Source organism: Mauremys reevesii, unplaced genomic scaffold (assembly GCF_016161935.1).
Source record: "Mauremys reevesii isolate NIE-2019 unplaced genomic scaffold, ASM1616193v1 Contig17, whole genome shotgun sequence".
In the NCBI taxonomy this organism is placed as follows: domain Eukaryota; kingdom Metazoa; phylum Chordata; order Testudines; family Geoemydidae; genus Mauremys; species Mauremys reevesii.
In genome coordinates, this window is record NW_024100793.1 from 521,761 (window position 1) to 590,454 (window position 68,694).

Here is a 68,694-nt window from a genome sequence, read left to right on the forward strand (position 1 = left end):
TTCTCAAAATGCTTTACAGACATGAATGAATTCCACTCACAGCACCTCTATGAGGTTGGCATTAATTACTCCTTCATTTCACAAGTGGGGAAGCTGAGAGAAAGATCAGGTGATTCCCCAAGGTCATGTCAGAATTTTTGTGGCAAGCTGGGAACAGAACCCACATTTCCTAGCTCCCTCCCATGGCCATGTTGTAATCACAAGACCATCCCTCATTTTAGCCTTCTCATTGCAGAGGAGAAAACTGGAGCAGACTGAACCTGTTCATTGCATAGTGTGCCTGGGGAGAATAAATGAAAGAGTTTCTGTTATAAACCTGATCCACCGTAGTCGAGGCAAGCAGCTTCTTCTCCTTCCTGCTGCTTTTTCTCAGCCAGCTCCCTAAGGCATCTGCAGAGAGGCTTCAAAGTACCAGTGTACTGAGCTGGCACCACATATTCCAGAAGCCTTGGCCATAACACCTGCAGAGAAGAGCGAGACTGTTCAGTACGCAGCTATTTCCATTCCCCCACCTCCAGTATCCTGCTGTCGGAATCCCTCCCTCTCATGTAGCTTCTCCTTTTATTCATCACTGACCCGTCCCTTACCTATCACCTCATCTCTCTCTCCCCATCATCTCACTCCACCTGTCCGGGGCCCCCTCACTCTGTCTTTTAAATACACTGCCTTGTTTGGTGAGCAATTTGGCTCTCACCCAGAGATGAATCCTCTTTCCCTGCATTAGAGCATTATGGAGCTATTTAGATGGCACCATCAACTCACCCAGAACTTTACAGACCTATAGAAGGCACAGTCCCAGCCCCAGCATCTGTTCAAATCCAGGATCACCAAATCTAAATGTCAGAAGTATTCATGGGGGACCTAAGGGGCAGTTGCACTCAGACAGTGGAAAGAATGAAGAGAAGATCTCTGCACCATGATTCCTTCCAGTTCAGTTGCTTTCAATCTTTTCTCTAATGTGAACCACTTACTCCGTGATGAAGGGGTCACATCCCTGACATGAATTTGACATGCTGTTCCTCCATTATGCTGACTGTGCAAAAAGCTTCCTTGTGGGGAGGTACAAGGAAGGTAAGGAAGAACGTCCCTATTTCAAGAAGCAGTAGCAACAGGTCACTTACTTGGGTCATTCCAGTGACTGAGGTGTCCAGACATTGCAGGATGTCAGTGCACAGGGTTTGGATAGTGTTTTCTTCCGGAATAGCCTGGGTGAGAAGTGTGGTACCCTGGTGTGAGACAGCTCTATAGAACTTATTAGCTAGTAGCAAGACACTGGCTAGAGAATCAGTGTCCTTCTCTTACAAAGCCATCTTGAACATTGACCTATGCCTGCTTTTATATTGCACTGGAAGGGAAGAGAATAATGGAAACACCTAACTGGTGGGTCAGATCCCAGGCTTAGGAAAACCCTAAAGTGAAGGGAATGATTCACTGAACACAAAAGAGTTTCAACAGGGTTAATTTTCTTTAAATTTGAAAAAACTGTTTCATCTTTTTATCTCTGAGGAAAAACATTCAGACTCCGCCCTGTGGAAATCAATATGCAGAACCAGGGGGATCCACTCTGTTTTTTCTGATGCCCCAACCAGCTTGGTCATTTCGTATGTAGTGAGTGTGATTCTATCAACTGGCCTAATTCTGCTCTTACTTACACCGGACTAAATATTGATTGACTCTACTGATTTCAATGTAAAGGAGAGCAAAACTGGCTCGAGAAGAAAAAGCAGCCTTCCTTAAGGGGTGGGTGGGTGTGTGTGTGAGAGAGAGAGAGGGGCCCTTGGAGAGTATTGCCACAAGCTCCAACTTTGTAGAAAAGAGGCCAGGCAGAGCTAAGATCTTCAACAACTTACTGTAAAGTTGGACTGTTTATGTTAATACAGATCATGGATCCACTCATGGAGCACAAAGTGTCTGGAGCCCCTGGCTGTGTCCATGGACAGAAATACGGATTGAAGATATTTTTAATCTAGTACATGTAGATTAGAGCATGTAGTGAGGGAAATATGCAGCAAGCTTTCCCAGGCTCCTGACAGTCTGTGATGCAGCCTGCATAACCTCAGTGTTTTGCTGATAGTTTATGTTTGCTTCAACAGCCACAGAATTGGCCATTATGTTCTCTGGAGAGTCTATTGAAAACAAAGAGATGTGCTTCCTTGTACAAGAACATTTCACTGAAAATGGTGTTTTCAGAATTTTCAATGACTCATCAGAGGGTTGAGGAACCTAGATAACTCTGTTAGATGTAAATACCCAGTGTGAGAGTCTGATCTGTTACACTAGTATAAATCCAGAGTAACGCCACTAAAGTCAGTGGAGTTACCTTGACTTTACACTAATATAACTGATCAGATTCTGGCTCTAATCATTCAGTCCAGTTGTCCTTGAGTCAAAACTCCCACTGAAGGCAAGGGGAGCAGTCAGCATGCAAGAATGGTAGGACCGAGTCCTAAGTGTTAAGAACTCTCCTTACCAGTTTGCTGGTGGACACACTGAACTCCCTGAAAACATGTGCTACCATATCCCATGCTGCACAGTTCTCCACACTTTCTGAGCTGAGCAGCGTCCTGATGAAATGAAGAACTGCCTTCCTCACCTGCAAGGGTAGAGATGACACACATGAGTTATTGTTATCCCTTCTGCCTGAAATAGGAGATACGATATGAGAGTCCTTATGCTTTTGATTTGATCTCCTTGGCTTATAAACATGGATCCATTTAACACAGTCAGGAGAATGACATGCCTTCTCTAGTCTGCAGTCTCTCCTCTGGATCTGAATGAAAGCTCCACCCAGATGTCCATTCATCCCATATCATTGAAAAAAAATTGAAATATTTCACTGCTCCACACACAATCTTACCGTAGCATTCTGATCACTGAAAGTAGATTTCACTGCCTTCACAATCAGAAACTTTTTCAGTCTTGTCTCGGCACTGAAAGATAAGGAGAGATGTACAGTACTTCTTTGTTCCACACACTCACTTTCCACATTGGAATGAATCCTGGATTTCAAAAGGCCCTATTTAAGAATAGTCCCAAGCTTCTCTCATACACAGAATCAATGGGGAAAACATAGGACCAGACTCTGGCCTCAGTTACAGTAGTGTAAATCTAAAGTAATTCCATTTCTATAAATAGTGCCATCATACTGCCATGATGGAAATAGTATAAAAGAATTAGATTGAGGTCAATCTGTGTTTAACACAGTATAACAGAACTCAGAATCTAGTCTATAGTGTCTAATACTGACGATTATCGAGTCAGGGGTATTATTTTATTTTTGATTATTGTTAATGTGCATTAGCCCCAAGGCAACTTCTGTATCTGAAGTTGAAAAATATCTTGGGCTACATTCAGCACTTAGTTGAACCTGTTGATTTCTGTGTGGCCATAGGGGGGTAACTTAGGGCAGCATTTGATCCCTTAGTGGATATCCAGACCACTGGTGACTGTGTGTTATAGAGATTCTGTGCCCCATTTGCAGAGGCGATGAGTCTGTTACAGCTCTGCTGTGCCTACAAAGCCTTGGTTCTTTAACTCAATCTATAGTAGCTCATGCTTTTAGCTCTGGATCAGGGCTGGCTTTAGGCCGATTCTCCGTGCCTGAGAGGGCCTCGCACATAACAGGACCCCGCGCCCAGTGGCCTTTTTAATTTTTACTCACTCGGCGGTGCTCTGGGTCTTCGGCGGCACTTTGACGGCAGGTCCTTCACTCGCTTTGGGTGTTCGGCGGCACTTTGGCAGTGAATCCTTCACTCGCTCCGGGTCTTCGGCAGCACGTGAAGGACCCGCTGCTGAAGTTCCACCGAAGACTCGGAGCGAGTGAGGGACCCGCCGCTGAAGTGCAGCCGAAGTCTCAGGGCACCGCCCGGTGAGTACAAGCCCCACAAATCAGGCCCTGCACTTCCTGAAGCCGGCCCTGCCCTGGACGTCCCCAACTCAACCCTCAGCATGTCGGCCAAGAGGGCAGCTGGCACAGTTGCTCCTGTGTTACTTACAGTCAGCACCAACAATAGCTCTGAGCAGATTCAGAGATGCCACACGAACAGCCTCATTCTCAATCTCCAGCTGCGAGTGCAGAAAGGCTATCAGATCATCAGGAGAAGAACGGGCTGCAAGGCAAGAAATCACGTCCTCACTGACAACAGAACTCTTATTCTTACCAGACCTTACAAAGGTAAGGAAGTTACAAGGAAACTACTGTGTAACTCAGTCTCTCTTCCCCTTACCTAGCTGAACTATACAATAGACCAGCTCTGTGTGATTTTCCATGCTGAGCGGCTTAGCTTGAGAACAGAGCTGTGGGAAGAAGGGAAATGGTCAAAGAAAAACTAATCAGAAGCAATTGAAAAGAAAATGTTCAATTAATTTCTAAGCTTCCACTTCCTACTTGTCCAACTAGAGGTCTGAACCCCAGGTGGATGGTACTGAATGCACAGCAAGAATCAAACACAATGTCCAATACATTAGATGAGAGAAGCTGAAGTGTTTTGAGCAGCAGAGCTCATCGAATCAAGACACAGCCACAGTGTTTACTGTGCAACTCTGACTCCCCCGATAATCGGCTTATGGTGAAATTGCTTTACAAACTGATCTGGATATTAGCTAAGAAAATGAGACCACTACCTGCTTACTCTTGACCCTGCAGAAATCAGTAAGGCATGAGGCGGTCCCCAGGCTCTGCACTATCATTCCATAGATTTGGATTGTTAATCTGCACAGCAGATCTGCTGTGCCTAAGCTCAAGGGATCCAAGCAAACCACCCCTCACCTGGTTGTGCAGAGCACTGCAGATGGCTTGAAACTTCCTCTTAGGGAGAGGGATCTTATATTCACCCGAGACCTCCAAGAGCTGGCTCAGACTCTGCAAGAGAGGATGAAAGTCAGATGGTGGCACACACAGGAGCAATATGTAGTGACTGAAGCAGATTCAGGGGATTTGTAGATTCCAAGGCAGGAATTATTGCCATCATCTAGTCTGACCTCCGGTATAACACAGGCCACAGACCTTGCCCAGAATAATTCCCAGAGCCGAGGTTTTAGAAAAACATCCCAATCTCGATATAAAAACTGTCAGTGAGGGAGAATCTGCCTCAGCCCTTGGTAAATGGTTCTAATGGTTAATTATCTCACCATTAAAAATGGACACCGCATTTCCAGTCTGAATGTGTCTTGCTTCAGTTTCTAGCCATTGGATCAAGTTACACCTTTCTCTGCTAGACTGAAGAGTACGTTATAAAACATGAGGACCTCATGTAGGATATTATAGACTGTCATGAAGTCACCCTGTCACAGGATAGGTCCACCCCGTCAGGGTGGTACCAGGTTGTGGAGGAAATGAAGTAGATCTCGGGCGGCCCAGCTGCCTAGTCACTGCAGCAGTCCTGACTCCTACGGCAGCATAGCCTAATGGTTGGGATCAGCGCAGCAGCCCTTCAGTGAGGGTCAACGGCCAAACAGCCTGAGTCTGTAGGGCTCCCCTTCTAGGTATGGCAGTGCAGCCAAGTGGCCAGAGTCATTAGAACCTCCTTTTGCCACAGGGAAGTGTTGCCTAGTGGCCAGCCCTTCTGCATTGGGTCCTACATATTCCACAGGTCCCAGCCCAGGGCCGTGTCTTGCTGCAGTGGTATCTGCCACCAAATCAGCGGGAATCCTTCCAAAACATGCCAAGTCAAAGCCCAGGGCCTCAACTGGATCAGTGCTTATTCTACCTAGGCTACTTCACACTCAGGGATTCTGTGGTCTCTCCATCTCTGGCATTGGGCGGCTGGGGGTCAGTTGCAGCCGCAGTCTGGCTGGCCTCTGAATTCTGGAGCACTGGCAGTCTCTCTGCAGAGACTGCAATGCACCCAGGGCCGGCGCTTCCATTTAGGCGAGCTAGGCAGTCGCCTAGGGCGCCAGGATTTGAGGGGGGCGGCATTTTGCCGGGAGGGCGGCAGGCGGCTCTGGTGGACCTCCCGCAGGTGTGCCTGGGGAGGGTCCGCTGGTCCCGTGGCTCCGGTGGAGCATCCACAGGCACACCTGTGGCAGGTCCACCGGAGCCACGGGACCGGCGGCAAAATGGGTAGAGCTGGCTCTGTGCCTAGGGCGCCAAAAACCCTGGCGCCGCTCCTGAATGCACCTCTGCTCTCTTCGGCAACCAGACTGAGCTGAGTGGCTCTCTTTTATATCCTGGTTCCAGCTGAAGCATGCCCAGCAGAGATGAGGGGCCATGGCCTCCTTAACCCATAAAGTATAATTAACCCATGTTGAACCAATGTGGGGTAGGTAAACCCAGTCATGCACCCTTTTACTTTCTGTTTGTTAAACTAAATAGATTGAATTCCTTGATTCTACCACTGTAAGGCATGTTTTCTAATCCTTTAATCACGGGGGCTCTTCTCTCAATCTCCTCTCCAATTTATCAACACCCTTTTTGAGTTGTGGGCACGAGAACTGGACACCGTATTCCAATGGAAGTCACACAAGTGCCAGATTTAGAGGTAAAATAACCACTGTACTCCTCCTTGAGATTCCCCTTTTTATGCTTTTCAGCTTTTTTGGCCACAGCATGAGTTCGTGTTCAGCTGATTATTCATCATGATCCCCACAATCTTTTTCAGAGTCACTGCTTCCCAGACAGCATCCCCCATCAGATATGTATGGCCTAAATTCTTTGGGCCTAGATGCTCACATTTACATTCAGCCATATTTAAATGCATCTTTGTTTGCGCCCAGTTTACCAAGTGATCTAGATCTCTCTGAATCTGTCCTCTCCATTTTTTACCACTTCCCAATTTTTATCTCATCTGCCAACTTTAGCAGGGAAGATTTTATGTCCTCTGCCAGGTTATTGATAAAAAAGGTGAAAATCGAATTCCTTCCTGCATCTAAACACTTTTCTCCTTTGCTGCTTCAAGCTTCCACAATGTCTCTGATGCCATCTACAGATTTTACTATATTGAAGCAGTTCTGTAGTGCCCTGATGCTATCAAACAAGTCCATGATGCGTTGGTTCCTCCAAATCATGGGTATTTCAACCCCAAAAGTGACCACATACTCTGTACCAGAAAGCTTCAACCAACAGAGATGGTGAGTAAATATCACTACCAAGAAGTTACAGCTGTCTCGTGAGTTCATTTACAACTCTGTAGCCCCACTGAAGACAGAATATGGCCCCTTACTTCTTGCTCATGTGGTACTCAGGGCAGATGAAATAGAGAGACAAGGGGAGTGAGACAATATCTTTAATTAGATTATCTCACCCACCTTGGCGCTCTAATATCTTGGAACCAACATGGCTACAACAGCACTGCATAGAACGGGAGATGAAATAGACAGGCAATGCTTTTAGATCCATCTAGTTCCATAATCCAAAGCAATGACTCTCAAGCCTCCTTAGTATTAATTTTCAACCATTGACAATTGGCTTGGTACTGACCAGAGACAACATATGGCAGCCCCTGCTCTGAGGAGCTTGTGAACTAAAAGAGAGACGCAGAGTTGACAGGATGTACTGGGAAATCAGAAGGAGGGAGGATCTTGTTGGGGAGGGGGGCAGGTGTTTTATTTTATCTCCTTATCATCCTCCCCAGGAAACAGAGGATGCTTTTCATAAGAGGCATTTACCTACAAATCTTGTTGCCTGGGTCACCATGTGTATAAACCCAGAACTCGTGTGGATATTTATTTTCTAACAAGTCACTGTCTAAACCAGGAAACCCCACTGGCAGCAAATTCCTCGTGCAGTTCATACATGCAGACACATAGACAGTTACCTTAAGGAGTGGTACCTCACCTTGGTGACGTGAAAAACATCAGTGCTCTCCTTATATTGCTCAAGAAGCCATGACATCTGTTCAAATATCTGACCTTGATACTCCTCTTTGTGTAGCAGGAGACTCATCATGGGACCAAGGGCTTTGATGACAGCCTGCTTGAGCTGCATAGATGAGACACAGAATTTATGTTCCTACGAATTCATTCAATATCATTCAATGGGCACACCTTTTCTACTTCCAATGACTGCACCTTCCCTTGTTCCACTGTAAGATTGTGTCTATCTCAATATTTCCTGGTAAAGAACCAGGACTCGCTGGTTGGTTTCAGGATTATATCCTAATGCACCTCACAGCTATACCAGGTAAAATATTCCCAGATCAGTATGCATTCTAGGCCAACTCATCCCTGCTGGAACTCCACTGGGGCTGAATGGAGGAATTAATTTAGGCCACTATCCCGTGTTTATCTGAACGTTAGGTGCATAAAACTAGAATCCATGTACACTGGGTACAGACAGAATTTCCATGATGTGGTGACATTATAAATGTTAGGGTTTTAGATATTTTACATGACACTCTGTTCCATCCAAAAGGACCTACCATTAAATGCCATCATCACAATGAGTGTCAGACTCATAGAATTTAACGTTACAATTTCTGCTAAAGTTTTAGAGAACCAGCAATTCTCACCTCCAGCTCCTCACAGGTCAGCCAGTTGCTGGTCACATGAGAGTAGACGGGAAGAAAATGATTGCAGAGCCGCAATTCGCCCACTTTGGGGAATGGGTACTTTTCCCAGCTAGCCAAAAAGAGACGTACTGCCCTTGACCATTGTTCCAGAACTGCATGGACGGAGAGAAGACAGGCAATGTGAAAAGGACACATTAGTAATGAGGAGAAGTTGCTTTATCGGTGAAGACACCCAGGCCTAAAGTTTACTACAATTCCGTGGCAGCTACTGCTTAGTTCAGGACTAGACGCTGAAATCCAGCATCAGTTTTGAGCTATTTCTCTTCCCCCCATTCCATGTCTTGTTTCTCAAAAGGCTTTTTAATTTGCAGATCTCTCAATCTTTTTTCAATTACCAGCATCTGAAGACAATTTTTTCTCCCTTCCTTGTTACCTCTTAATTAGAGCTGCTTGAAAAAGCAGTTTAAATTAAATTACAAATCTTTACTGATAGTGTTTTTTTCTTTCTAAATTGCAAAGTTTAAAAATCATTTATATTTTTCAAAAATCAAAAAAAATTCAGCCACCTCTTTAGATACTCAGAAACACTGGATGCACACTTCCTGATCAAACTTGTCATTGACATTTTTCACGTTTGTTTTTCCTCAAATTTGAGGAAAAAATTATGGAAAATATAATTAAAAATCAAAATATTTCAGCAAGCTCTCCTCTGAACGACTCGTGCCCTCTGCAGTTATTGTTTATTTAACTCTAACACTGTATGATTTAACCTGAGTTACAGTTTGTCTGAAAGATGTTCGGTGCCCCTAACTGCCATTGGCTTTACTGGGATTTGAAGGTAGTGGGGAGCACTTTGCCCTAAAAGTAGGTGAATCTAGTGTCCTTGCTAAGAAGAATTAGGGCCCAATCCTGTTGTCTATGAAGTCGATGGCAAAATTCCCATTTACCTCAAAGGCACAGGATTAACCCCTTACTGAGCATCACCTGAAAAGCAAAGGAAGAGAGAAGTAGAGAGGAAGAGATTACAGAGAAAGAGTGTGAAAGGAAATGATGATAAAGAAACTAAGAGGAGAGAATGGGTGAAGGAGTGGGAAATGGGATATTTAAATGTACAGTATTGAAATCTGCTCCCTTCACCTCCTCCCCCAGGAGACTACGGGCAGATGGACAGCTTCAGCATTTGTGTCTGTTTATTTTAAATTATATCCATGAGTCATAAAGGGCTTGAACTTACAAATGCTCAGCTCCTCCTGCAAAGTGAGGAGCACTCTCAACTTCACTGAGTGCCGCAGGAGCCAAGAAACGCAGCACCTGGTGCAATCCAGGGCAGGGAGCACAGTTCAGGGCGTGTTTGCAAATTTGGTCAGTCACTCCAATCTGTACCAAGACTCCCTAAATATCCATTTGGGGCACTGCCGTAAGATCTGGCACTTACCACCGCAAAATGCTTGTCTCATCCTACTGTCATTGACTAACTCCAGCATGGAGAACATGGTGCTCAGGGTCATTTCCACAAAAGGGATACAGTCAAGTGCTGCAGAGAAAGGCCAGAAGAGAAGGAAGACAGATAATTGGCTGCTCCCCGCCTTCTTAGAACACACTTGGAAACATTGTGGGGCAGGATGCTATGGGCTCCTAGGCCAGTTTGTGCTGTGTAAGCAGAGCAGACTGGCTTTAAAGGAGCCATTGAAAGCCAGTGGGGGATTCTCCCTGAAGAGAGGAATCCCGCACCAGTGCACAGCTCTGCCCGATGCCTAACTCACTCCCAGGGTAAGGGGAGAGAGCATTGGGGCGGGATGGGAAGTGGGGTGGAGAAGAGCTCCACTGGACCTGGGTAAGGGGAGAGAGCATTGGGGCGGGATGGGAAGTGGGGTGGAGCAGAGCTCCACTGGACCTGATCTTCCACTCATTCCCATCCTTAAGGAACTTCAGTCAGGGGCAGAAGTTAGAGCTTGCACCGCTGTCTGCATAGCTCATGATCTGGAAGCCAGAACTAGCAATAGCAGTTAATCCTGTGTCTCTCCACACACGCACGCACGCACACACTCAAGCAGAGCTCAGTTTAGCTGCAACATTTTTAGGTAGAGAGAGTAATCCCCTGTCCTTAAATGAAAGATGATAACTTTGAAACAAAAGATGGAAGTTACCATACCATAGGCTGATGACAGGTTGCCCAGTGTAACTAAAATAAACTCTTCAGGCAGCTTCGGTGGTTTCAGGTGACAGTGCAGCTCATACATGACATCATCAAAATAGCAGCTTGCCAGAGTCACTAACGTGTTGCTAGCTGCCACTTTTACCTCATTTGTTGCTTCCTAAGAAAAAAAAGACCACAAAAAGAGAAAGACTGAAGTAACTGAAGCCGGTTGCACTAGCCAGAGTTGTTTATATGAGTCAAGTTCTTATTTCTGTGCATAAGTTCTGAATGAACTCGCCCAACTTTCTGCAGATACAGTCATTAGTCATAAATATTCATTGAGTCGTTTGGCTAAACAATTTTCAGCCTTTGAGTTGCTTGCAAGCTGCTTAGTTAGACTATTCACTAGTAGCTCCTTGTGGTGGATGACTGATCACCAGAGTCACGTGATATTTTGCCCTGCCCTTCCCTGAGGAGGTAGTTAGACACAGACTGGGCAGCTTCAAAGATATTCAGAGAGCCTTCCTGGAATAAACTGTCCCCCAAAAGGAGGCTGACTTCCTTTGGAACAAGAGAGGGATTTTTCCATGGGTTTTCCTGCTGCCAAACTAGATTCTAAATCCAATGCTGCTGCTTTTGGAGATAGCTCAGATTCTGTCTGTCTTAGGGCTTTATACTGCCACTTATCGCTATAGTATCAGAGCGCCTCCCACATAACATCAGTATCAAAAATGAAATCCCTAGTAGACTTTGGGAAAGACGTGCTCATTAAGAAACCACAGGCCTGTCTCTGTGTCTGAGATCATGTGTCTCGGGTTCTGATCCTGCAAAGCACTTAAGCACATGTGTAACTTTCACATGTGAGTTTTCCCATCTTATGCATGTGCACAAGTGCTGTCTAGGACCTGGGCTTTGGTCTGGAGGAAGGTGTGGGCCTCTAACAGAAGAATACATTTTCATTTCAGTATATAGTTTACCCCCCCCCCCCAAAAAAAGAAGAGTTTTTATTAGTTAAAGCTTTGGATCCTTTGATTAGTAGCTCAGGAGAACTAACTTACCCGAGTCTCTCTCATCTGCTCTGAGGCTAGGCTTATAATTTTGTTCACTAGCCACATCTCTAGGCCCCGGTGTCCTGCTGTAACACCCCCTCCAGGATATAGTAGATGGCTACTCTGTTTTGCTGGGGACAAACCAGAAAAGAGAACAAACAATTTTCTTGATGACCACACAGTAATTTGACGAATAAGCCCCTGCCCTAAAGAGCTTCCAATCCAAACATGAAATGATTAGCCCAAGTCTTATCAGAACAGAGCAGGTCCATGGCCAGGAAGAGAATCCATGTCTCCTGAGTCATTATCCAGAGTCCTATCCACTAGGCCACACTGACTCCTCAGCCAGCATGCTCACACAACTAATCCCTTGGCTTAACTGGTGTCAAACATGCCATGCCCTCCACAATCACCGCATTAGCAGCACTTCAGAAGCGGCCAAACAATTGACATATTTTAATCTTCCTGCAGAGAAAAAAGCCAGAAGAAGCCTCCTTCACTGCCCCCTTCTCGAGTTTCATTTATTGAAATGAAACAATAAAAAGGAGCCCCTTGCCCTTGCTCTAGCCACTCCAGACAGAATTGGTAAATGTGTAATTACAAAATACCCAACTCCCGCAGTAAGTCCTCAACAGCTGCTAGGGGAAATTAGCTCAGCAGTTAGATCTACACTGATAGTCGCACAGTTGAAGGTGTCTTTTATGAGGCCCATCAGTGTAGAAATTCACAGATGATACTAAATATGGGGGAGTTTAGTAACAGCTGGGACAGAAAAAAATAAAGAGGACACAGAAAAATTAAAAACTTGAGCAGAGAACAAGATTCCTTTCAGAAACCTGCAAACTAGCACATCTGGAAAGGAGGTAGAAGTAACTGACATAATGGGAGGGAGAAAAGTGGGAAGCAACAAGTGCCCTGGGGGTGACAGTGAAAAACCAAGTCAATGTGTATATGCAAGGGGTGATGGCTACCACAAAGAGCCATGTGGGTTGGGTCTTTTCCACACAGGGATCATGGCACAAAGCAGGAAGACGACAGTTCCTCTGTTCATCTAAGGTGTGACTGCATCTGGATTATTGCATTTTCTAGCACCACATTCCCAGAGAGATCAAAAAACTGGAAGTAATTCATGGGAGAGCAAAAAAGAATGCAGGGGGTGGCAGAATTGACTTCTGAATAGAGCCCTGCAACCTGACCCAAATCCTATGGGACCTGACTACAGGCATCAGGCTCAGGTTGGATGAGAAAACAACTGACTCTCTTGGGCTCAGGTCAGGTCGGCTCTCCTCCTTTAGCCCATGGGATCGGCACAACAGGGGGCAATGTCAGAGGATGAAGCCATCGCTGCACATTGTTGCTGCTGAGCCAGCTCCACGAGCAGGATGCAGTGACAATATCCGGTTTGGGGGGAAGGGCTGGGACCAAGATGGAAAATGATTCAACCCTCTCAAGGTGAGGTGAGTGGGCTTGGAGCCAGTTCAGGTTGGGCTTCAAAACTGGGCCCGAGCAGACCTCTACTTCTGAAGACAGACTGAAAGAACTGTCTACGGCAGATGCGGCCAAAGGATGACTATGAGGGAGACATGATAATACCAGACAACTATGTGAAGCATGTGAACATCAAGGAGGGAGAGGAATTTTTTAGTATAATACATTTAGGTAAAAGTAGGAGTAATGGGATTAAACTAAAAAAAGACATACAGTTTAGACTTTAATAACAGGAAAAATGCCTCACCTGTGAGACAGGTCTATAAGGTTATGACATAGTCTTCCTAGGAAAATAGTGCAAGTTCAGTCATTAGGGGCTTTTAAAATTAGTTTCGGCAAACCAGTGGAAAATGGCCGCTGGGAGTGCTCCTGCGTTAGCAGGGACATGGACTGGATGATCCAATAGATCTTTTCCATCTCCGTCTCCTGGGAGTCTCTAAATCTAGGTAACCTGCATGCCAAGGTCATAAAGCCCTTTGGAATGTTCAGAGCCAATCAGATCTCTCGACTGGCTAAACATTCCAGGGGTGCTGCTTGAAAAGGAGGCTTCTGCAAACTGCAACCAGAACACACAGCTCCACTGGGGAGAAGCTCCTTCCATTCATTTTTAAATGTCAGGAGGATTTGTTTAATTGAAAACTGTCACTGATAATTTATGAATACATAAGCACTACGTAATACAAGCAGCTCTGGATTAGGCAACAATTTTATTCTTTAAAACCAAAAGATTCATAATTAATCAAGTAATTCAAATAATTAAAGTACTAGGAGGCCAAGACAAGCAGTTGGGTTCTGCTCATAAGGACTAGTGGGGGAGAACAGACTGGGGCAGGGGCTGAATGGGAGTGGAGACCCAGGGTTACAGGGGGGAGGGAGGTTCAGAGCCACATAGTGATGTGGGAGGAGGTGCAGAGCTACACAGGGACAGGGGGTGGTTGGGTAGGGCACAGAGCCACATTGGGATGGGGGGAGTGGGGGTCTGAGTCAGGGTGGAGGAACACATGTGGACAAGGGGTGCAAGGTCCCATGAGGGTGCAGGAACACATGGAGACAGGGGCAGATGCCTTACTGAATGGGAGAGGTTAGGAGTCAGCCAGGGTCTGCATGGGGGGAGCTCCCTAACAATTCCTCCCCACCCCTCCCAAAAAAACTGTTCCATACCTTTCCCATCCATACCCAGCAACCCTCCAAGTTCACACCCAGGCTCCTTCCCAGCAATTTACCTCCCTCTCCCTCAGCTCCTCCATTACCCCTGACTCCACCAAGCCTTTGCACTGCAGCTGAGGGGTGCAAGAAATATGGCTCTGTAGTGAGTTGAAATGAATTGTTACTCAGAGTTCTGTATTAATATGCATAGTAAGGAATCTATTTGTCAAAAAACATTTCCTCAATCCTTTTTGTTGTCTGTATTGATACAGACATACTTGCTGCCAGGGATTTTGAAATAAATAATTTGAACTGGTGCAATTATATTGTATATTTGCAGAAATGTTAAAATACTGTGCGCATCATTTTTATTTTTTTGTTGCAGAATCCCCCCCCCCCCGAAAATATATAGATAAGGTCCCTTCAGTGCTATAATCTCAATGACCTTTCTTATGATGACATGAGTGTTGGCTAGGAATAAGAGCAGAGAGTCAGTTCACTTGGGTATTATTCACATTCTTTTACTAACTTGCTAAGTGGTGTTGAGCAAGTAACTTAATTCCCTGTGACACAAATCATCTGTAAATGGGGATCATGCTTACCATTCTCACAAGGGTGCTGAGAGTCTTAATTCATTAGTATTAGGTAAGTGCTTTGAGATTTTTGGATGAAGATGCTAAAGAAGGGTAAAGTATTATTAGAAGAGATTACTGAAGGTCCTATAGTGTACTTTTACTATATACAACCCATGTACTCCACTGTGTGTAAACGGACAATGCTCTTTTTATAGAGCATTATATCAGCCTGATCTGTAATAATAGCATTCCCCAGGAAGTCAGGCAGAATTTAGTGTGGACACATGGAAAGCAGATTTAATTTCATGAAATTGCTCTACCTCATCCTGTTGCAGTTTCTCCAGTAGAACTCTCACAACACTAACCAGCTTGGTCTTTGCTATAGAGGCAATCCTGAGGGCAATTCTGTTCTTATCTTGGTCAGCTATATGCGCCAGGAGTGAAATAACCTCATTATAAACACCTGAAATTCAATAAAAGGATTCGGCTGGTTACCATTAATAGTAGAATTAGTGCTGGCCTCTTTAATTCACTATCCAGTAAAGATTCTGCAGGTGCCCAAACACTGTGAGGAGAAGACGACCTGGGAATCATGTAAATCTTCTTCCTTCCTCCTGATGATCAGGTTTGTGTGCTGAAGGACCCAGTGTGTTTGAGGGGAATCATAATGAAGAAAATTTGCTCCTTTCAAGTAGATCCCCATGTAAAATAATCTTCCTTTCCCTCTTTACTATCAATTGATGAGGTTTGATAGCATACAGAATAATTATTTATGGCCCAAATTTTCAAAACCGGGTGCCTAAACTTAAGCTCCTAAATCCATATTAAGGCACCTACACCCTGATTCAGCATCTAATCACATGCTTAACTCTAAGCCAACAAAGAGACCTAAAGTTAAGCACATGCTTTAAGAGTTTTGCTTAGTCTGACATCCCCCATAACATTCAATAGAATCTGAGATTCTCAGGAAAGTTTCCAGGTCCAAAGGCTGTAGGCCAAGTCCTCAACTGGTGTAAATCAACACAGCTACAAGGAAGACAACAGAGCAACACTGATTTACAGCAGCTGAGGTTCTGGTCATACAAATGGAGAACATTACAACTTATCTATCTGTATGCCTAGGCTTTCTGAATGTGTGTGTGAATATAGACTGGATCTAGAAAATACAATGCTGACCCTTACCTCTCTCTGTTACCTCCAGTTCACTCACAAGATTATTCATGTTTTAGTCTTTTTTCACCACTTCCTACAGTCCTTTCTCTAAAGAGCTCCTGTACTGTCAGGCAGCTGGCCTCTCAGTCTGTCATGGCCAGGATTAGATTCAGATTATGCAAGCACTATTATGACATCAGTGTGACTGCAGCATACCTCACAATCTGCTGCTGACCAGGTATGTACTGTAATTACATGGACAAGAGTCTCAAAGGTATTTAGGCTCCTAACTCACACTGAAATCAGTAGCTTTTAGGAACCTAAATACATTTCAATATCTGGGCCCATACATGTAAGCAGTTCAACAGGTGGCTATATTTGCTCCAGTGTAGAATTTCTCATTCTCTCAACATCATTTTGAATTTTGGTTCGGTCCCTCTCTCAGTTTACCACACTTTCCAGTATTGGTTTTACCTGAAAATCTGCTCCTGGTTGAATTTATATAAAATAAAAGCACCAAACAAAGAAAGAGAAGAAACTGCCTTGGAGAATGCACAGTGACCCTTGAGTGTGGTTGGTTGGTTTCCTTTGCTTTTTAATTTGGTTGCACTGCCCAGAGCAGGAGCTGTGCATGGTAGACTGGCTGAGAGATGCTGTGAGGGGGGTGTCCGCTTGGTCGGGCATTAATCCTGCCCAGCACTGTCTGATCCAGTGCGGGCTCCAACCCATCCTGGGTCCATCCTCCCCTGCGTTCCCAGCCTCCTCGCCAGCATCAGCCGCTCTGCCCAGCTCAGTGCTACCTGGACCCCTCCCTTCAGCACACAGAGCTGCCTGGGATGGGGTGGAGCTGAACTGACCCACCACCCCCACCCTGCTGCCAAGCTGCCCCTACGTCTGCCCCCACCACTTCAGCCCCCTCTCTCCCCACTGCCCCCCTGTGCCAGGCTTCCCCTTAACACTGCCCCCCACCCCTACCCCCCCCTGCCAGCCCCATCTCTCCCCACGGCCCCATCTGTGCCAGGCTTCCCCCTCACCTCACTCCCCCCACTTCTGCCCTCATGCCAGCCCTGTCTCTCCCCACTGCCCCCAACCACTGCTGCCTCTGTGCCAGGCTGCCCCCAACCACTGCTGCCTCTGTGCCAGGCTTCCCCTTAACCCTGCCCCCCACCGATGCCCCCCATGCCAGCTCCCTCACTCCCCACTGCCCCCTCTGTGCCAGGCTTCCCCCTTCCCCTACTGCCCCCACCTTTACCCCTCATGCCAGCCCCTTCTTTCCCCACTGCCCCACCACTACTGCCCCCTTAGTACCAATCCCCTTTCCCCACTGTCCCCCTGTTCACTGTTGGCCCACTTCTTTGCCATACACCCTCCCCTCCCCATTGCCCCCAGGCTAGGTGCCCTCCCCTCTGCCAGTCACCCCCCCACATCCCCTCATGCCAGCCCCCTCCAGTGCCAGGCGCCCCCACCCCCACACCTGTAGAGCAGGTATGTCTGGAAATCCTCTGCTTTCTTCAGCAGGTACTTGAGCTTCTCCATGACAGGGGTGAGCAGCTCTTCCAGCGTGAGGTTCTCGTGGGTCGGGGATGGGGCCTGCGGTGCCGGGCAGCTCAGCCAGTGAGCTTCAGCCGCGGGCGAAGAGAAGAGGCCGCGCCCAGGGCTGCAGGGAGCCAGGCTCGCCGCGCTGCCTGGGCTGAAGCACTGGGCCTTGGCAGAGCCCTCTGGGCAGAAGGTGCCACTGTACCCCTGCTTGCCTGCCATCCCGGGGTCCCGGCTCGGCGTCTGCAAGAGAGGGAGCCGCTGAGGCTTGGGCAGGGGGCCGTGGAGCAGCCATTACCTGAAGGGACCAGCCAGGAGAGCGGGTTACTTTCCCCCCCCCCCCAAGCCTGATGCCGCCAGTCCCCCGTGCATCTCCCAAGGGCAGTGGAGAGCGTGCCAACTCGGGGGGTGAAGGCCTTGTCTACACGGGGAAGATAATCTGAATTAGCTAACAGGGCGAATTCAAACCAGATTAGCCCCCCGTCCAGACACTCCCATTCCAGATAGAGGTGCCCTCAAGCCGGATTCGCCCTGGCTGTGGAGAATCCCCGGGAGGGATCAGGCCCTGCCCTAGGTGGGGAAGAGGGGACAGGCCCTCACCTGCCCCCTGCTTTGGCGGTCTCAGGATCACCCAGATGTGCTGCCAACCCTCCTGCCCCCCGGCCCATCCCCACGCCCCATCGCAGCTGCAAGGGGCCTTGGTACAAGCCCCCAGCTGGGGGCAGGTGTGCCCAGGAGCCCCAAGGCCAGGGCCCTGTAGCGGGGGACCCCTGTTAGGGCCCATCTAGGCCACCTTCTGCAGGGGGCCAGGGTGGGGCTGTGCCCGATTGTGGGAGCAGCCCCAGCTCCGGGTTAGGTGCCCCAGTGACAAGGAACTGGGCAGGGGGAGGGGGCATCTGGCCCCCCAGGTAAGTGGCTGCTTGAGAAAGTGTTATGCTCACTGCCTCAGTTTCCCCATCGCTGTAACGGGCGTGGGGGGTTCATGGGGGTCAGACCGCAGGGAGGGTGGGCGGGGCTATGACCTTGGGGGCGGGGCGCAGGGCAGCTTTGGAGCGGGACAAAGCGATAGGGGCGGGGCCATGTGACGGTTGGTTCCCCTCCCCTTCACCTGCTGCTCCGCCTCCTGCGCGGGCCTCTTCCAACTGCCGCTCCCATCAGGGGCGGGGCCAAAGGAGGGGGCGTGGCCCGCGCATCCCAAAGGAGAGGGCGGGGCCTTGGCAGGCAGAGAAGAGCAAATCAAGGGGTGGGTGTCTGCAGCAGGGACCTCCTTGCTAAGGGGGCCAGCCCCACACCCCTACGGGGGCCCCAGTTCCCCCCATGCTAGGGGCCCAGCCCTTACAGCCACCCCGCACCACCGTGCCCCCCACTCCTCCCCCTCTGCAGAAGCTGCACTGAGGGGCCTGGATTGTCATCCCCTGTCCAGGGACCATGTGTGGGGGCAGGGAGCAGCTCCCCCGGGGGAGGGGGGGCCACAAAGTGGGACATCCCCAAGGCTGCCCACCCTGACCCTCCTTGTGAGTGCTCAGGGTGTCCCTGACCCTGACACCCCCTGCAGGGGCCGTAGGCAGGAGACAGAACTGCCACTTCACGGGAAAAAAAAACAGATTTGTTTTCCTTCCACATGGGACCAAAAATGTGGGAAGGAGCCAGAAGAATCACACTCTTCCCTAAAGCACAATTAGAATCTGTTCTAGCTGTTGCTCTGGGTTGAGGAGCACCTGCCATTATGGTAAAAATCACAACTGGCCATGCTGAATTTTTTGTGTGTGGGGCAGGGGGGTTACTAAAAATATTTCCACCAGACTAATTTACAAACAAGGAATCTGAGTGGTTCCTTCTGGCCCTTCAACATTTCAGCTGCCTCAACCCAGTCCTGCCAAAGCATCAGTTTCATCCAAGGAACATTTTTCTGGCCAGAGGAGCCAGCTCTGCCCCATAAAGCCCCAGATGCTGGAGTCCTAGGATTTGTTTCTGCAACAAAGCCTTTTACCCCCATACATGAAGGGGCGTTTCATAGAATTGACACCAGAAGGGATTATTTAATCATCTATGCTAGCCCCCTGTATAGTACAGCCCATTAAATCCCACCCCCCTGATATCCCACACTGAGGCCAGAGATTTAGGTGACTCTAAACTGATACAGACCCAGGGCTGAGAGGGGCACCCCAGCCCTACAGCAGGCCAGTGGGACCAGGGCACACATAAACCCACCCCAGCAGTAGCAGGGTTTCAGCCCCATTCTTCAGCAAGGGGTTCATGCTGCAGAACAAGGCAGGAGAAATCAAAGCAACCTGATTCTTTCCCTTGCCCCAGGATCCAGCTTCTGTAGGCCCCTACCTGCTCCCTGCAGGTCTGCTGTCTCTCTCTGACCACCTGACTTAGTAGCCTCTTATCTCAGGCTCTGTGCTGCCCCCACTCTCAAACCCATCACCTGGGGGGGGGGCAGCTAATTAACTACAGGTGGGGGTGGGCTAAACTCACCTTCTTTAAAGGGCCAGACCAGCATGAGCCAGACACAGCTGGTCTCCTGCTCTAGCTCCATCCGTTTAGATGTGGGTGGGAGTTTTGCTGTTGATTTCCTTGGGAGCTGGATCAGACCTGTTGCGAAAGCAGGGCAAAGACCCCATGTGGATGCAGTTATTCCATTAATAGAACAGCTCTAGTAGCGCCACCTGGAGCTACGTTTTTGCCCAAGGTTTCCGTTTTCAGCTGCTTAGAAATTTGCCAAAGTTTCATTGTTTGGGACAAAACATCCCCCGCCAGGTATCTGCTTCAGGTGAACTTGGGGAGTTTAAAACCACACAACTGGGGGGAAAGGCCATTTAGCCCATGTGGAAATTTTTTCCCAACCATTTGGTTCAGCGGCTCTAGCGCCCCGTGTGGTGACACAGGGACCTTTGATGGATGGGGGTGCAGAGGTCCTGGGGTCAGGGAGATGCTGCTCCTTGGGCCAGGGACTGTCTTCCTGGCCTGTATTTGTACAGCACCTGGCATGATGTGCTCCTGGCCCATGATTACGACACCTAGGCACTACTGTAATACACCTAATAACGTACAGCACCGAGCACCAGGTCTTGGTCTGACTAGGGTGCCTAGGCATTACCATAATACACCTACTAACTAACTAATACAATGTGATCCCAACAGGCTCTGAAGTCAGAGACCAGAATAAACTGAGCCGTGGGTTAGAACAAGCCAGAATTGTTTTCCTGGGGACAAATTTAAAATATGTTTTTAAAGTTTGGGGCAAAATTTTGTTGTAGGGTTTTTCCAAGTTTTCATCAAAAAGCCAATATGTGTTAAACAAAGTCATTTGAATGGAAAATATATTTGGCACCCTACACCCCGTTTATTGTTTAAAATAATCTCATGACATTTTAGGCCAATCTTGCAATTTGAGGGGGAGGGGGAGGGGGGTGACTCGGGATTTTAAAATGCCTGGGGTTAGCAATGCTGGATGTCCCCTTACTCATTGGTGTGTGGCTCAGGGATAAGCCAGTAGGAGGTGCTATAGGCTGCCGGCTCGTCTCTTCTCTGGCTTCTCCATTGATTTCTGCAGAATTCCAGATTCCAGCCGTTATGGATTCATCACAATGATGACTGAGCCATGCTCCATCTTGGTTGGTGTTAACTCTGGTCCCTAACGATGACCAAAATGGCCAGTGTGTTAACCACTGATAATTTTAGCTCAAACATCTGGCTCATACCAGGCTTGGGGACTGAGGGGACTAGGGGACGCTGTGGTCAGTAGGGAGCATTTCCCCTCAGTCAGTGATGACCCCAATGCTCCTGTGGGGCGACAGGGGGCGCTGTGCTGCTGGTAGGTCTACTGCTCAGAACAGACCCCAAACCTAGCCAGGCATGCTGAATAAAGAGCCCCCAGAGCCCAGGCTCCATTCCAGCTCCCTCCATGAGAATCCCCCCTGCCTCCCTCTATCCCCATATAGGAGCATCAGGACTTGGGCATTTCCCTCACTTCCTGTCCCAAACTGCCAGGCACAGGGCCCTGGATGAGCTAAATAAACTCCAGGCCTACTGCAGCACTGCCCTGTTCCCCAGAAGGGGGTGCTGCAGCTACCATCCCTGCCATGGGATTCTTCTCTCCACTGAACTCACCAGGCCTGTATTAACCCCTGCTGCACTGAGGCCAGGTGCCTCCGTTGGTTCCTGGGCCATCTGCAGCAGGTTGAGGGCCCAGCCATGGTGCCCCCACATGCTGCCCAGTCCCTCCGGCTTGTCCCATCTGGCAGCTTCTCAGCACCATTGTGGGGAGCTTCCTACCCAGCCTTCAATGTGCTTCTTAACCATGGGGAGGGGAGCATCAGTCTCACAAAGTTACCAGTGGGGAAACTGAGGCACAGGAAGCTTGCCCAAGGTCAGTGGCAGCGGCAGGAACTGAGCCCAGGAGTTCTGGCTCACAGCCCCCTCCCCTCTGCTCAAACCACTAGACCCCACTCTCCTCCCAGAGCTGGGCATGGAACCCAGGAGTCCTGAGTCCCAGCTGCTGCTCCCGAAGGGTTTCCCACAGCGCTGCTTTCGTTGAGGGCTCTTCTAGCCTCCTGCAATGAGATGCCTCTGACAGCTGGGCTGCAACATTTGCTTAACTGGTCTATAATTTACAACTCACATCTCATACCACAAAGGCAGCTGATTGGCTCCCTCTTGCCCCACAGAACACAGCCCAGGGGTTTCCCTGCGGGGACAGAGGTAGTTAAAAGGCAGGCGGGCGGCGGCGTGACTGTAACCTTGAGCCTTTTCTTGGAGCCAGAGCGACCACACCCCAAAGGCTGACAGGCAGGGGTGGGAATGTTAAAGGGGAAACTGAGGCACACAGTGACTCGGCCAGGCACACACAGCAAGTAAGTGGCAGAGGGGGGAACAGAACCCAGAAATCCTGGTTCCCAGCCCCTCCTGCTCTAACCACTAGAGCCCACTCTCCTAGGTCCAGGACAGAACCCTGACTTCTGGCCATATGCCCCTTTAACCACTAGACCCTTCTTTCTTCCCCAATCAGTAACAGAACCCAGGATTCCTGATTCCCAGCCCCACCTCCATCACTAGACCCCCCCACCCATTCATAAGCAATGGGCTCGACTCCTGCCAACCAGGATGAGAACAGCCCCTGTTGTGGCAACGCTTCCCTGCATCCCCGGCACTGCGGTGAGGGGCACAGCTCAGCGGGGGCTGGAGCAGCAGGCAGGTGCATGAAGCTCCCATGGGGAGGTGCTGCAGGCTGTGGGTGGGAACTTAGAGACAGTGGCCTCCCCCACATCCCTGGGGATGGGGGTACACAGGGAATCCCTTCCCCCAGCCACTGTGGATCTGCTGTGCCCTCAGCCCTTGTGCCTGCCTGACCTTCCCATGGGGCCAGCAGCCCCCAGCTCTCACCCCAGTCATACCCAGGGAGCCGCCTGCTCCCCTTTCTCAGGGGTGATGTGGCTCCAGCCCCTCTAACCTTCGTGCAATGCGCGGGGCTAGGACATCCTGCTGAGTGCGCTCAGACAGGTGAGAGACAAGGAAAATGCAGGGAGTGGAACAGGGGCTCAGTGCCCCCATACAGCACTAGGGGGCGCTGTGCTACTGGGAGCAGGGTGGGGGAGCACAGCAGGGGCGTTCTGCCTTCACAGTGAGTGCTGACCCTAGAACACCAGCGCGGCACTAGGGGGCGCTGTGCTGCGGGGAGGGGTTCCACTCTCCCTAAAGCTGGAGCCCTGATCAGTCATCGCAGAACCCAAGGTCAAGTCCAGCACCCTGCACCCAGGCAGGGCCACCGGTACCTAGACCGTCCCCGACAGGTGTTTGGCCACCGTGTTCTTAGAAACATGGCCCAGCCCATGGCCAGTGACAGGGTGGGAGCGCCAGCTTCCTGGCCAAAGTCCCCTTGGGGCAGCCCCCTGCCACCTGCCTACAGTCCCCCTACGATCCCCCTTCCCCTCCAGTCCTAAAACTGTTCTGCGCTGTTGCTGGTGGCTGTTAAGTAGCTGATACAGCCCACCCCAGAGGTGGCTGCATTTCAGTGCCAGGTCAGGGATCCCTGTATAAACAGCCCCAGCGGCAGCTGCCCTCACCAGCTCCTGCATCACCTGGCTCCAGATGATCCATGATATGAGGCAGAGCCCTCAGGCAAAGGGCTAGGCTGACCTTCGCCTGGCCCTGGGGGAGCAGATGGGCCCAGAGCCATGGGCAGAGGGCAGATGAACCCTGGGTAGAGCTGCGGTAGGATGAGGGCCTGCGGGGCATAAAGCCCCCTAGCTCAGGGGAGGTTTCTAGGGCCTCAGAGAGGGGCAGGGGGGTGGGTCACTGTATGGCAGGGCTGGGAGGGGGACCCTCCTGGGCACCCTTCTGGGACCTGGCCACCAGTCCTCTCCCAGGACCCAACATTGGGTGCCGCTCCTCTGCCCTCAGGGTGGCCCCTACTTGCCCCGAGGGACCAGCAGCTCCCCACCCCCACCAGCTTGCCCCCACCTCCCCTCAGTGCCCATCCTCCCCCCACCCAGGATGCAGGGCACAGACCCCTCCTCTCACTGCACCCACCTCTGGGAGCAGGGAGTGGGACTTGGCCTCTCACCCACGGCAGCGCCAGGGCCAGACTCAGACTGGGGGTAGGAACCAGGGTAGGGCCAGCACTGAGTTCCCCCTCTCCGCTTGTTGGCAAAACTACAGTGGTCCAAGAGAAAGTCACGGGCAGAGGGGGCAGCCGGGAGCTCAGACGGGGCTGCTTGGGTTGGGGGGCAGCAGTCCCTGGCAGGGACTCCAAGAGATCCACCTCCCCTGTCTTGCTTCTGTAGCCTTCGAGCCAAACTGCCCCCCGAGCACGGATCCGGGCAGGTTCCCCGCCCAGTGAGTCCTTCAGAGTCCAGGGGGCGCTGGTGGGAAACCCTCCGTCCGTTCCCGCGGCCCAGCTCTCCCCTGGGCTAGCAGGTGTCCGCGAGGTAGTCGAAATGACGGAAGGCCTCCTGCTCGGCAGCGGTGAGCGGGCGGCGCCAGCGCGGGCGCCTCGGCCGTGAACTCCTCGTCGAAGTTGCTGATGTCCTCACGCCCCTTGATGATGGGGACGAAGGGGGGAGGGAGCCGCCGGGCCAGCAGGGCCTCCCAGTCAATGACCTGAGGGGGGGGAGCGGAGCAGTGAGCGAGTGGGGGTGGCTGCAGCCAGACTGGGAGTTAGCCCTGCCCTTGGGAACCTCCACCAGGCTAGGCCAGACTGGCCCTGGCCAAACCTGGGGCAGCAGAAGGCAGCTGCAGGATGGAAGGCACAGCAGGGGGCGCTCTCCCCTGCTGCAATGCCCCTGTGCAGCACCAGGGGGCGCTGTTGTCTAACATGATCTTAGTCCAAGGGGGCTGCACTTCATCCTGGATATGGGGAGAGGGGGCATCGCCTCCTGCTGGCTGAGCCAAGCATGGCCGTGCCAGCATCCACAGGGGGCATCCCAGGAGGAGCCAGGCTGTAGCCAGGGATGGGGGCTGCAGCGGAGGGTTGTTCTGTCTGGAGTGGGGGAATGGCTGCAGGGCAGGATGTTTGGGGAAGAAGGAGGGGGGTTAACATGGGGGTGGGGACTGACCCTGAAGAACGGCTGCTTCTTGACGTCCTCGGCGTCCCGCTCGCTGGAGCCCAGGCGACGCTCCGGATTCCTGCGCAGGAGCTGGACAGAGACACAGTCACCCTCCAGCGCCCTTCCCCCACCCCACTCTCCATCCCCAGGAACCCCTCCCTGCCCCTGCTCTCCATCCCTGGAGACCCCTCACGCCCACTCTCCATCCCCAGGGGAACACAGACACTGCACTGAGTCACCCTTCCTGATCCCCACCCAGAGCAGAGCCCTGGAGCATGTGGATGGCTTGACCGGATGAACCATATGCTGGAGGGGCAGGAGCTGCTCCATGCGGGGGGGCAGGGCCCCAACCTCCCCTCGGTGCCCATCCTCCCCGGCATCTGGCCCTCCCCAGAGCCCACCCCCTGCTCCAACAGGCCCTTCGGGAGCTGCCCTGTTCCCTGGCCCAGCCCTGGCATGTGTGTGATGGGGTCAAGGCCTGGCGCACTCACCCGGCGCATGACGCCGATGGCCTCGGTGGACAGGAAGCGGGGGTACCGCACCTCGTCATTCATGATGCTGTCAAACACCTCCTCCTCGTCATCGCCTGGGAATGGGGACTGCGGGGGGAGCCGGGGGGCAGGTCAACGTCCTCCCAGCTCAGAGCGACCCCCAGTGCAAACCTGCCACCACCCTGCCCCAAGCGCCCCCCCAAACCCCACTGGCCTGAGCCCACGCACCTCAGCCCTGACCCAGTCCCCCACCCTGAACCAAGTGCCCTCCACCCCATGCCCCCCGCCTGAAACCCAGCCCCTCCCCCAGCCCAAGCCACACCCCCTCCTGCTGGGAGCACCCTCTGAACTAGTCCTCACTCTGGCCCTCCCCACCTACCTGCCCCTCCAACTGCCCTCCCCCACCCCCACCAGCCCTGGGGTGGCCATGTGAAGGCCCATGAGAAGACCCTGCCCCCCGACTCACCTCCCCCACCAGCATCTCGTAGACCAGGATGCCCAGCCCCCACCAGTCCACGGCACGGGTGTAGGACGTGTCTGTCAGCACCTCGGGCGCCAGGAACTCGGGGGTCCCACAGAACGTGCTGGTGCGGTCGCCGTAGCCCATCCCTGAGCGGGAACGGGAAAGGGTTCAACCCTGGAGTCCCCCTACTGCACTGAGCAACCCCCTCCCCTCGTAGAGTGGGGGCTACGCCCGGGGCTTCCTCCCAGCTCCCTGGAGGCCACAGACCCACCAAGGCTCCTGCCCCCACTATCCCCCCTTCGACTGCCCCCAAGCTAAGCAGGGTCAGTGCATGGAGAGAGCTCCCAGACAGGGGGTGGAGGCTCAGCAGGGGGTGCTATCCCCTCAGGCAGGGCTGGCCCCAATACTCCAGTGCGGCACTTGGGGGCGCTGCGCTGCAGAGGGTGGGGTGGGGGCTCAGCAGGGGGCGCTGTGCTGCAGGGAGTGGAGGTAGCGGCTCAGCGAGGGGCACGGTGCTTCCATCCCCCTGCAGCCAGATACGCGCCTCTCCTTCACTTCCTGTCCCAAAGTGCTGCGTCCCCTCTGAGTCCTACAGCTGCCACGTCCCCCCACGGAAGTGGCTGCACTCCAGCACTGGGTGAGCCACCCTCATATAAGCAGCTTCTATGTTGCACCCTAGAGGTGGCTGCATTGCAGCAGCAGGTGGAACGGGCACAGAGACCCCCAGCTGCCTAACGGGCCCCAGTGGCAAAGTATCTTGACACTCACACGTAACTGCCCCTGGTAGCCCTGCCCCCCTCCCTTGCCCTGTGCCCAGCACCCACCTTCCTTGCACAGGCCAAAGTCTGCGATCTTCACAAAACCCTCCTTGTCCAGTAATAAATTATCCAGCTTCAGGTCCCTGAAGGAGGGTGCGAGGGTCAGGACAGCAGGGAGTCCGGACTGCTGGGATCTATCACCAGCTATGGGAGGGGACTGAGGTCTAGTGGTTAGAGCAGGGAGGGCTGGGAGTCTGGACTCCTGGGTTCTATTCCCAGCTATGCACAAAATCCCTTCCCGGCTGTGCAGAGCAGGGAGACCCATGCTGGACAAGGGAATGTTCCCCCCTCCCCCGTTGAGTCTCTTACCTGTACACTATTTTGCGCTCATGAAGAAACTGCAATCCGAGGACGACACAGGCGGTGTAAAACCTGCAGGGGATGATAGAGGCGGGGGTGGGTGTCAATGCTATAGCCTGTGCTGGGACAGCCCCTCCCTGCTGGCTCTGCCATACAGAGCAAACCCAGCCCAGTGCGGGAGAAAGAGCGGGCTGGGAGCCAGGACTCCTGGGTTCCATTCTTAGCCCTGGGAGGGGAGAGGTGTCCAGTGGTTAGAGCAGAGGGCTGGGAGCCTGGACTCCTGGGTTCCATTCTTAGCCCTGGGAGGGGAGCGGTGTCTAGTGATTAGAGCAGAGGGCTGGGAGCCCGGACTCCTGGGTTCCATTCTTAGCCCTGGGAGGGGAGTGGTGTCCAGTGGTTAATGCAGGGGGCTGGGAGCCAGGACCCCGGGGTTCCAGGCCAGCTCTGGGAGGGGAGCGATGTCTAGTGGTTAGAGCAGGGGGCTGGGAGTCAGGACTCCTGGGTTCCAGGCTGGCTCTGGGAGGGGAGCGGTGTCTAGTTATTAGAGCACAGGGCTGGGAGCTAGGACCCCTGGGTTCCAGGCCAGCTCTGGGAGGGGAATGGTGTCCAGTGCTTAGAGCAGGGGGCTGGGAGCCAGGACCCCTGGGTTCCAGGCCAGCTCTGGGAGGGGAGTGGTGTCCAGTGATTAGAGCAGGGGGCTGGGAGCCCGGACTCCTGGGTTCCATTCTTAGCCCTGGGAGGGGAGTGGTGTCCAGTGGTTAATGCAGGGGGCTGGGAGCCAGGACCCCGGGGTTCCAGGCCAGCTCTGGGAGGGGAGCAGTGTCTAGTGATTAGAGCACAGGGCTGGGAGCTAGGACCCCTGGGTTCCAGGCCAGCTCTGGGAGGGGAATGGTGTCCAGTGCTTAGAGCAGGGGCCTGGGAGCCAGGACCCCTGGGTTCCAGGCCAGCTCTGGGAGGGGAGTGGTGTCCAGTGATTAGAGCAGGGGGCTGGGAGCCAGGACTCCTGGGTTCCAGGCCTGCTGGGACTGCCAGCAAGGCCCTGTGGGCTGGCGCATGGCTGCCCCGCACTCACGTGGCCCGTGGCTCAGTGAAGACGTCTGTGTGGATGTGCATCATGAGGTCGCCGCCGGCCGTGTACTCCATGACAAAGCAGACATGCTCGGGCGTCTGGAAGCAGGCGAAGAGGTTCACCAGGAACGGGTGCCGCGAGCTATTCACCGTCTCGAAGATCCGCTTCTCGCACATCAGGCTGCGGGGGAGGGGGGACATAGGCAGGGGTGGGGTGAGGGAGACGGTTCCCCAGCCCCTCTGCCCCCAGCAGGGGTCTCCAGAGGGGACTGGCTGGATCTCCATGGCACCGGGGGGGGAGAGGGGTGCCGGGCACTCACCTCTCCACCTCGTCCCGTGCAACAATGTCCCCCTTCTTCAAAGCTTTGATGGCGTAGAGCTCCCCTGTGCGGCTGTATTCGGACAGCAGCACCTGCAGCCACACATAGTCGGCGTTAGGGGCCGCACTGCAGCTGGGGGCCAGGGCTCATGGGAGGGGAGTGGGGTCTAGTGATGAGAGCAGAGGGCCGGGAGCCAGGACTCCTGGGTTTTCTCCCCTGCTCTGGCAAGGATTTGTGGCATGACTGGGTGCAAATCACTTGTCTGCTGGGAAGGGCCTGGACTGGGTGGGGCGCACTTTAGACTTCCCGCCACACACACAGTGGTGGGGGCTGCAGCTGAATGAGTGGGGGGGAATCTTTGGTGGGTTGCTGGGGGGAGGGGCTGGGGGAAGGGGCGCGGGTGGGGCTGGGTCCAAAACTCACTTTGTCGAAGTGCCCGCGTCCCAGCACGGCCAGGAACCTGAAGTCATCCAGCGTCAAAGGCGTCGTCCTGGGGGGCAGAGGCAGAGTGAGAACCGGGCACCGCTGCGGCTGGCAGCCGGTGTGCGGCGGGTAGGGACCTGCGCACCATGGGGCAGGGAGTCCCCTTACCCCTCCCCCGGCCCAACCCTGAGCAAGGGGGGCTGCGAATGTTGCCCCTCTAATCCCCACACCCTCTGGGGAGAGAAGGGCCCCAGGAGGGGAGGGTCTGCTCACTTCATCCCTGCCCCCCACACAGCCCGACCCCTCTGTCAGTCAGCTCTGGGCAGTGAGAGCCCCTGGTGGAGGCTGAGGGGGACAGGGTGGGACCGTGGGGATGGGGTGACAGTGCCAGCAGGGGTCCCAAGAGGCAGCTCTGGGGGCAGGAATGGGACTGACAAGTGGGTGTGGGGGCAAGGCAGGAAGTGGGGGAGAGGCCTGGGGGTGTGGAGGGGTGGGGCCAGCAGGTGGGGCTAGGGACAAGTGGGGGAGGAACTGGGTCAGCAGGCAGGAGAAGGGCTTGTGATGGAGGGGCAGGGCTAGCAGGTGGGAGAGGGGCCAGTGATACAGGGGTGGGGTCAGCAGGTGGGGGAGGGGCTTGGCATGTGGCAGGTATCAAGCTGGGTGGGGCTCTGTTGCCAGCCTTGTCCCCGGAGTGGCTGGGAGGCTGGAGCAGGGCTGGGGGAAGGGGTCCCCCCCTGCCCTGGGGGCAACCTCCAGTGAGGTGCGTGGGGGGACAGCGGCTGGGGGACAGCAAATGGGGCTGGGAGGGACCCTGTGGTCTCTGGGGCTGGGCAGGCATGGGTGGGGGAGATGGGGGGCAGCATGGGGGCAGGGATCCCTCACCTGTGCAGGGCGCTATTCCCAGGCCTTCGGGTGTCTCCTCCCAGCACCAGCTCCTCATCTCCTACTTGCGGGCTCTGGGGGACAGATGGGGGTGGGGGGTCAGGCAGACAGGTGCTCACCCAGCCCCCTCACTGCCCGCTGCACCAGGTGTAGGGGGGGAGCTGAGATGGCAGCACCATCCCATGGCAGCACTGGGTGGTGCCAGAGGCTGGAGGGGTGAGCTCCGGGGGTCAGCAGGACCTAACCTTCCCCACTGGGCTACAGAGGGGCCCAGCCATGAGGCAGGGAATCTCCATCTACAATCCCCATGGACTCTGGGTGCAGCTGATGGCAGCCCTGGCAGACAGGAGGGAGCGAGAGTCGGGTCCCCAGTCGCTGGTGGCAGGGGGCCCGTTCCGTCCCCTGGGCTCTGACTGCAGGGAGCCCCGGGGTCTGGCACTGGTTCCCCGTGGGGCTGGGTGTGGGCTGCTGGGTCCCCATAGCTGGTGCTGGAGCCTAGGGTGGGCGGTTCCCTGGGTCTGGCACTGCTGCCTGGCGCCGGGGACCCGGCCCATCCCCGCCTTCCCCGGGAGCTGCTCTAGGCACCGGGCTGGCGCCTTGAACCCCCAGCTGCCTGGAGCTGCTCTAAGGGACAGGACCAGCCCCGCCCGTGGCAGGGGGAGTCTTACCAGTGCGCCCCTCTCCGGTCGCTCCCCGCCATCGGCCGGCTGGCCTGGCCGCTCCTGCTGCGGCTTATCAATGTCCAGGGTCAGCTTCTCGATGGAGAAGTCTCTGTGGGGCAGGGAAGGCGGGGGTCAGAGGGGAAGACCCAAGGGATCCCCCCATAGTCCCCTCCCCCCAGATCCCCGGAGCAGCTGGAGCTGGGCTGGTGGGTCTGACGACAAGAGGTAGCTGCCCCCTTGTGATCCCCCCCTGTAAGCATTTGTGGGGCGGGCCGGGCAAACCTCCTGCCCCTTTCCACAGCTGGGCGGTGAGGCACCCCCAGGCTCCTGGCAGTATCTGGGCTCTTGCCCCACAGATCTGGGCCCCCCCATCACCACTCTGGGGGGCAGCTTGGACAGCCTGTCGGGGGTGTGGGGCCTGTCCCTCTATCCCTCCATTGCGGGAGGCTGTCCCTGGGGGCACTGCCCAACCCCCCCAGAGCGAAGGCAGAATCAGCCCCCCAGGGGGCCATGCCAGGTGCGGTGAGCTCCAGCCCCCCACTCCTCCCGCTGCCCCAGGGACCCCCAGGGCTCACCTGGCCAGGCCGTGGTGGCCCTCAGAGCCGGGCCCGGTGGGCACGTGGGCCGAGGGGCTGTAGGCGCCAGTGGAGCTGGTGGTGGGCAGGAGGCGCCGCAGCAGCCGCACCCAGGTGGCGATGTCGATGTTCATCTGACGGGCGCGCAGGAAGGCCTTGCCTGGGGGTCAAAGGTCACGGTGGGACTGGTCCCCCCATACCTCCAGTCACCCCCAGATCTGCTTTAGGGCTGGGAATGCAGCCGAACCTGGAGCCTCAGCAGCAAGAGGCTTCAGTGCCCAGTGCCCGTCCCCTAGGGGGATATGGGGCAGAGCCCAGTGTCAGCCCCCAAGGAAAGGGGAGGGGCATAGGGGGCAGAGCCCACCCCCACAGGGAGGAATGGGGATATGGGGCAGTGTCAGCTCCCAATGGGGGAGGGGGACACAGGCTGGCACCCGGTGCCCACCCATATCTCTGGGCTGGGGAGCTCATGCAGGACCCCCCACCCCGGGGCGTGGGCCCTGCATTTGGGTCCTGCCCCCATCTCCCCCCGAGACTGCACCTTGCTGCTTGGAGAAAATCTTCTTCTGCCTCTGGAGCTTGGGGATGCGCTCGATGACAGGGTCAAAGAAGGTCACCTGGGGCGGCAAGAGACCGGGGTGAGGGGCTGGGCCCGGAGGGGGGGCGAGGACAGGGTGAGGTCACTGCACTCCCCCAACACTGCTCTGTTCCCCGGGGGCTATGGGGAAGCTCCCACCCCCCAGTGCAGTGGGGCCAGCAGAGGCCCCGCTCCAGCGAGCCCATGGGGTGACTGGCCGTGTATGGAGGAGTCCAGGGGCCAAGGGGCTTCCCCCCCGCCAGTGAATTTACCTTGATGGGTGTTGGGAAGGGGACATGGCCAGTTCCCCTCACCCCGGGTTCTGTTCCCTGCTCCCCCCTTCCCAGGACTGCTCCCCACTCCTTCCCCCCAGGGCCTGCTCCCCCTCCCTGTTATCCCGATCCCGCCCCCCGCAGGCATCACCTCGGCTAGCAGGGTGCCCTGGGGCTCCAGGTCCAGGTGGATCTCCTGGCGTTGGTTGTCCAGGAAATCCTCCAGCTTGAGGTGCTTCAAGGCACAGAGGCTGCGGTAATCCCGCCAATACACCGAGATCTCCAGCTCCCGTGCCTGGGGGACAGAACCAGGGGTGAGAGAGTCCCCAGGGCCCCAGCCAGGGCTATGGGGCAGCTGGGGGTGGGGGCAAGGCAGTGCAGAAGCCCCACCCACTACCTGGCAGCTCCACCCACAAGCCCCCCCAAAGGAGCTGGATATTTGGGCTAAAATGTCCAGCAGTAAAACAGCTCCCAGCACTGGTGCCATCATTAGGTTCCAGTGTTAACAGTTCCCCACTGACCTGGGGCCATTTTAACCCCTTCCACTAGCTGTTCTGCTGTGGCTCAGCTGAGTTTTGGAGTGGGGGGGCACGACTACAACTCGGTTAGAGCTGGAGTGCGGACGGAGCTGGCTGTGCCCTGCTAAACACTTCGGGCTGGGGGAGGGCCCGTCCACACTACAAAGTGTGACAATGTTGGAAGCAGAATCAGGGCTGGTCCATGTCGGAACCAGGTGCCCTAATGCGCTTAAGAACACAGGGTCCGGGGGGACAGAGCAGCTGAGCACTGGAAGCCCAGCTCTGTTCACTTACCAGGCTTGGAGCCCGGCAGTGCAGCAACCAGGCTGCTGGGGGTCAGGACTCCCGGGTTCTATCCCCACTGCTGGGAAGGGAGTGGGGTCTAATGATTAGAGCGGGGGGGCGGAGGGCCAGGACTCCTGGGTTCTATCCCTGTCTCTGGAAGGGAAGTAGGGTCCAGTGGTTACAGCGGGGGGGTGGGGGGGTGTTGAGGGTCAGGACTCCTGGGTTCTATTCCTGGCTCCACCTCCCTCAGCGAGGCTCATCTGATTCGCGTGCATGGCTGCCCGTTGACCAGACCCAGCGTTCTGGAGCAGCAGGGCCCGACGCACTCACCCTCTCCAGCTTCAGTGCGAAGGTCTGGTTCCAGGCCTGCTGGCCCACAGGCTTCCAGGCCGTCTGCCCCATCACGGTGTTATCCAGCTTCAGCACGGCGCTCAACTCATCTGCGGGGAGAGGCGCGTCAACCCCTCGCCATCCTACCGCTGCCTCCTCGGAGCTGGGCCCTGCCAGCCCAGAACTGGGGAAGCTCCCAGCACACAGTGCACGGCTGGGCAATCTTTTTGGCCCGAGGGCCACACTGGGGTTGCAAAACTGTATGGAGGGTTGGGTAGGGAAGGCTGTGCCTCCCCAAACAGCCTGGCCCCGCCCCCTGTCCAGCCCCTCCCACTTCCTGCCCCCCTCAGAACCGCTGACCCATCCAACCCCCACTGCTCCTTGTCCCCTGACCGTCCCTTCCTGGGACCCCCCGCCCCTAACCACCCCCGGGACCCCACCCTCTATCCAACCCCCCGGCGCCCTGTCCCATGACTGCCCCATCCCCTATACACACCACCGCCCCCTGACAGGCCCCGCCCGGGACTCCGACGCCGATCCAACCACCCCGTTCCCTGTCCCCTGATCGCCCCCCCCCCAGAACCTCTGTCCCATCCAACCCCCTTCATTCCCCATCCCCTGACCCCTATCCACATCCCTGCCCCCTGAGACTCCCACGCTTATCCAACCACCCCCACACACACACATCTCCCGTCCGCCCCCCAGAACCTCTGCCCCAACCCACCGCTCCTAGCTCCCTGTCCCCTGACTCCCCCCAGAACCCCCCATCCCTTATCCAACCCCCCCGGCCCCGGCCCCCTTACCATGCTACTCAGAGCAGCATGTGTGGCCACTGTGCCACCTAGACACGCTGCTGCGCTGCCCTGCAGGAGCATGCAACCCCGCCATCCAGAGCACTGCATGCGCCGCGGCGTGGCTGCGAGGGAGGGGGACAGCAGGGGAGGGGCCGGGGGCTCAAGGGCCGGACAGGACAGTCCCGTGGGCCGTAGTTTGCCCACCTCTGACATAGTGCGCACCACGGTAAATGCTATTATGCCAATAGCTACCAGGGGGTGCTGTTACACAGCCCGATGCTCTTTGCATGCGAGTAAGTGTTCAGCCTTGGGAGACACACTGCGTGTTGCTGGTGGCACTGTCGTGCTCATGCTTCGCGGAGAGCTGCTGCAAGTGGCAGGGGAGTCTGGTCCCAGCCTGGGTCTCTCCAGCGAGAGTCAGTGCTTGGGGCAGAGTTGCTTCCTGGGCATCAAGAGTTGGCGCAGGGCTGTGGTCCTGGGTTGCCCTGAATGCTACTGTGCCCACCTCTGCCCCAGGACTGGGGCAGAGACAATAAATTAATTCCATTGAGGGACTCCCCAGACTCTGTGTCATGATTTCTCCCCCAAGGGGAAACCGCCCCGCCTTGTGCTGCGGGGAGTGTGCCTGGGTGATAATGCCAACGCCCTCCGAATGCCTGCCAGCTGACAACTCCTTACAACCACCCCCTGCCCCCATCAACAACCATCCTCCACCTCCAAGCCAGCCTTGTGCTGAGGCAGACAGGGTCTAATCCATCTCCCCCTCCTTTACCCCACACAGCACCCCCGATCCCCTCCCCCATCCCCTCTACAGCACCCCTCCAATTCCCTCCCACATCCCTCTGATCCCCCTCCCCTGCAGCACAACACCCTCCTTCGGTCCCCTCCCTCTGCAGCAATCCTACGGGATCCCCTCCCCCATCCCCACCTGCATCCCTCCAATCCCCTCACCCAATCCCCGCTGCAGCACAACACCCCACCCCCGGGTGTTCCCAGTGAGGGGCAGGAGGAGTCACAAGGAAGCCTTCCCAGGATGGGCAGCCCAGTCCCCTTCCTGGTCTTACTCCCAGGAGGGCTGCCACCCCTCATCAAGTCACTGAGCCCGCTGGCAGCTTCCTGGGTCCTGCCAGCCACCGGCCTCCAGGCATCCCGGCCCAGCGTGTCTAGGGCAGGCTGGTAACCTGGCCCCTTCTACCCCCCAACAGAGCCTGGCTGGAGGACAGGTACTATTCGCTGGTCTGCACTGGGGGCTGGAGCCCCTCCCCCATTTCGTTAGTGAGAACATTCAACGGGGCTGGACCCAACAGTGATCCAGACGACACCCCAGCCAAGCCCTGCCCCGTCCCCGCCCCACACTATGCCCAGCTACATAGCCCCCCCTTGAACTCCTAGCCCCCGCCCTGCACAATGCCCCCACCACCACCACTGCCCCATGCCCTCTGGCCCAGTATATCACCCTCAGCCTTCGGTTCTGCTCCTGGAGCCTGCACTCAAATGCATGACAACGTCACATCCAAGGTACGTGTCAGTTAGCTCTGAGCTGGGGGTCCTGACTCCCAGCACCCCTGCTCTAACCACTAGACTCCCCTCCCCTCCCAGAGCTGGGGGTAAAACCCAGGAGTTTTGACTCCCAGCCTCCTCCACCCCATCAGACATCTTTAACAGGAGTGTAGAGAAGGCAGGTGACCTTTTGTCCCTGATGTGGGGCAGATGCACCCCACTCCCCCCCAAACCTCTATGCAGGCATCTGTGAGCCCACCCCCTGGCTCACTCACCCTCTTGCGCACGGACGCCTGCATGGCGCCCAGGCCAGAGTTGTAGCTGCGGGCGGTGGACTCCAGGTATTCGAAGTAGGGCTGGCACATCTGCAGGAAGGTGGGCACGGCCTTGGCAAACTGCTCCTTCGGCATCCTGTCCCTGCTGGAAAGGCAGCGGGCACCCGGTCACGAGGGGCCAGAGGAGGCTCGTTGGCACCGACGGCAAGTGGAGACCCCCCACCCTGAATCACAGGGCCCCAGCGCCAGGCTGGGGCATGTGGGTCAGCAGTGACTGCAGGACAAGAGCGCCCCCTACTGCTCCCTGGCTCCTCACTAGCCCACTCCTGGCCCTGGGGAGCTGCGAGTTCTGCGTCTCCAGGGGGTACCGCACCAACACCACTCCCCATTCTGCCCTGGGGCTTAGGGTGCCCACAAGCCCCCTGGCAGAGAGCTGGGCACCCACAGCTCCTGTTTGATACAGACCGGCCTCTTCCAGCGGGCAAAGGTGGCTCCTGGAACCTCCGCTCCCGGCTGGGTCAGATCAGAGGTGACCGGTGAATTCCCCTTTTCCCCTGGAGGGCAGACCCCTTGCGGGGCATGGCCTACCCACCATGTGGGGTACTGCCCAGATGAGAACCTGGCCCCTCAGCAGGACAGCTGGAATCCCGGCATGGCACTGCCCAGAGCAGGAGCTGTGCATGGTAGACTGGCTGAGAGATGCTGTGAGGGGGGTGTCCGCTTGGTCGGGCATTAATCCTGCCCAGCACTGTCTGATCCAGTGCGGGCTCCAACCCATCCTGGGTCCATCCTCCCCTGCGTTCCCAGCCTCCTCGCCAGCATCAGCCGCTCTGCCCAGCTCAGTGCTACCTGGACCCCTCCCTTCAGCACACAGAGCTGCCTGGGATGGGGTGGAGCTGAACTGACCCACCACCCACACCCTGCTGCCAAGCTGCCCCTACGTCTGCCCCCACCACTTCAGCCCCCTCTCTCCCCACTGCCCCCCTGTGCCAGGCTTCCCCTTAACACTGCCCCCCACCCCTACCCCCCCCTGCCAGCCCCATCTCTCCCCACGGCCCCATCTGTGCCAGGCTTCCCCCTCACCTCACTCCCCCCACCTCTGCCCTCATGCCAGCCCTGTCTCTCCCCACTGCCCCCAACCACTGCTGCCTCTGTGCCAGGCTGCCCCCAACCACTGCTGCCTCTGTGCCAGGCTTCCCCTTAACCCTGCCCCCCACCGATGCCCCCCATGCCAGCTCCCTCACTCCCCACTGCCCCCTCTGTGCCAGGCTTCCCCATTCCCCTGCTGCCCCCACCGTTACCCCTCATGCCCGCCCCTTCTTTCCCCACTGCCCCACCACTACTGCCCCCGTAGTACCAATCCCCTGTACCCACTGGACCCCTGTTCACAGGTGTCCCACTTCGTTGCCCAAAACCCGCCCCGCCCCAGTGGCCCCCGGCGAGGTGCCCACCCCACGGCCAGTCACCCCCACATCCCCTCATGCCAGCCCCCTCCAGTGCCAGGCGCCCCCACCCCCACACCTGTAGAGCAGGTATGTCTGGAAATCCTCTGCTTTCTTCAGCAGGTACTTGAGCTTCTCCATGACAGGGGTGAGCAGCTCTTCCAGGGTGAGGTTCTCGTGGGTCGAGGATGGGGCCTGCGGTGCCGGGCAACTCAGCCAGCGAGCATCAGCCGCGGGCGAAGAGAAGAGGCCGCGCTCAGGGCTGCAGGGAGCCAGGCTCGCCGCGCTGCCTGGGCTGAAGCACTGGGCCTTGGCAGAGCCCTCTGGGCAGAAGGTGCCACTGTACCCCTGCTTGCCTGCCATCCCGGGGTCCCGGCTCGGCGTCTGCAAGAGAGGGAGCCGCTGAGGCTTGGGCAGGGGGCCGTGGAGCAGCCATTACCTGAAGGGACCGGCCAGGAGAGCGGGTTACTTGCCCCCCCCCAAGCCTGATGCCGCCAGTCCCCCGTGCATCTCCCAAGGGCAGTGGAGAGCGTGCCAACTCGGGGGGTGAAGGCCTTGTCTACACGGGGAAGATAATCTGAATTAGCTAACAGGGCGAATTCAAACCAGATTAGCCCCCCGTCCAGACACTCCCATTCCAGATAGAGGTGCCCTCAAGCCGGATTCGCCCTGGCTGTAGAGAATCCCCGGGAGGGATCAGGCCCTGCCCTAGGTGGGGAAGAGGGGACAGGCCCTTACCTGCCCCCTGCTTTGGCGGTCTCAGGATCACCCAGAGGTGCTGCCAACCCTCCTGCCCCCCGGCCCATCCCCACGCCCCATCGCAGCTGCAAGGGGCCTTGGTACAAGCCCCCAGCTGGGGGCAGGTGTGCCCAGGAGCCCCAAGGCCAGGGCCCTGTAGCGGGGGACCCCTGTTAGGGCCCATCTAGGCCACCTCCTGCAGGGGGCCAGGGTGGGGCTGTGCCCGATTGTGGGAGCAGCCCCAGCTCCGGGCTAGGTGCCCCAGTGACAAGGAACTGGGCAGGGGGAGGGGGCATCTGGCCCCCCAGGTAAGTGGCTGCTTGAGAAAGTGTTATGCTCACTGCCTCAGTTTCCCCATCGCTGTAACGGGCGTGGGGGGTTCATGGGGGTCAGACCGCAGGGAGGGTGGGCGGGGCTATGACCTTGGGGGCGGGGCGCAGGGCAGCTTTGGAGCGGGACAAAGCGATAGGGGCGGGGCCATGTGACGGTTGGTTCCCCTCCCCTTCACCTGCTGCTCCGCCTCCTGCGCCTCGCGCGCGGGCCTCTTCCAACTGCCGCTCCCGTCAGGGGCGGGGCCAAAGGAGGGGGTGTGGCCCGCGCGTCCCAAAGGAGAGGGCGGGGCCTTGGCAGGCAGAGAAGAGCAAATCAAGGGGTGGGTGTCTGCAGCAGGGACCCCCTTGCTAAGGGGGCCAGCCCCACACCCCTACGGGGGCCCCAGTTCCCCCCATGCTAGGGGCCCAGCCCTTACAGCCACCCCGCACCACCGTGCCCCCCACTCCTCCCCCTCTGCAGAAGCTGCACTGAGGGGCCTGGATTGTCATCCCCTGTCCAGGGACCATGTGTGGGGGCAGGGAGCAGCTCCCCCGGGGGAGGGGGGGCCACAAAGTGGGACATCCCCAAGGCTGCCCACCCTGACCCTCCTTGTGAGTGCTCAGGGTGTCCCTGACCCTGACACCCCCTGCAGGGGCCGTAGGCAGGAGACAGAACTGCCACTTCACGGGGAAAAAAAACCAGATTTGTTTTCCTTCCACATGGGACCAAAAATGTGGGAAGGAGCCAGAAGAATCACACTCTTCCCTAAAGCACAATTAGAATCTGTTCTAGCTGTTGCTCTGGGTTGAGGAGCACCTGCCATTATGGTAAAAATCACAACTGGCCATGCTGAATTTTTTGTGTGTGGGGCAGGGGGGTTACTAAAAATATTTCCACCAGACTAATTTACAAACAAGGAATCTGAGTGGTTCCTTCTGGCCCTTCAACATTTCAGCTGCCTCAACCCAGTCCTGCCAAAGCATCAGTTTCATCCAAGGAACATTTTTCTGGCCAGAGGAGCCAGCTCTGCCCCATAAAGCCCCAGATGCTGGAGTCCTAGGATTTGTTTCTGCAGCAAAGCCTTTTACCCCCATACATGAAGGGGCGTTTCATAGAATTGACACCAGAAGGGATTATTTAATCATCTATGCTGGCCCCCTGTATAGTACAGCCCATTAAATCCCACCCCCCTGATATCCCACACTGAGGCCAGAGATTTAGGTGACTCTAAACTGATACAGACCCAGGGCTGAGAGGGGCACCCCAGCCCTACAGCAGGCCAGTGAGAAAAGGGCACACATAAACCCACCCCAGCAGTAGCAGGGTTTCAGCCCCATTCTTCTGCAAGGGGTTCATGCTGCAGAACAAGGCAGGAGAAATCAAAGCAACCTGATTCTTTCCCTTGCCCCAGGATCCAGCTTCTGTAGGCCCCTACCTGCTCCCTGCAGGTCTGCTGTCTCTCTCTGACCACCTGACTTAGTAGCCTCTTATCTCAGGCTCTGTGCTGCCCCCACTCTCAAACCCATCACCTGGGGGGGGGCAGCTAATTAACTACAGGTGGGGGTGGGCTAAACCCACCTTCTTTAAAGGGCCAGACCAGCCTGAGCCAGACACAGCTGGTCTCCTGCTCTAGCTCCATCCGTTTAGATGTGGGTGGGAGTTTTGCTGTTGATTTCCTTGGGAGCTGGATCAGACCTGTTGCGAAAGCAGGGCAAAGACCCCATGTGGATGCAGTTATTCCATTAATAGAACAGCTCTAGTAGCGCCGCCTGGAGCTACGTTTTTGCCCAAGGTTTCCGTTTTCAGCTGCTTAGAACTTTGCCAAAGTTTCATTGTTTGGGACAAAACATCCCCCGCCAGGTATCTGCTTCAGGTGAACTTGGGGAGTTTAAAACCACACAACTGGGGGGAAAGGCCATTTAGCCCATGTGGAAATTTTTTCCCAACCATTTGGTTCAGCGGCTCTAGCGCCCCGTGTGGTGACACAGGGACCTTTGATGGATGGGGGTGCAGAGGTCCTGGGGTCAGGGAGATGCTGCTCCTTGGGCCAGGGACTGTCTTCCTGGCCTGTATTTGTACAGCACCTGGCATGATGTGCTCCTGGCCCATGATTACAACACCTAGGCACTACTGTAATACACCTAATAACGTACAGCACCGAGCACCAGGTCTTGGTCTGACTAGGGTGCCTAGGCATTACCATAATACACCTACTAACTAACTAATACAATGTGATCCCAACAGGCTCTGAAGTCAGAGACCAGAATAAACTGAGCCGTGGGTTAGAACAAGCCAGAATTGTTTTCCTGGGGACAAATTTAAAATATGTTTTTAAAGTTTGGGGCAAAATTTTGTTGTAGGGTTTTTCCAAGTTTTCATCAAAAAGCCAATATGTGTTAAACAAAGTCATTTGAATGGAAAATATATTTGGCACCCTACACCCCGTTTATTGTTTAAAATAATCTCATGACATTTTAGGCCAATCTTGCAATTTGAGGGGGAGTGGGAGGGGGGTGACTCGGGATTTTAAAATGCCTGGGGTTAGCAATGCTGGATGTCCCCTTACTCATTGGTGTGTGGCTCAGGGATAAGCCAGTAGGAGGTGCTATAGGCTGCCGGCTCGTCTCTTCTCTGGCTTCTCCATTGATTTCTGCAGAATTCCAGATTCCAGCCGTTATGGATTCATCACAATGATGACTGAGCCATGCTCCATCTTGGTTGGTGTTAACTCTGGTCCCTAACGATGACCAAAATGGCCAGTGTGTTAACCACTGATAATTTTAGCCCAAACATCTGGCTCATACCAGGCTTGGGGACTGAGGGGACTAGGGGACGCTGTGGTCAGTAGGGAGCATTTCCCCTCAGTCAGTGATGACCCCAATGCTCCTGTGGGGCGACAGGGGGCGCTGTGCTGCTGGTAGGTCTACTGCTCAGAACAGACCCCAAACCTAGCCAGGCATGCTGAATAAAGAGCCCCCAGAGCCCAGGCTCCATTCCAGCTCCCTCCATGAGAATCCCCCCTGCCTCCCTCTATCCCCATATAGGAGCATCAGGACTTGGGCATTTCCCTCACTTCCTGTCCCAAACTGCCAGGCACAGGGCCCTGGATGAGCTACATAAACTCCAGGCCTACTGCAGCACTGCCCTGTTCCCCAGAAGGGGGCGCTGCAGCTACCATCCCTGCCATGGGATTCTCCTCTCCACTGAACTCACCAGGCCTATATTAACCCCTGCTGCACTGAGGCCAGGTGCCTCCGTTGGTTCCTGGGCCATCTGCAGCAGGTTGAGGGCCCAGCCATGGTGCCCCCACATGCTGCCCAGTCCCTCCGGCTTGTCCCATCTGGCAGCTTCTCAGCACCATTGTGGGGAGCTTCCTACCCAGCCTTCAATGTGCTTCTTAACCAGGGGGAGGGGAGCATCAGTCTCACAAAGTTACCAGTGGGGAAACTGAGGCACAGGAAGCTTGCCCAAGGTCAGTGGCAGCGGCAGGAACTGAGCCCAGGAGTTCTGGCTCACAGCCCCCTCCCCTCTGCTCAAACCACTAGACCCCACTCTCCTCCCAGAGCTGGGCATGGAACCCAGGAGTCCTGAGTCCCAGCTGCTGCTCCCGAAGGGTTTCCCACAGCGCTGCTTTCGTTGAGGGCTCTTCTAGCCTCCTGCAATGAGACGCCTCTGACAGCTGGGCTGCAACATTTGCTTAACTGGTCTATAATTTACAACTCACATCTCATACCACAAAGGCAGCTGATTGGCTCCCTCTTGCCCCACAGAACACAGCCCAGGGGTTTCCCTGCGGGGACAGAGGTAGTTAAAAGGCAGGCGGGCGGCGGCGTGACTGTAACCTTGAGCCTTTTCTTGGAGCCAGAGCGACCACACCCCAAAGGCTGACAGGCAGGGGTGGGAATGTTAAAGGGGAAACTGAGGCACACAGTGACTCGGCCAGGCACACACAGCAAGTAAGTGGCAGAGGGGGGAACAGAACCCAGAAATCCTGGTTCCCAGCCCCTCCTGCTCTAACCACTAGAGCCCACTCTCCTAGGTCCAGGACAGAACCCTGACTTCTGGCCATATGCCCCTTTAACCACTAGACCCTTCTTTCTTCCCCAATCAGTAACAGAACCCAGGATTCCTGATTCCCAGCCCCACCTCCATCACTAGACCCCCCCACCCATTCATAAGCAATGGGCTCGACTCCTGCCAACCAGGATGAGAACAGCCCCTGTTGTGGCAACGCTTCCCTGCATCCCCGGCACTGCGGTGAGGGGCACAGCTCAGCGGGGGCTGGAGCAGCAGGCAGGTGCATGAAGCTCCCATGGGGAGGTGCTGCAGGCTGTGGGTGGGAACTTAGAGACAGTGGCCTCCCCCACATCCCTGGGGATAGGGGTACACAGGGAATCCCTTCCCCCAGCCACTGTGGATCTGCTGTGCCCTCAGCCCTTGTGCCTGCCTGACCTTCCCATGGGGCCAGCAGCCCCCAGCTCTCACCCCAGTCATACCCAGGGAGCCGCCTGCTCCCCTTTCTCAGGGGTGATGTGGCTCCAGCCCCTCTAACCTTCGTGCAATGCGCGGGGCTAGGACATCCTGCTGAGTGCGCTCAGACAGGTGAGAGACAAGGAAAATGCAGGGAGTGGAACAGGGGCTCAGTGCCCCCATACAGCACTAGGGGGCGCTGTGCTACTGGGAGCAGGTTGGGGGAGCACAGCAGGGGCGTTCTGCCTTCACAGTGAGTGCTGACCCTAGAACACCAGCGCGGCACTAGGGGGCGCTGTGCTGCGGGGAGGGGTTCCACTCTCCCTAAACCTGGAGCCCTGATCAGTCATCGCAGAACCCAAGGTCAAGTCCAGCACCGTGCACCCAGGCAGGACCACCGGTACCTAGACCGTCCCCGACAGGTGTTTGGCCACCGTGTTCTTAGAAACATGGCCCAGCCCATGGCCAGTGACAGGGTGGGAGCGCCAGCTTCCTGGCCAAAGTCCCCTTGGGGCAGCCCCCTGCCACCTGCCTACAGTCCCCATACGATCCCCCTTCCCCTCCAGTCCTAAAACTGTTCTGCGCTGTTGCTGGTGGCTGTTAAGTAGCTGATACAGCCCACCCCAGAGGTGGCTGCATTTCAGTGCCAGGTCAGGGATCCCTGTATAAACAGCCCCAGCGGCAGCTGCCCTCACCAGCTCCTGCATCACCTGGCTCCAGATGATCCATGATATGAGGCAGAGCCCTCAGGCAAAGGGCTAGGCTGACCTTCGCCTGGCCCTGGGGGAGCAGATGGGCCCAGAGCCATGGGCAGAGGGCAGATGAACCCTGGGTAGAGCTGCGGTAGGATGAGGGCCTGCGGGGCATAAAGCCCCCTAGCTCAGGGGAGGTTTCTAGGGCCTCAGAGAGGGGCAGGGGGGTGGGTCACTGTATGGCAGGGCTGGGAGGGGGACCCTCCTGGGCACCCTTCTGGGACCTGGCCACCAGTCCTCTCCCAGGACCCAACATTGGGTGCCGCTCCTCTGCCCTCAGGGTGGCCCCTACTTGCCCCGAGGGACCAGCAGCTCCCCACCCCCACGAGCTTGCCCCCACCTCCCCTCAGTGCCCATCCTCCCCCCACCCAGGATGCAGGGCACAGACCCCACCTCTCACTGCACCCACCTCTGGGAGCAGGGAGTGGGGCTTGGCCTTTCACCCACGGCAGCGCCAGGGCCAGACTCAGACTGGGGGTAGGAACCAGGGTAGGGCCAGCGCTGAGTTCCCCCTCTCCGCTTGTTGGCAAAACTACAGTGGTCCAAGAGAAAGTCACGGGCAGAGGGGGCTGCCGGGGGCTCAGACGGGGCTGCTTGGGTTGGGGGGCAGCAGTCCCTGGCAGGGACTCCAAGAGATCCACCTCCCCTGTCTTGCTTCTGTAGCCTTGGAGCCAAACTGCCCCCCGAGCACGGATCCGGGCAGGTTCCCCGCCCAGTGAGTCCTTCAGAGTCCAGGGGGCACTGGTGGGAAACCCTCCGTCCGTTCCCGCGGCCCAGCTCTCCCCTGGGCTAGCAGGTGTCCACGAGGTAGTCGAAATGACGGAACGCCTCCTGCTCGGCAGCGGTGAGCGGGCGCGGCTCGCGGGGCGGCGTCAGCGCGGGCGCCTCGGCCGTGAACTCCTCGTCGAAGTTGCTGATGTCCTCACGCCCCTTGATGATGGGGACGAAGGGGGGAGGGAGCCGCCGGGCCAGCAGGGCCTCCCAGTCAATGACCTGAGGGGGGGAGCGGAGCAGTGAGCGAGTGGGGGTGGCTGCAGCCAGACTGGGAGTTAGCCCTGCCCTTGGGAACCTCCACCAGGCTAGGCCAGACTGGCCCTGGCCAAACCTGGGGCAGCAGAAGGCAGCTGCAGGATGGAAGGCACAGCAGGGGGCGCTCTCCCCTGCTGCAATGCCCCCGTGCAGCACCAGGGGGCGCTGTTGTCTAACATGATCTTAGTCCAAGGGGGCTGCACTTCATCCTGGATATGGGGAGAGGGGGCATCGCCTCCTGCTGGCTGAGCCAGGCATGGCCGTGCCAGCATCCACAGGGGGCATCCCAGCAGGAGCCAGGCTGTAGCCAGGGATGGGGGCTGCAGAGGAGGGTTGTTCTGTCTGGAGTGGGGGGATGGCTGCAGGGCAGGATGTTTGGGGAAGAAGGAGGGGGGTTAACATGGGGGTGGGGACTGACCCTGAAGAACGGCTGCTTCTTGACGTCCTCGGCGTCCCGCTCGCTGGAGCCCAGGCGACGCTCCGGATTCCTGCGCAGGAGCTGGACAGAGACACAGTCACCCTCCAGCGCCCTTCCCCCACCCCACTCTCCATCCCCAGGAACCCATCCCTGCCCCTGCTCTCCATCCCTGGAGACCCCTCACGCCCACTCTCCATCCCCAGGGGAACACAGACACTGCACTGAGCCACCCTTCCTGATCCCCACCCAGAGCAGAGCCCTGGAGCATGTGGATGGCTTGACCGGATGAGCCATATGCTGGAGGGGCAGGAGCTGCTCCATGCGGGGGGCAGGGCCCCAACCTCCCCTTGGTGCCCATCCCTGCCCCGGCATCTGGCCCCTCCCCCCAGAGCCCACCCCCTGCTCCAACAGGCCCTTCGGGAGCTGCCCTGTTCTCTGGCCCAGCCCTGGCATGTGTGTGATGGGGTGAAGGCCTGGCGCACTCACCCGGCGCATGACGCCGATGGCCTCGGTGGACAGGAAGCGGGGGTACCGCACCTCGTCATTCACGATGCTGTCAAACACCTCCTCCTCGTCATCGCCTGGGAATGGGGACTGCGGGGGGAGCCGGGGGGCAGGTCAACGTCCTCTCGGCTCAGAGCGACCCCCAGTGCAAACCTGCCACCACCCTGCCCCAAGCGCCCCCCCAAACCCCACTGGCCTGAGCCCACGCACCTCAGTCCTGACCCAGTCCCCCACCCTGAACCAAGTGCCCCCCACCCCATGCCCCCGCCTGAGACCCAGCCCAGCCCTCCCCAGCCCAAGCCACACCGCCTCCCTGCTGGGAGCACCCCTCTGAACTAGTCCTCACTCTGGCCCCTCCCCCACCTACCTGCCCCTCCAACTGCCCTCCCCCACCCCCACCAGCCCTGGGGTGGCCATGTGAAGGCCCATTTTAACCCCTTCCACTAGCTGTTCTGCTGTGGCTCAGCTGAGTTTTGGAGTGGGGGGGCACGACTACAACTCGGTTAGAGCTGGAGTGCGGACGGGAGCTGGCTGTGCCCTGCTAAACACTTCGGGCTGGGGGAGGGCCCGTCCACACTACAAAGTGTGACAATGTTGGAAGCAGAATCAGGGCTGGTCCATGTCGGAACCAGGTGCCCTAATGCGTTTAAGAACACAGGGTCCGGGGGGACAGAGCAGCTGAGCACTGGAAGCCCAGCTCTGTTCACTTACCAGGCTTGGAGCCCGGCAGTGCAGCAACCAGGCTGCTGGGGGTCAGGACTCCCGGGTTCTATCCCCACTGCTGGGAAGGGAGTGGGGTCTAATGATTAGAGCGGGGGGGCGGAGGGCCAGGACTCCTGGGTTCTATCCCTGGCTCTGGAAGGGAAGTAGGGTCCAGTGGTTACAGCGGGGGGGTGGGGGGGTGTTGAGGGTCATAAGAACATAAGAAAGGCCGTACCGGGTCAGACCAAAGGTCCATCTAGCCCAGTATCTGTCTACCGACAGTGGCCAATGCCAGGTGCCCCTGAGGGAGTGAACCTAACAGGCAATGATCAAGTGATCTCTCTCCTGCCATCCATCTCCATCCTCTGACGAACAGAGGCTAGGGACACCATTCTTACCCACCCTGGCTAATAGCCATTTATGGACTTAGCCACCATGAAGTTATCCAGTCCCCTTTTAAACATTGTTATAGTCCTAGCCTTCACAACCTCCTCAGGTAAGGAGTTCCACAAGTTGACTGTGCGCTGCGTGAAGAAGAACTTCCTTTTATTTGTTTTAAACCTGCTGCCTATTAATTTCATTTGGTGACCCCTAGTTCTTGTATTATGGGAATAAGTAAATAACTTTTCCTTATCCACTTTCTCAACACCACTCATGATTTTATATACCTCTATCATGTCCCCCCTTAGTCTTCTCTTTTCCAAACTGAAGAGTCCTAGCCTCTTTAATCTTTCCTCATATGGGACCCTCTCTAAACCCCTAATCATTTTAGTTGCTCTTTTCTGAACCTTTTCTAGTGCTAGAATATCTTTTTTGAGGTGAGGAGACCACATCTGTACACAGTATTCGAGATGTGGGCGTACCATGGATTTATATAAGGGCAATAATATATTCTCAGTCTTATTCTCTACCCCTTTTTAATGATTCCTAACATCCTGTTTGCTTTTTTGACCGCCTCTGCACACTGCGTGGACATCTTCAGAGAACTATCCACAATAACTCCAAGATCTTTTTCCTGACTCGTTGTAGCTAAATTAGCCCCCATCATGTTGTATGTATAGTTGGGGTTATTTTTTCCAATGTGCATTACTTTACATTTCTCCACATTAAATTTCATTTGCCATTTTGTTGCCCAATCACTTAGTTTTGTGAGATCTTTTTGAAGTTCTTCACAATCTGCTTTGGTCTTAACTATCTTGAGTAGTTTAGTATCATCTGCAAACTTTGCCACCTCACTGTTTACCCCTTTCTCCAGATCATTTATGAATAAATTGAATAGGATTGGTCCTAGGACTGACCCTTGGGGAACACCACTAGTTACCCCTCTCCATTCTGAGAATTTACCATTAATTCCTACCCTTTGTTCCCTGTCCTTTAACCAGTTCTCAATCCATGAAAGGACCTTTCCTTTTATCCCATGACAGCTTAATTTACATAAGAGCCTTTGGTGAGGGACCTTGTCAAAGGCTTTCTGGAAATCTAAGTACACTATGTCCACCGGATCCCCCTTGTCCACATGTTTGTTGACCCCTTCAGAGAACTCTAATAGATTAGTAAGACACGATTTCCCTTTACAGAAACCATGTTGACTATTGCTCAAGAGTTTATGTTTTTCTATGTGTCTGACAATTTTATTCTTTACTATTGTTTCAACTAATTTGCCCGGTACCGATGTTAGACTTACCGGTCTGTAATTGCCGGGATCACCCCTAGAGCCCTTTTTAAATATTGGCGTTACATTAGCTAACTTCCAGTCATTGGGTACCGAAGCCGATTTAAAGGACAGGTTACAAACCTTAGTTAATAGTTCCGCAACTTCACATTTGAGTTCTTTCAGAACTCTTGGGTGAATGCCATCTGGTCCCGGTGACTTGTTAATGTTGAGTTTATCAATTAATTCCAAAACCTCCTCTAGTGATACTTCAATCTGTGACAGTTCCTCAGATTTGTCACCTACAAAAGCCAGCTCAGGTTTGGGAATCTCCCTAACATCCTCAGCCGTGAAGACTGAAGCAAAGAATCCATTTAGTTTCTCCGCAATGACTTTATCATCTTTAAGCGCTCCTTTTGTATTTTCATCGTCAAGGGGCCCCACTGGTTGTTTAGCTGGGTTCCTGCTTCTGATGTACTTAAAAAACATTTTGTTATTACCTTTGGAGTTTTTGGCTAGCCGTTCTTCAAACTCCTCTTTGGCTTTTCTTATTACACTCTTGCACTTAAGTTGGCAGTGTTTGTGCTCCTTTCTATTTGCCTCACTAGGATTTGACTTCCACTGTTTAAAGGAAGTCTTTTTATCTCTCACTGCTTCTTTTACATGGTTGTTAAGCCACAGTGGCTCTTTTTTAGTTCTTTTACTGTTTTTCTTAATTTGGGGTATACATTGAAGTTGGGCCTCTATTATGGTGTCTTTAAAAAGGGCCCACGCAACTTGCAGGGATTTCACTTTAGTCACTCTACCTTTTAACTTTTGTCTAACTAACCCCCTCATTTTTGTATAGTTCCCCCTTTTGAAATTAAATGCCACAGTATTGGGCTGTTGAGGTGTTCTTCCCACCACAGGGATGTTGAATGTTATTGTATTATGGTCACTATTTCCAAGGGGTCCTGCTATAGTTACCTCTTGGACCAGCGCCTACGCTCCACTCAGGATTAAATCTAGAGTCGCCTCTCCCCTTGTGGGTTCCCGTACCAGCTGCTCCATGAAGCAGTCATTTAAAGTATCGAGAAATTTACACTCCCCCGTCCATTAGCAATGCTGCTGCTAAAGCCATCTGCCTGGGTCATCGCCCAGGCCACGGCACCCCTCCCTTGGCCACTCCTCTTCCCTCACCCTGGCAAATCCTTCCCCCCTCCCCCCTGCACAGCTTAGCCCCGACTTCTCACTACCTGCTATCATATCACAAGCTCAGAGAGACCCCCTCCTTAGCCTGATTCCCCACAGTCCCCTCCACCCTCCATTCCCTGAGCAGATCCATAAAGCCAGCAGCTCATCCTGCTTTGAATCCCGCCCCCCCCGGTGCCCCGCTCTGCAATGATGCAGATAGGAAACTGAAAGCTGGTGCTTGTTAGACTGGTGGAGAGCTGCCCTCACATTGCTGCCTGGCCACAGATAGAGTGCAGAGCTGGTGTGTGCAGTTACTGCTGCTAGGTCCCTCCTTAACCCACAAAGTCCTCGGGGCAGCGATTCGCATTCATCTGTGCAGCACCTGGTGCCCTGGTCTTGACTGAGCCTCTAGGTACTGTTGTAACATAAGTGATAAAAAACCATTATCTCAGTGTGTCCAGAACTCTCCCCTTCCTGGAGAAGATACCACCCTGCCCTCCGCCCCTGTGACCCAGGGACCTCTTGGTGCCAGCTGGCAGAGGGGGACATAGAGGGACAAGGTTGCCCTGAGTTCACCAAAAGAAAGCCACGTAAGGTGTCTGCTGACAGCCTGTCACACACATCAATCATTACGAGACGTACGTGCAGAAAATATGTGAGGAGTTCTGGGTATACGCTGAAAATGATGTGCTCTAAGCATTACTGTTAAAAGCCGGTCAGTCATGCTTGGAGACAAACTCCTCCAGACAGGAGGTGGGAGACCCTATCGCCCTGGCCTGGTGCATTGTGTATGTCACACCAGAAGTCTCTTAGTGAAGTGAGTCAAATGCTAATGAAGAGCTCGCAGAGATTTCAGAAGCAAAGGAACAGGAAGAGGTAGACAGTGGGGGATGGGGGCCTGTTTTCAGGAGAAGATCCGAGTTCTGCGCTGGTATTTCTGGGCACGCAGAGAGACTCTGGTGACGAGAAGCTGCCAGCAGGGTCGATCTGATGAAGGGGGGTCCCAGCCATGCTGGTTGAAAAGGCCTGGAGGTAAACTTGGCTGCAGGAGACAGCCTGTCTTGTGGGTTACGTTGAGGCTCTAGAAAGTTTTATGTGTAATCCTGTGTTTCCAGTCCTCAGACCTACTGCCATTGAAGTCTCTGATAATAAACTCGTTCTCGTTTTCACTGTGGCTGTAGCTAGGTGCGGTGTGTTAAGCGGAGCGATGATCCTGAGTTCAGACCACTGAGCTGGTGTGCACTGTTCCTTGGGGAGCAGACTCGGAGGGTTCTGTGATTGTTCTGGATCAGGGCTTAGCCCTCCAGAGGGATGCTCAGAGGACTCAGGGCTGGTATATGCCTATCGCTGACCTGTACAGACAGAGTGAGGCCGGGGCAGGCCTGGGAGGCCGGGTTTGTGCTGTCAGGCGCTGGGGGAGTCACAGAGCTGATCCACAGCAGGCCCAGACAAGACTCTCATGCTAAGAGCAAGTGGTAGTGAAGGGTCTGGGTACTGCTGGGGAGCGTCACAGTGGCATAGTTGGCCGGATCTATACTCAGTTTGCTGGTTAGCTAAGGGTCACGCTCCAGGCACTTGTATACAGTTAATGTAGATACCTGGAGGCTCAAGGTAAAGAGAAGGCTGTGGTTTGTTGTTCTCGGTGTGTTTCTTTTGAGTAAGGGAATGGAGCAGCAGGAAAGGCAGGGTCATGCTGGAGGCACCAGGAAGCAGTGAGAAGAGTGGCTCACTCCCAGACACAGCACAGACACACCCGTACAGTGCACAGACTCCCAGAGCTGCTCTCCCTGGAGCCCTGGTCAGCTCCCACGGGCTGCTCTCTGCAGCTCCACATTCCCAGGCTCTCCAGCTAGGAGCTAAGGTGAGTCTTTCTGTACAGAGCAGCCTGCCTGCTCCTTTGAGTCTCTCCCTGGCCGTCCAGCCAGCTGCACTGGTGTAAATCGTGTCTAAACTAGGGGCTTGTTGTAGCAGGGGCTAATATCAAGCCACTTCTGCCACAGTTTGGGTCCAGTAATTCCCCGCTGTGCTGCGGGACACCCCAGAGAGCAGTGCTCTCAGCAGCTGGTCCCAGCTTGCTGCTCCTTTCCACTGTGCTCTGCATGTTTCCAGGGAGCACGTCCCGACTGCTGCCCCACAGCCTCCTGCAACAGGGTTTCTGATCCCCACCAGGCTCCATTTGCCATTTGCCTCACACATTCCAGTGTCCACATCCCAGTGGGCTCTGGGCCCCCAGCTCCTCTGCATGGAAGGGAGATGCTCCCAGGGGAACAACAGGTCTGTCTGTGGCCCCTGCTGGCCTGTTGCAGGAGGCTGTGCCAATATGTGGCAGAAGAGGCTTGTTTCTCCCTGGCTGATAGCTGCCCACGGCCTGCTGACCAGGCACTCACAGCAGCTGCCACGTTTTCCCCATAAACATGCAGCTGGTTCATTACATGGAGTGGAAGCGAGGGAGCCTGGGAGCTCTCCAGCCTTGCTGACACCCTCCCTTCTCCTGGCCTTTCCCCCAGGTCACCTTGAGCATCTTCGAGCTGGCCACGGCTGCCGGGATCCCATGCGAAATTGACCCAGCCCTGGTGACTGCACTTTCCAACCTGAAGACAGGTAAGAGCCAGGCTGGGAGCTGCCAGGCCAGGTCACAGCAGGGTCCCTCTAGCCCAGTCTCCCAGCGCTGACACCGCCCTGGGTTCTGGCTGCACTCGCACATTCAGTCGTGTTTTAAAATGTGATTGTGAATCGTGATGCACGCTTCTGTCCCAGCTCACACACACGTGCGCTAGAGACGTTTGTGTCTGGAGCAATACTCAGCTTCCACAAGGGAGGGGCTCTGGAGGGGGTAGGCCCTGTCTACACTAGAAAGTGGTAGAGTTTTAACTCTCAGTCTAGTCAAAGCAGTACATCCCCACCCAGCATGAATGCAGTTACTGCAGTTTAAAGGGGCTTTATGCCAGTGCAGCGATTCCCCACTAGGGCTGGTGCCAGTGTGACTATATCGGTACAATATTACCCCCCACACCTGACAGACCCAAAACAGGACACTTCCGAGTGAGGAGCAGGTCTTAGTTAGCCAAGTGCTTTGATGATCCAAGTGCTAAGGTGACCTTGAGCAAGTCACTGCCCTGCTCTGTGCCTCAGTTTCCCCTCTGTAAAATGGGAATGGTGATAGTGACCTTTGGGTTCTCTTCATTAAGGGCTTGTTATTAGAGAAGCCCATAGTAAGGGGGAATTGCCTTACCCTGAAGCATCTGGCACCGGAGGCAGAACCCATCACTAGCTCTGCAGTAGCTGCCTCCATGCAGTGAGTGAAGCCAATAAAGATTTGGGCAGGGATGACACATACCCCTTAATAACACACGTAGCATTGTCACAGGTGCCGCAGCTGATCCAGGGATGTTCCAGGGACACAGCCAGGATCCCCGTGGCTCTGGTCCCCTGGCTGTCTGCACGTCGCCCACCAGCCTGGGACACCCAAGGGAGCTCTCCCTTCCCCCACCACTTTGGTATTTTTTTCCGTGGTGCACATGCAGCTTCAAGCGAATCTGAGCAGTGTCAGTTCTGTTCAGCAAAACTCAAAGCTCCGGAGCAGCAGGGACCTGGCTCCATCTATCAGATAATTTACTGGCCTGTCACAGCCACTGGGTGATTTTCTATATATATATTTGTGAGTCTGTCGAGTAGCCAAGCCGGAGAGAAGAATGGGGAGCGTAAACCGAGCTTATTACTGAAATCTCTGGTTGTGCATCTTCTCCCTCTCTGCCTGATAGACAGTTCGTCCCCTGAGGAGGAGTACAAGTCAGCTTGTCTGCTGCTGGTCTTCGTGGCTGTATCTCTGCCGCTCCTCGCCTCCGACCCCTTCTCCGTGTACAGCGTCGAGATGGACGGTAAGAGGCCGGGACGGGCTGTTTTCCAAACGCCGGAATCTGTTCACCCGCCGCACATGCCGATAAATGGCCCAGTGGCACCGTCTGAGCTTTTGTTGTCACTGCTCCAGGACTAGATCCCCATCCTGCCCTGCAGGGGGCGTCCCTGGCCACCACACTGCTGTCCTGGGTGAATGGCCCCGGGGCTGCTCAGGCTGCAGGGCAGTTTGTGGAAGTTCTTGTTACAAAACACACACTCCCAGGAAACGGGCCCTTGTTTCACATGTTGATCCGCACTCAACCTCAACCAGCATTAGTGGAAAGGCTCGGTGGGGTCCCGGAGCTGTTGAACACAGGCCTGGCTCACATTTCAAGGGAACCTGCCCCAGCTGACATGTTTAATTATTTCTATAAGTCATTTGTCAAGAAAAGTACAGAAACGAACAAAGGAAAAGGCCCAAGTCTCCCTGCTGGGACAGGGCTGCTTGCGCAGGTCGTATCAGTGACAAGCAGGGGAGTTCGCAGCATTAGGCTCTGATCCTGCCCCAGGAACACAGGACTGGAAGGACCCTCGCGTCCCAACCCCTGCAATTGCCAGCAGCCCCGTCAGAGCATCCCCTTCCTAAACATCTCAAGCTCCATCTTCCAACCTGAACCTCCTTCCTCTGATGGTTAGAAACCTGCTTCTCATTTCCAGCCTCCGTTTATCCCTGGCCAGTTTATCCCCGACCCCAGGGGTTCCTGTGCCAGCCTTGTCCTTTGGCGTCAACAGCTCTTCCCCCCTCTGGCATTTCCCCCCAAAGGGTTTGCAGAGAGCGGCCCCCTCCCTCTCCGCCTCGCTTGATAGGCTGAGCCAGTCTCCCCTGTAAGATCAGCTCACCATCCCTGGCCATCCTAGCAGCCCTTCTCTGCGCCTCGTTCCCATCAGCGAGGGTGGCCACAGCTGCACCCGGTATTCCGGAGGTGGTCTCCCGAGTGCCATGTCAATGGCATTAATACTTCCCTAGCTCTGCTGCCAATACCTCCTCAGACCGTAAGCGCTGGAGTCACCCCAGTGTCTTCAGTGAGGTTGAGATGCACATGTATAAGTGCTCCCAGGATCGGGCCCTTAGAGGCAGGGGTGGTGTCTTTGTAGCAGTGCAGCACCCGGCGCGCTGTTGATCACGCAGGGGACTGGGGGTGCTGTAAGGAGACAAGCACAGCCTCTCTGCCCAGCCGCAGTTCAGTGCGCTGTGAGTACCAAGCCCCCTGTCTCCTTCTCCCTGCAGGTTACAGCAACAATATCCACTGCCTGGCCAAAGCCATTATCCACGTGTCTGCCGCACTCTTCATCATCCACAGCAAGAACATCGAGACACACCTCAAGGAGTTCCTGCTGGTGAGAGGCTGCGGGCGGGTCTCATTCCACGCAGCGGGCTTGTGCGCCAGGTGTACTGCCCCCGAGGGCATGCCGGGAGTACTGCGCCCGAGGGCATGCTGGGAGTACTGCGCCCGAGGGCATGCTGGGAGTACTGCTTCCTAGAGCATGCTGGGAGTACTGCGCCCGAGGGCATGCTGGGAGTACTGCTTCCTAGAGCATGCTGGGAGTACTGCGCCCGAGGGCATGCCGGGAGTACTGCTTCCTAGAGCATGCTGGGAGTACTGCGCCCGAGGGCATGCTGGGAGTACTGTGCCCGAGGGCATGCTGGGAGTACTGCTTCCTAGAGCATGCTGGGAGTACTGCGCCCGAGGGCATGCCGGGAGTACTGCGCCCGAGGGCATGCTGGGAGTACTGCTTCCTAGAGCATGCTGGGAGTACTGCGCCCGAGGGCATGCTGGGAGTACTGCTTCCTAGAGCATGCTGGGAGTACTGCGCCCGAGGGCATGCCAGGAGTACTGCGCCCGAGGGCATACTGGAGTACTGCACCCGAGGGCATGCTGGGAGTACTGCTTCCTAGAGTATGCTGGGAGTACTGCGCCCGAGGGCATGCTGGGAGTACTGCGCCCGAGGGCATGCCAGGAGTACTGCTTCCTAGAGCATGCTGGGAGTACTGCGCCCGAGGGCATGCTGGGAGTACTGCGCCTGAGGGCATGCTGGAAGTACTCCCCTCGAGAGCGTACTGGAGTACTGCGCCCGAGGGCATGCTGGGAGTACTGCGCCCGAGGGTGAACTGAATGGTTCTCTCCAGTCGAACTGGAGCTCGCAGGATGTGGGTTATGATGTGCTCAGTGAATTCAGAGCTGCCTCTCACTGCTAGGTGGGCCATGCCTGAAACAGTTTGTTTATCCTCCAAATGGTCCAGCCCAGGTACATGGGAATGACCAGAGATTCAGCTACTCCAATGTTCTGCCTGAAAGCAGGTAATTTCCAGCTGTTAAGGCCAGAAGGGATCATTCTGATCACCCAGTCTGAGCTCCTGCCTAGCACCAGCCAGAGAGCCTCACCCACAGTGACCACAGCAAATACCGCCTGGGTCCCACAAGGTGGGTCATCATTGGCCCCCTCCTAGGCACCACTAGGTGCTTAGCAAGCGTGAAGTCACCCCGCAGCAATCACAGCACAGGGATGTGAGAGGGGAAGGCTGGCGGGACCTGCCTGATTCATCTCACACAGACCTTGGATTCGGGGCTCCGAGGGGCCTCCCACTCCCAGGTATGTGGCATTGGAGGCAGCTGGCATTGGGGGAAGGGCGGCAGTCCCAGTTAGTGTCTGTCCCTGCGGCAGGGAGCATCCAATGGGATGTGGATGGACACAGTCACCTGTGTTCCAGTCAAGCCACCTCCCTGCTCGGTGACATGCTAGCTGGTTCCCTTCTCCCGCCTGGCACCCAGCAGGGAGCAATGGGGAACCCATCCCCGCCGTACCTGCGCATTAGGAGAATCACTGAGCACACTAGAGCCCCCTCCCTCTTGCTGCCACCCCAGGCAGCCAGTGGGAGCTGTGGAGCTCAGCTGCTCTGGAAATCTGGCCATTGCTGGTGAGAACGTGAATCTTATCAGTGAGTTCTGCTAGCTGAGATTTTAACTGAGAACAGTTCCAACCCGTCCACACGGGGTGTGCATGTGCCTGAGGGCTCCATGGGGTTTTGTCATTAACCAAAGGTGACTTGGGGTCAGGACTCCTGGGATCTACTCTGAGCGCTGAAGGGAGTGTGGGCCCAGGGTAGAGCAGCAGTCTGGGAGGCAGGACTCTGGGCTTCTATTTTGAGGAACCCAGTGTGGACTATTGGTTAGAGCTGGGGGCCTGGCAGTCAGGACTCCTGGGTTCTATTCCTGATCCTACTGCGGGAGTTGGGTAAGTCCCTTCTCTTGGCCCCTGTTTTTTCCCTTCTGTAAAAGGGGGGTGATCTGACCCGGCTGTGGGTGTTCATTGACATGTGCAAAGTGCTTTGGGATGCTAGAGGCAGACAGGGGCTGAAGGTCAGTGAGAGCTGAGGACATCAAATCGAGCTCTCGTGGCCAGCCCAGGGTGAGTCCCATCTCAGTGGCCTGCAGCCGGGGCGGGTTAGAGCTGCCAGGCACATTCAGAAGAATGACTGAGGGGGGGGGCACTGTTTGTGGGTTCCAACTCAAGGCCCCTGAAGGTGCTGAGCATCCACTGCTCGTATTGGTTTTACCTGGTGTTTTAGCTGCTCAGCGTCCCTCAAAATCAGAGCTGGGGGTGGAGGGGTTTGTGCTGGGGGGGAGGGGAGAGTACCTTCAGCACAGATGCGGTCTGCCTACCCCTTTTGTACCCTCACTTTCACACCTGCAAAATGCCCTGCAGGCACGCGGCTGGGTCCTGGCACCCCTAACCCTTGATTGGCTTCAGAGGAGCCCGGTGGGGGCTGAGCAGTGAAGGGTACAGCTGAGTGGGATGGCTGGGTCCTGGTGTTTGATGCCAGCCCAGAGCTTGATGCTGTTATCTCTCATCAGATACATTTCTGGCGGATACGGGATAATGGGACTGCCAGTCTGTGACAGCTAGCAGCAAATATCTCCAATGGCCAGTGATGGGACACTAGCTGGGGCGGACTCTGGGTCTTGCCTACATGCTCAGGGCCTACGATCACCATATCTTGGGCCAGGAAGGAATTTCCCCTCGAGTCAGATTGGCAGAGGCCGTGGGGGGGTTTCGTCTTCCTCTGCAGCATGAGGCACGGGTCACTTGCAGGTGTAAACTAGTGTAAATGGTGGATTCTCTATAACCTGAAGTCGTTACATCCTGATTTGAGGACATCAGTAACTCAGCCAGAGGTTAGGGGTCTATTCCAGGAGACGGGGGGTGAGATTCTGTGGCCTGCGATGTGCAGGAGGTCAGACTAGATGATCACGATGGTCCCTTCTGGCCTTAAAGTCTACGAGTCTCCTTGTGACAGCCTGTCAATGAACCAAGGAGTTTGAAGTACGTTTGAGCCTGTGACTCTCTCAGCTCCCAAGACACAGGAGGGCCCGATCTCGCTGCAGTTAAACTCTCAATGACATCAGCACCAATCTGGCAGGTCCAGGCGGCTCAGCTTCTGCGTCACAGAGTCAGTGTTAGGTCAGAAGGGAGCTTGTGACTATGTAGTCTGAGCTGCTGCCTAGCCCAGGCCATGGCACTGCCCGGAGCTAATTCCTGGTTGAGCCGGAGTGAGGTTTATGGCCCAGCACATGGAGCAGTCCAGTCGCTCTGGCGGGGGAAGGGACTCTTCTGGGCAGTGCAAAGTGGTTGGTGGCTTCATTTAAAATCCAAATGAGTCCAGCTGGGCTGGCTGGGCAGCCAGTTCCCCCCTGAACGGGGTAAAGGCTGGCGGGAGGCTCTGGCATAGGCTGGGGGGTAAGGCCCCAGGGCAGGATTTGGGAAGAGCTGTAGTCTAATCCTGGCTCTGCTACTGACCTCATGTGTGACCTTGGACAAGTCACTTCACCTGCCTCTGCCCCTTTGTCTGTTTTCTTGCCTGTAAGGTCTTTGGGGAGGGGCTGTCTCCCGGTGTTTACCTGTCCAGCCCTGCCCTTTGGGTCTCTAGGCGCTGCTGTACTATCACAGAAGCTAATTAATCATGGCCCAGGGGAAAGTAGCAGGGAGCTGCTGCTGCTGAGTCTGTCAATAAACAATCATTCCTTCCCCGGGGAGTTCTTGTTTGAGCTCTTCAGAGACATTTAAATTCCTTTCGAGGAAAGAGAAACAAGCGAGAGCCTTTGGAGAGCAATACGATGGCATATTGGATAAGACTGCAATTTACTCCTATCTGCACAGCTCAATCTTGGCAGGGCTTTGCCTGCCCATCTGTTAAGCTGGGAGAATTTAGCGAGGGACAAGCCACTGCCCGGTTCCCAGTGCCTCCCGGGTCTTTTCTCTCCGAGTGGTTCAGGCTTTCCATGCTTTTGAGCCCTTGCTCCATGCAATTCTGGAGTCCCAAGGCCAGACACAAGGGAAATCAATCCTGTGCCATTCTCCCCAGCTCGCCGTGAGTGATTGATGGAGGAATTGGGGGATTGGAAAGGGCTTGTGCGTCAGACTTATTTTTGGCCTGTGGGAAAACAGCCAGCTAGGGAGTGAACCTGATTCATTGTTGATTAGAAACGTCAGAGATCACAAAACAAGCCAGTGGCGTCCTTTCTGTGGACTTTCACCTGCAGCCACAAACCCTGTCGAGAGCTCAGGGATCAGCTGCTGGTTTGGTCTGGCCTAGGATGGTAGTAACCAAAAGCTAGCATCTCCCGATGGCCCACAATGTGTAACGAGTTGTTAGTTCTCAGTTCACTTCCTACTGAAGAAGCATCACAGGGTAACAGACTTGTAAATTGTGCATTGGGCTAGCTTAGTCATTGCTGTAACATCTGGGCATCTCCCAACCTTTAATGTATTTATCCCCACACCCCCCATGGGGGCAGGGCAGGGCTAGCACTGAGACACAGAGAGACTAAGGATATGTCGACACTGTTATTAAATGCCTGCAGGCCTGGCCTGTGTCAGCTGACTCGAGTTCAGGATCTGGGGCTGTTGAACGGGGGTGTAGATATTGAGGCTCATGCTTGAGCACAGGCTCGACCCACCCGGCTTGACATCGCAGTTAAACAGCCTCATAGCCCACGTCAGCTGACACAGGCCAGCTGTGGGTGTTTAACTGCAGTGTGGACGTATCTCAAGTACCAGAGTCATGCAGGAAGTCTGGCAGAACAGGGAACTGAAACTGCATTTCCCCTAGTGTTTCCCCAGTCCACCTAGAGGGTAACAGACTACTACTGTTGCCAGCTAATAATACCTGAGTCTCAGTCTTTCCCAGCTCTCTGCAGTGCCTTACAAAGGAGGGCAGTATCACAGTCCCATTTTACAGGTGGGAATCCAAGGCAGAGAGTTTTTCCCAAAGTCACCCAGTAGGGTGACCATATTTCCCTATGCTGGATATGGGACACCTGGTAAAATTACTCGTATTCAAGCGAGTTCAGCTGCAATCAATCAGAACTATGCAGCACAACGTTCAAATTAACATCAAGTTGACTGTTAAGAAATACTGCGGAGTTGGATTCTTTTTATTTACCTTCTTATCTTTCAGGCTTTAGGGTTTACACAGGGAGAGGTCACACACCCACACCCACCCACCCACACCCACACCCACACACCTCTCTCGCATAGGGAGGGCATCTTCCCAAGGCAAGACTTGGGGCAGGGGGATGCAGGGTCACATGCCCCCCCCCCCCAGATTTCTGCCAGGGTTCGCAGCAGAATGTGGCCAGCAGAAGCCTTTCAGCCCTGCGGGAGGGAAGAGATGGGAGCTGCTTCCAGACACGGGGGTGGGTATGTGTGTGTGTGTGTGTGTGTGTGTGTGTGCGCGTGTGCTTAGCTGAGGGGCAGAGAGGCTTCCCCGTGCCAGCCCTGTGCGGGGCTGTGGCACATGCAGAGCTCGGCTTCTCCTGGTCGGCGCCCTGGGCCGGAGATCTTGGGCTTTCCCAGGGTGCCAGCCCGGCCAGAGGCAGTGTGGGAAGGAAGGAGCCTGCCGGCCAGGCTGCTGGTGAGCTGTGCACTCTGACCAGGGGCTGGTTCTCTGCACAGTGCTGGAAGTGAGACGGGCCCCGTGGGGGGGGATTATGCAGGAACAGCAGGGCTGGGCGGAGGTGGAGGGGGGGTGAAGGGGCAAAGCAGGGAGAGGACAGCGAAAGGGGGAACATGTAAAGGGGCAGCAGAGGTGACACGTGACTGGCTGGCGCCTGCCCGCACTCACCAGCCACAGCAGCTCACAGTGCACAGTCAGTGCCGGCCAGAAACAAGACGGGGGACAGGGCCCCGCTGGCTGACAGCCGGCGCACAGCGGGGGCTGAGCTGACAGACCAGCAGGGGAAGCAGCCAGCCCTGCGTGCTGCAGCTTTGCCCTGCCACCAGCCTTGCACACCCCCCCCCCCATTGTTGGCCACTGGACCCCCCACTCAACACTGGTGAGCAGGTGGCTGGCGAGCAGGGATCTGGCCAGCAGCAGGACCTGCCAATGCTGATGTGGGGAAGGGGGGGGGGGAGAGACAAAAATACAGGACAATTTTCCCGTTTTTAAGAAAAAGTCAGGATACCTGCAAGGGGGCTTAAATACGGGACTGCCCCTTTAAAAACAGGATGTCTGGTCACCCTATAACCCAGCAGGAAGCCAGGACTACAGGCCTAGTCTCCTGGGTCCTAGTGCAGTGCTGTATCCCCAAGCCTCTACCCTAGTCTAAGGGTCTGGTGGGCCCGAGCCACTGAGTGACTGGCATGGCTCGGGGGGCTGGTTACTCAGGCCTGCTCCTGATCTCGCTTGCACTGGTGTATCTCCATTTACTGCAATGAAGCTGCTCCTAAGTGACCTTGGTGCGTGTGAGATCAGATACGTTGGCATATTCTCGTGTGGCGGGGGCCAGACCCCAGCATCAATGTGCAAATTCTACAGGAGGAATGAGAGCATGCCAGGGGCAGGCAGCGCTGGGCTCTCAGCTGCGGGAGGCTTGTTTGCCAGTGCAGCTGAAAGCAAACCATCTGTCCTCTGCATGCCCGTTCGCTGCCTGCTGCTGCACACCGCGCCCTGCTGCCCTCATCGGCCAGCACAGAGATCTGGAGACAGATGCAGGGCATGGGATGCGTCTGGGCATCTGCAGAGATAAATAATGCCAAGGACAGGTGCCAAGCCCGGGCTGCCCTTCACAGGGGGCATGAAGAATCACAGAGCCTGTTAGATCATCAGCACTGTCCCCCTGGGCAGTGCACAGCTGGGAATGTTTCAGGGATGGGGGTCCCGTCATGCCCCATGGCTTGGGGCCAGTGGTGCGGGCGACTCACTAGGGGGCACTGTTCTCAGCTACCCCAGCATGGAGCAGAGGGGTGCTTGCTCAGGGAGATGGGTCTGTCAGTCTGTCTGTTTAGGCCTGTCCTACACTTAAAAGTTAGGTTGTTGTAGCTGCAGCGCTCAGGGGTGTGTGACCAACCCCTGCAATGGAGATGCAGCCAGGTCGAGGGAAGAATGTTTCCATCAAGCCAGCTACCATCCCTCGAGGGGCTGAGGGGGCTCCTAGTGCAATGGAAAAACCCCTTCTCTTGCTGTAGGAAGTGTTGACAATATACCACTACAGCTTGGCTACAGCACTGTCGTGGTGCCGGTAGTGTAGACATGGGCTCAGACTGTAATCTCCTCCTGCTTCAGGGCAAACCATGCACTGGCTGAGCAGGGTCAGGAAGGTTATTCCACCACTGCTCACTATCATAGAATCATAGAATCTCAGGGTTGGAAGGGACCTCAGGAGGTCATCTAGTCGAACCCCCTGCTCAAAGCAGGACCAAACCCAACTAAATCATCCCAGCCAGGGCTTTGTCAAGCCTGAACTTAAAAACCTCTAAGGAAGGAGATTCCACCACCTCCCTAGGTAACCCACTCCAGTTCTTCACCACCCTACTAGTGAAAAAGTTTTTCCTAATATCCAGCCTAAACCTCCCCCTCTGCAACTTGAGACCATTACTCCTTGTTCTGTCATCTTCTACCACTGAGAACAGTCTAGATCCATCCTCTTTGGAACCCCCTTTCAGGTAGTTGAAAGCAGCTATCAAATCCCCCCTCATTCTTCTCTTCTGCAGACTAAACAATCCCAGTTCCCTCAGCCTCTCCTCATAAGTCATGTGCTCCAGCCCCCTAATCATTTTTGTTGCCCTCTGCTGGACTCTTTCCAATTTATCCACATCCTTCCTGTAGTGTGGGGCCCAAAACTGGACACAGTACTCCAAATGAGGCCTCACCAGTGCTGAGTAGAGGGGAATGATCACATCCCTTGATCTGCTGGAAATGCCCCTACTTATGCAACCCAAAATGCCATTAGCCTTCTTGGCAACAAGGGCACACTGTTGACTCATATTCAGCTTTTCGTCCACCGTAACCCCTAGGTCCTTTTCTGCAGAACTGCTGCCCAGCCATTCGGTCCCTAGTCTGTAGCAGTGCATGGGATTCTTCCGTCCTAAGTGCAGGACTCTGCACTTGTCGTTGTTGAACCTCATCATATTTCTTTTGGCCCAATCCTCTAATTTGTCTAGGTCCCTCTGTATCCTATCCCTACCCTCCAGCGTATCAACCACTCCTCCCAATTTATCATAGAATCATAGAATTTAAGATCAGAAGGGACCATTATGATCATCTAGTCTGACCTCCTGAAAGATGCAGGCCACATAAGCCGATCCACCCACTCCTGAACTAATTCTCTCCCTTAACTCTGCTGTTGAATGCTCCAAATCGTGATTTAGAGACTTCAAGTAGCAGATAATCCACCAGCAAGCGAGCCCTGCCCCATGCTTCGGAGGAAGGCGAAAAACCTCCAGGGCCACTGCCAATCTACCCTGGAGGAAAATTCCTTCCCGACCCCAAATATGGCGATCAGCTGAACCCCGAGCATGCGGGCAAGACTCTGCTGCCAGACCCTCTGAAAAAGGCTAACAATATCCCAACATTGACCCTTTGTACTAATTACCAGTGTGGCACGTTTGACCTATTGACTAACCCCGTTATCCTATCATACCATCCCCTCCATAAACTTATCCAGCTTAATCTTAAAGTCATGGAGGTCCTTCGCCCCCACTGTTTCCCTCGGTAGGCTGTTCCAGAATCGCACTCCTCTGATGGTTAGAAACCTTCGTCTAATTTCAAGCCTAAATTTCCTAACTGACAATTTATATCCGTTTGTCCTCGTGTTCACATTAGCACTGAGCTGAAATAATTCCTCTCCTTCCCTGGTATTTATCCCTCTGATATATTTAAAGAGTGCAATCATATCTCCTCTTGTCCTTCTTTTGGTTAAGGAAAACAAACCGAGCTCCTCAAGTCTCCTTTCATACGTCAGGCCTTCCATTCCTCGGATCATTCTAGTGGCCCTTCTTTGTACCCGTTCCAGCTTGATTTCATCCTTCTTAAACATGGGAGACCAAAACTGCACACAATACTCCAAATGAGGTCTCACCAACGCCTTATATAGCGGGACTAGCACCTCCTTATCTCTACTAGTAATACCTCGCCTAATGCATCCCAAGACCGCATTAGCTTTTTTAATGGCCACATCACATTGCCTACTCATAGTCATCCTACTATCAACCAGGACTCCTAGGTCCTTCTCCTCCTCCGTTGCTTCCAACTGGTGCGTCCCCAGATTATAACTAAAATTCTTGTTACTCATCCCTAAATGCATAACCTTACACTTCTCATTATTGAATTTCATCCTGTTACTAATACTCCAATTTACAAGGTCATCCAAATCTCCCTGGAGGATATCCCGATCCTTTTCCGAATTGGCAATACCTCCCAACTTAGTGTCATCTGCAAACTTGCTAAGGGTGCAGTCCACACCATCCTCCAGATCGTTAATGAAGATATTGAATAAAACCGGCCCCAGCACCGCCCCTTGGGGCACTCCACTTGATACCGGCTGCCAACTAGACATGGAACCATTGATCACTACCCGTTGAGCCCGACCATCTAGCCAGTTTTCTATCCACCTTACCGTCCATTCATCCAGCCCATACTTCTTTAACTCGCTGGCAAGAATACTGTGGGAGACTGTATCAAAAGCTTTGCTAAAGTCCAGAAATAGCACATCCACTGCTTTCCCCTCATCCACAGAGCCGGTTATCTCGTCATAGAAGGCAATTAGGTTAGTCAGGCATGACTTGCCCTTGGTGAATCCATGCTGACTGTTCCTGATCACTTTCCCCTCCTTTAAGTGGTTCAGGATTGATTCCTTGAGGACCCGTTCCATGATTTTTCCAGGGACTGAGGTGAGACTGACTGGCCAGTAGTTCCCTGGATCTTCCTTCTTCCCTTTTTTAAAGATGGGCACTACATTAGCTTTTTTCCAGTCATCCAGGACCTCCCCCGATCGCCATGATTTTTCAAAGATAATGGCCAATGGCTCTGCAATCTCATCAGCCAACTCCTTTAGCACCCTCGGATGCAGCGCATCCGGCCCCATGGACTTGTGCTCGTTCAGCTTTCCTAAATAGCCCCGAACTACTTCTTTCTCCACAGAGAGCTGGTCACCTCCTCCCCATACCGTGCTGCAGAGTGCAGCTGTCTGGGAGCTGACCTTGTCTGTGAAGACAGAGGCAAAAAAAGCATTGAGTACACTAGCTTTCTCCACATCCTCTGTCACTAGGTTCCCTCCCTCATTCAGCAAGGGGCCCACACTTTCCTTGACTTTCTTCCTGTTGCTAACATACCTAAAGAAACCCTTCTTGTTACTCCTAACATCTCCGGCTAGCTGCAACTCCAAGTGTGATTTGGCCTTCCTGATTTCACACCTGCATGCCTGAACAATACTTTTATACTCCTCCCTGGTTATTTGTCCAATCTTCCACTTCTTGTAAGCTGTTCTTTTGTGTTTAAGACGAGCAAGGATTTCACTGTTAAGCCACGCTGGTCGCCTGCCATATTTACTTTTCTTCCTACACATCGGGATGGTTTGTTCCTGCAACCTCAATAAGGTTTCTTTGAAATACAGCCAGCTTTCCTCGACTCCTTTCCCCGTCATGTTATTCTCCCAGGGGACCTTGCCCATCAGTTCCCTGAGGGAGTCGAAGTCTGCTTTTCTGAAGTCCAGGGTCTCTGTTCTACTGCTTTCCCTTTTTCCTTGTGTCAGGATCCTGAACTCGATCATCTCATGGTCACTGCCTCCCAGGTTCCCATCCACTATTGCTTCCTCTACTATTTCTTCCCTGTTTGTGAGCAACAGGTCAAGAAGAACTTTTCCCCTAGTTGGTTCCTCCAGCACTTGCACCAGGAAATTGTCCCCTACACTTTCCAGAAACTTCCTAGATTGTCTATGCACTGCTGTATTGCTCTCCCAGCAGATATCGGGGTGATTAAAGTCACCCATGAGAACCAGGGCCTGTGATCTAGCAACTTCTGTTAGTTGCTGGAAGAAAGCCTCGTCCACCTCATCCCCCTGGTTCGGTGGTCTGTAGCAGACTCCCACCACGACATTACCCTTACCCCAAGACACTAGGGGGGCTGCTACACCTTGCTCTGAAGTAGCAGGTGCCCCTGCCAGAGGTGGGATCCTGTGCTAGAGGGACCCTGCTCCGATCAAGTGTGGCAAGCCCGATGCACCTGTGTTTCCTTCCGTGCCCAGCACACGGCAGCACTAACCTCGCAGCGCCCAGGCTGTCGCAGGGGGCTGAGCTGGGAGAGGGCCCAGGTCTCTGGAAGAAGCAATTGTGGCAGTGTGTGAATGGCAGAGAGGGGCCGAGGAGGCCGGGCCGTGGCTTGCCCCCCAGCCCACAGCTGGCTGGGATCGGGGGGCCGTTGTATCCTGCACATGAACTGGTGAGGTGGGTGGAGGTGGAGATGTGAGTCTGGGCCCAGCACTAGGGAAAGCAAAGCCAGGTGTGTGTCATCATCCCCCGAGTCTGGGAGCCTCTGGCTGCCCCGCTCTTTGGGCCCTGCTTGACCCCGTTCTGAGATTCAGCTAATGGGATTGGAGAGGTGGGGAGGGACTGTCAAAAGTGCTGAGCACCCAGCAGCTCCCCATAGTGTGACCAGATGTCCCGGTTTTATAGGGACAGTCCTGATTTTGGGGTCTTTTTCTTAGGCCTGGTCTACACTAGGACTTTAATTCGAATTTATCAGCGTTAATTCGAACTAACCGCTCAACCGTCCACACCAGGAAGCCATTTAATTCGAACTAGAGGGCTCTTTAGTTCGAATTTGGTACTCCACCCCGGCAGGTGGAGTAACGCTAAATTCGCACTTGCTAGCTCGAATTAGGCTTGGTGTGGATGCTAATCGAACTTAGCAGCTCCGGGAGCTATCCCACAGTGCACCACTCTGTTGATGCTCTGGACAGCAGTCCGAGCTTGGATTCTCTGGCCAGCCACACAGGAAATGACCCGCGAAAATTTGAATTCATTTTCCTGTCTGGGCGGTTTGAATCTGACGTTCTGGTTGCACATCGGGGCGAGCTCCGCAGCACCTGCAACGATGCAGAGCTCTCCAGCAGAGGAGTCCGGGCAATCCCAGACTAGAAAGAGGTCCCCAGCATGGACTGACCGGGAAGTTCAGGATCTGATCGCTGTGTGGGGCGAGGAGTCTGTGCTCTCGGAGCTGCGCTCCAACAAGCGGAACGAAGACCTTCGAGAAGGTCTCTAAAGCCATGAAAGACAAAGGATACAGCCGGGATGCGATGCAGTGCCGCGTGAAAGTGAAGGACCTAAGACAAAGGGTATCAAAAGTCAGAGCGGCAAGCGGACGCTCGGGCCCAGCCCCAGACATGCCGCTTCTACGAGGCACTGCATGCCATTCTCGGTGGGTCTGCCACCAGTGCCCCACCAGTGACGGTGGACTCTGAGGACGGAATAGTGTACGGGACAGTTCCCCTCCCTGTTCGCGATGGGGAAGATGAGGAAGGGTCTTTTGAGGACGGCGCAGGCGACATCGAACCCACTCCCGCTTTCCCTGACAGCCAGGATCTCTTCATCACCCTCACAGAGATCCCCTACCAACCGTCCCCGCCCGTTAACCCGGACTCGGAATCAGGTGAAGGATCAGGCGGTAAGTGCTACAAACAGGGAAACATTTATTTTTTTAAGAAACAGGGATATATATAAAAAATAGAAATACTATATAAAAATTTTTAAATATGAAACTATACAAACAGCAGGTCTACACAGATAGGAATGGAGCAATAGTCCTCTGGGGACAGTTCAAAAAAGCTCTCAGAGAGCAGCTGGAAAAGCCTCAGCAAGAGGTTTCTTGGGAGAGGTGCTTTATTGGGTGCTCCGTTGAAGCACACTCTTCCGCGCCAGGCCATCCTCAGGTACAGGGGGACCATCGCCTCTACGAGCATGGCAGCGTATGGTCCTGGTCTGTGCAGGGCTTCTGTTAGCATCCACTCTCTCTGTGTGCGCCTGACACGCCTCAGGGTGATGTCGTTGTGGAAGTGCTGCATCTAATTAGTGGAATTAGTGTACTGTTACTATTGTGCATGGTAGACTTTTACTTTGCATAAGAATGACCCTCGCTTAACAGAGTTTTACTTTGCATAAGAATGACCCTCGCTTAACAGCCACATGTTGCAGGCCACAGAGGAAAAGCATACAGGGGTCTTTCCCGTTCACTGGCGGGAGGTGCCGCATAACGCTCATCTTTTCTGCTTTGCACATTGCCTCCAGCAGGAGAGCACAGCTAAGCACTAACTGATAAGCACTCTGTACTGTAAGGCTTACCAGGACTTTGTGCAAGAGGGATGCAGCTGTCTCTCCTCGCTTGTGCGCTATCCAGTGCAATCGCCGCCAATGAGAGCGTATTCCGAAATCTCGGACTAGTTCCGAGATCTCCTGAGACTTGGTTCCCTGTTTGGTCTTCTTAACTGAAACTGACTAGACTGTGTTTACTGTTGGCAAACATGTATTTGTTCAAGGAAATCACCTACTTTTTCGCATCACACAGCTTCGGCTCCTTCCCGGACTGCCCCGCCATCCCCCTCGCAGAGGCTGGCTCAGATTAGACGCCGCAAGAAAAAGACAAGGGACGACATGTTCCAGGAACTGATGGCCAGCTCCAGAGCGGAGGCGGCAGAGCAGAGACAGTCGAGGGAGAGCCTGTGTCAGCAGCATCGCACACACCTGGAACGGGAGGATAGGTGGCGGCAGGAAGACCAGCAGGCGACTCAAACGCTGCTTGGTCTAATGAGGGAGCAAACGGACACGCTCCGGCGCCTTGTAGATGTTCTGCAAGACCGCAGTCAGGAGGAGAGAGCCCCCCTGCAGTGCATCTGCAACCGCCCTCCAACGCCAAGAAGTCCTGTCCCCCCCTCACCCAAAGTGACAAGACGGAGGGGCGGTAGGGGCCGTGAGAACTGTCCCTGCACCGCAGCACACCGATAATGTTCGAGACAACTGTCGCGCTGTAAATTTGTACAAGCTCTTTCCTTAAAGCATCAACCAGTCCCAACTCCAAGTTCAAACCCCCCACTGTGTACTACATTATTAAAAGCGGTTTTGTGTTACTGACTGTTTCCGTCACGTTTCTGGTGTCAGAAGACTTTCTGTTGTTCTGTATGGGGGGGGGGTTGTAATTTCACTGCATAGCCCACAGTGCCATGCTACAGACTTGGCTGCAGGGTCAACTGCAGGGCACACACAGACTGCAGTCACTAGGCACCAGGGACAGTCTGTGTGGTGTATGCTGCCCCGGGTCTTTCCTTGATGTGTATGCTTGTGCAGGGTCCTGGTGCCTGACATCCCAGAATGTAAAGGCAGGCTTCCCTTCACATGCACTTGGACCGTAGTCACGATCCTCCCCGGTGCCCTGAGCCCCAAAAAGAGACCTCATCCAGGGGCAGATACTCACCCTTCCCCCACACCCCTCACCCCTTCTTACGCCCAAACCCACAGCCGTCATGTTAACCCCTATCCAAAGACGGCACCCCTCGCCCCTTCCTGCAAACCCACCCATCAGTGCACACCTTAACCAGCACAGAATGCTTCCATGTTTCAACGAAGAAAGAGAAATGTAAAGTCAACGAAAGATTTATTATTAATTACTAAAACATGTCCTTAGTTTTAAAACGTCCTTCGGAAGTGG

General features: G+C 54.9%; 4 protein-coding genes across 6 annotated transcripts; all 4 read right to left on the reverse strand.

Annotated features, from left to right (window-relative positions):
• Positions 1-3,964: 3,964 nt before the first annotated feature.
• LOC120393221 (maestro heat-like repeat-containing protein family member 2A) lies at positions 3,965-16,193 on the reverse strand. Of its 3 annotated transcripts, XM_039517790.1 has the most exons (9): positions 16,025-16,190; positions 15,163-15,305; positions 10,600-10,762; positions 9,883-9,981; positions 8,448-8,599; positions 7,775-7,918; positions 4,769-4,861; positions 4,227-4,296; positions 3,969-4,109 (listed from the first exon to the last, which is right to left on the reverse strand). In XM_039517790.1, exons 1-9 carry the CDS (start codon positions 16,062-16,064, stop codon positions 3,988-3,990), a joined length of 1,026 nt encoding a protein of 341 aa, XP_039373724.1. In that variant the 5' UTR covers positions 16,065-16,190; the 3' UTR covers positions 3,969-3,987. The 3 variants fall into 3 exon arrangements, with proteins under 3 accessions (XP_039373725.1, XP_039373724.1, XP_039373726.1); XM_039517791.1 differs by lacking the exon at positions 9,883-9,981 and having other exon boundaries at positions 3,965-4,109; positions 16,025-16,193; XM_039517792.1 differs by lacking the exons at positions 15,163-15,305; positions 16,025-16,190 and adding an exon at positions 11,643-11,689 and having other exon boundaries at positions 3,973-4,109.
• A 7,994-nt stretch (positions 16,194-24,187) lies between these two features.
• LOC120393258 (serine/threonine-protein kinase N1-like) lies at positions 24,188-33,162 on the reverse strand. Its single transcript, XM_039517812.1, is given in 16 exon segments — positions 24,188-24,508; positions 24,510-24,634; positions 25,090-25,170; positions 25,572-25,679; positions 26,038-26,180; positions 26,859-26,935; positions 27,162-27,224; positions 28,225-28,401; positions 28,541-28,632; positions 28,964-29,030; positions 29,846-29,919; positions 30,514-30,616; positions 31,083-31,242; positions 31,624-31,699; positions 32,083-32,226; positions 33,065-33,162. Coding segments are annotated over 16 exon segments (1,626 nt in total). The 5' UTR covers positions 33,137-33,162; the 3' UTR covers positions 24,188-24,444.
• Positions 33,163-34,159: 997 nt separating this feature from the next.
• Positions 34,160-38,247, reverse strand: LOC120393226 (UPF0575 protein C19orf67-like). The gene is made up of 4 exons (XM_039517794.1): positions 38,236-38,247; positions 37,155-37,459; positions 35,592-35,778; positions 34,160-34,300 (listed from the first exon to the last, which is right to left on the reverse strand). The coding sequence occupies exons 2-4, from the start codon at positions 37,436-37,438 to the stop codon at positions 34,160-34,162; spliced, it is 612 nt and encodes a 203-aa protein (XP_039373728.1). The 5' UTR covers positions 37,439-37,459; positions 38,236-38,247.
• A 5,509-nt stretch (positions 38,248-43,756) lies between these two features.
• LOC120393259 (serine/threonine-protein kinase N1-like) lies at positions 43,757-45,420 on the reverse strand. Its single transcript, XM_039517813.1, has 3 exons — positions 45,281-45,420; positions 44,795-44,875; positions 43,757-44,340 (listed from the first exon to the last, which is right to left on the reverse strand). Exons 1-3 carry the CDS (start codon positions 45,287-45,289, stop codon positions 44,137-44,139), a joined length of 294 nt encoding a protein of 97 aa, XP_039373747.1. The 5' UTR covers positions 45,290-45,420; the 3' UTR covers positions 43,757-44,136.
• Between the last annotated feature and the right edge of the window lie 23,274 nt (positions 45,421-68,694).

Excerpts from the sequence above, each read along its gene's own strand:
- LOC120393226 (XM_039517794.1), bottom strand. The coding sequence starts at position 37,438 with ATGGCAGGCAAGCAGGGGTACAGTGGCACCTTCTGCCCAGAGGGCTCT. Across the intron at positions 35,779-37,154 it reads CAGACATACCTGCTCTACAG|CAGGGACAGGATGCCGAAGG; the intron begins GTGTGGGGGTGG and ends CTGCCTTTCCAG. Across the intron at positions 34,301-35,591 it reads TCACAGATGCCTGCATAGAG|GAAGCAACTCTGCCCCAAGC; the intron begins GTTTGGGGGGGA and ends CTTGATGCCCAG.
- LOC120393221 (XM_039517790.1), bottom strand. The coding sequence starts at position 16,064 with ATGAATAATCTTGTGAGTGAACTGGAGGTAACAGAGAGAG. Across the intron at positions 15,306-16,024 it reads ACTGGAGGTAACAGAGAGAG|GTGTTTATAATGAGGTTATT; the intron begins GTAAGGGTCAGC and ends ATTGAATTTCAG. Across the intron at positions 8,600-9,882 it reads GAGACAAGCATTTTGCGGTG|TTCTGGAACAATGGTCAAGG; the intron begins GTAAGTGCCAGA and ends CCGTCCATGCAG.
- LOC120393259 (XM_039517813.1), bottom strand. Across the intron at positions 44,341-44,794 it reads AGAAGCAGCCGTTCTTCAGG|GTCATTGACTGGGAGGCCCT; the intron begins GTCAGTCCCCAC and ends TCCCCCCCTCAG.